This window comes from Pongo abelii, chromosome 11 (assembly GCF_028885655.2).
Source record: "Pongo abelii isolate AG06213 chromosome 11, NHGRI_mPonAbe1-v2.0_pri, whole genome shotgun sequence".
Classification (NCBI taxonomy): Eukaryota; Metazoa; Chordata; class Mammalia; order Primates; family Hominidae; genus Pongo; species Pongo abelii.
In genome coordinates this window covers 97,623,696-97,695,784 of record NC_071996.2, presented here as the reverse complement: position 1 = coordinate 97,695,784, position 72,089 = coordinate 97,623,696, and the positions used below count along the sequence as shown (strand labels likewise).

General features: G+C 34.8%; 1 non-coding gene across 1 annotated transcript; it reads left to right on the top strand.

Annotated features, from left to right (window-relative positions):
* Positions 1-38,328: 38,328 nt before the first annotated feature.
* LOC112132472 (small nucleolar RNA SNORD59) lies at positions 38,329-38,396 on the top strand. Its single transcript, XR_002914238.2, has one exon. It is a non-coding gene; the product is annotated as a small nucleolar RNA SNORD59 (small nucleolar RNA).
* Positions 38,397-72,089: the final 33,693 nt, after the last annotated feature.

Sequence of the window (72,089 nt, the reverse complement as noted above, 5' to 3'; positions counted from 1 at the left end):
AAAATCAGTATTTGTTTCTACAAATATTGCTCTCTTTTAGATTGCAGACTCTTCAGGTAAAAAGACTCTTGTTATTTTTGTATATATTTTAATTCTCTATTTCATATATTTGACCGAACATGGTGATTAACACAAAATTGACACTCAATGGCTGCTAAATGGTTTGCACTCTGATTCCTTCTCTAAACATCATGGTTTGTAGTTTTACTTGAATCCCTGTTCTTACACATCTACCGAAGATGCATTGTTTTACAAAAGTCTTATTTTTTAAAGAATATGCTATGTAGGATTAAATTATTATACTGTATGATTACCTACATTGGGTGGAAACTGCAGATTTTTCCCATCTATTCTGGTAGCAACTAGACATATGTGGTTATTTCCATTTTTATTTAAATTAGTTAAAACTTTAAAAAATAGAAAAGTCAGTTTTTCAGTTGTACTAGACGCATATCAAGTTTTCAGTAGCCACGTGTAGTTAGTGGCTACCATAGCACTGGTAGAATATCTCCATCCTTACAGAAATTTACACTGAAGAGCACTGTAATAGATTGTGCTATGCATTAGGGACATATGACACAGTAGCAATTTAGTTGCATTTGTATTATAAATAAAAATATATGGTAAACATTTCTACAACATTAATCACTTTCGATATTCTGCAGAAATTTAATTTGCAAAGAGCATATACCCCAAAATTTGTGTACAAGGTTAGAAATATTACTCTTTGAATCTGAATGGGAATTAATCTAAATCTAAATCTAAATCTAATCTAAATGGGTGAAATTAGCATCTGTAGATACAAGATACTCTAAAATATAATTAGTAACTATAGGTCTAAAAGAGCTGAGATTTTCAATTGATTGTAACATGACTAAGGTAAGGTTGTCTATCTAGAGGAAAATCATTTTAAATGCACTAGAAAAAAATACTATCTTGCCAAAGTTTTTGTAGTGATATTCTACATTTGCTATTATTTATGAAGACTTACATAAAAATTTACAAAACATTTTCTTATATGTTACCTTATCTTATTCTCACAGTGATGTGAAAGATAGGATGTATGATAAAATATTGTAGATGAGGCCTTACCTATGTATTGGCCTTACACTTAGCTAGTAAAAGTCCCAGTAGACCAGGATGCCCAAGCATGCTGTGATACTTAATTTAATATATCAGCACCTTGACAATGATTAGAATAGTGTGCTAAGTAGAGAAGAATTCAGGTCATTGGAAAATTACTGCTCTCATTGTTAAAATGTGAAAATACTTAGACTCCCTATTTATAAATTAACACATCGAGGCTATGGGTCAGGATTAAGTCTCTATCACGATCCTACATGGTAAATAAGTAATGAACATCATTCATCATTTGGAGGTGAATCAAGAACAGAGTGAATATCACTTTCTGAAGAAGTAAAAACACTTCACAGAGTGGTTTGTATTTTAGACTGGATGACTTTAAAAAATTAGAGCTGATTGAGTTTTATTATCGTGGTTCATTTTGTTTTGTAGCTTAATTAATTATTTTTCTATGTAAGTTGACAAATTTGTATATATTTATGGTATACAATATTATACCCCCACACACACTGTGGAATGGCAAATTCAAACTAATTAACATCTGCATTACCTCATCTACTTATCTTTTTTTTTTTTTGTTTTTTTTTTAGACGGAGACTCACTCTGTCACCCAGGCTGGAGTGCAGTGGTGCGATCTTGGCTCACTGCAACCTCCGCCTCCCAGGTTCAAGTGATTCAATTATCCTACTTCGGCCTCCGAAGTAGCTGGGACTACAGCATGCGCCATCATGCCTGGCTAGTTTTTTTGTTTTGGTTTTTTTTTGTATTTTTCGTAGAGACTTTTGACAATAGCTACTCTAACAAGTGTGAAGTGACATCTTCTTCTTGTTTTAATTTGCATTTTTCTGATGATTAATAATGTTGGACATTTTTTCGTATACCTGTTGGCCGTTTGTATGCATTTGAGAAATGTCTATCTAGGTTCTTTTCTCATTTTTAAAATCAGGTTATTTGTTTTTATGAATAAGAGTTTATGCAGCAGAAGGAATAGAGAAGAATATTTTAGACAGCATGAACAGCATGGGAAAACTCACAGAATCACAAATGTTAATGAAACCAATTTCTTTTGAGTTTTTTTTTTTTTTAAGTATGATTTTGTTTTGTAGTGTCTAGATACCCTTCTAAGAACAAGTGAATTTACTTTCCAGACTCACAGAGTTGAGGTTCTGTGACTCAGGCTTGCCTAAGAAAGCTAAGTAAGCTGAACCAATGGGCCCACACACCGCAAGGCAGCTGAATCTGTCAGGTTCTTTCTTACCTGCTTAAATTACAACAGCTGCCATGAAATGATAATTATTAAGATTAAAATTATCTTTCTGTTTCTAAGGTATCCTAGAATTATAATCAAATAGTGTGTTCTTTGTGGCAGAACACACCATTAGAGTTAAATGTATACTTGCAGATATACGTTTTTAGATACATGGTTCATCTTTCCTTGATGTTTTTCATATCATTGTTGTGAAATGTGAAACTTGTATGGTTTTATATATTTTAGGGCATTCTCACTAATGTTATCACTGGGAAAAGTAGACAGGTTTAATAAACTGTTCATTATTTCATGACATTTGAGATGAAGTGAAAGCTTAGATAAAACAGGATCACATTTATAGTTACCTCTAGAAGCAATACTAACATTACATTTCTGTGAACAAATGTAAAGTGCGTGCAAATATGTTGTTTTTCCATAAATAGCACTGCAATTTCCTAAAAAATTTTCATCAGCCAAATGCAAAATAGATTAGTTCACCGCCAAGAAATTTAACTAAAATGACAGATCTGTGAATATGATTCAAGGAGAATAAAGTAAGATAGATAAAATAATACTACGAAGGATGGCTTCGGTAATAACAACAGTGCAATATAAATGGAAGGAAATAGGCAAAGACAGGAAGAAAAGCTCTAGAAACTTAAGTGAGTCATTTCTAAAAAGAATGCTCCACATGAAAAAAATAAAAATAAAAAATGAAGAAAAAAGAAACAAGTAAGTGAATCCGTAGATACAGGGAGACCTGAAAATAGCCCTAGGTTATTTAGCGGGTATAACATTTCCAAAAGAGGCAGTCATTTTTTTTTTTTTTAATTTTACTTTAAGCTTGGGATACATGTGCTAAACATGCAGGTTTGTTATACAGGTATACATGTACCATGGTGGTTTGCTGCACCTCTCAACCCGTTATCTAGGTTTTAAGCCCCACATGCATTAGGTGTTTGTCCTAATGCTCTCTCTCCCTTTGCCCCCTCTACCCCCAACAGGCCCCACTGTGTGATGTTCCCCTCCCTGTGTCCATGTGTTCTCATTGTTCAACTCCCACTTATGAGTGAGAACATGTGGTGTTTGTTTTTCTGTTCCTGTGTTAGTTTGCTGAGAATGATGGTTTCCAGCTTCATCCATGTCCATGAAAAGGACATGAACTCATGCTTTTTTATGGCTGCATAGTATTCTGTGGTGTGTATTTGCTACATTTTCTTTATCTAGTCTATCATTGATGGGCATTTGGGTTGGTTCCAAGTCTTTGCTATTGTAAATAGTGCTGCAGTAAACATACATGTGCATGTGTCTTTGTAGTAGAATGATTTATAATCCTATCCTACTGATGTTGGATGCAACTGAATAATCTGACATATAGCTCACAGAAATACAAGTTGGGGAATATTTCTGAGTTCATTCAGTTTGATGAAGAGTTCCCAGAAAAGTCATGTATTTGGAACTTGTGTAAATTTTATAAATTTCATAGGAGATTTCTTTTGCCCTAATTGTTCTCATTATTTTTCATGATTGTTACTGTACTATTGGAAATCTAGGGAATTGTTCTCTTGTCAGAAATGTAATACAGCCTTTTTTACTTTTCCAATAGGAATTTTGTTTAGCTTAATATATATTGAATGAATTGCAATATTGCTGATTTATGATAAGAGAATTAGTCACAGATATTCATTCCTTTGTATTTGTATAAATATGGGAGTGTTTTTAAAGAAAACATAAAAAAGGCAATTCACAACTACAAATTCTGTGTTTAATAGAGAGTAAATAATTAGCATCACCACTGATGGTCAATAACATGCTATCAAGTATATATGAAGTATTTAGTACTGTCCTAACAGTCATGAGAAATCAGACAATATTTAAATATGGTTCTTCATTGAAGGAAACTTATGATTTACTTAAAAAAATCAGCATATTATTGCACAGTACATGGCAGGTTAAATCTTATTTGCATGCCATAGGATATGATGCCATTGAAGTTCAGAGAAGGGATAGCTATGCCGTAGTTTTGAAAATTCATTGGAGGAAATAAAACTTTACTTGGATCTTAAAAGATGGTTAGGATTAGATAAAGAAGAAAAAGAATGCATTCGCAGAAAAGGCCCAACCTAAAGCAGGGCATATGATTTATTCAGGCATCAGTAAGAAAACAAAATAATATACCTGGCTCTAAAGCAGCAAACCCCAACCTTTTTGGCACTGGGGTTCAATTTTGTAAAATAATTTTTCCATGGGTGGTAGTGGGGAGGGGGCAGCTGTGATGCTTTTGGGATAATTCAAGAGCATTACATTTATTGTGTACTTTATTTATATTATTATTACATTATAATATATAATGAAATAATTTTACAGCTCACCATAATGTAAAATCAGTGGGAACCCTGAGCTTGTTTGCTTGCAACTGGACAGTCCCATCTGTGGGTGATGGGAGACAATGACAGATCATCAGGCATTAGATTCTCATAAGGAACACACAACCTAGGTTCCCTGCATGCCTGTGCAGTTCACAATAGGATTCGCACTCCTATGAGAATCTAATGCTGCCGCTAATCTGACAGGAGGTGGAGCTCAGGCAGTAGTGCTAAGGAGCAGCTGTAAATAGAGATGAAGCTGATGAAGCTTTGCTTGCTTGCCAGTCACTCACTTCCTGCTGTGCAGCTGAGTTCCTAACAGACCATGGAACTGTACTGTTCCATGACCTGGACCCCTACTCTAAAGCATGGTGTGCTAAGGAGAAAAGCAGAGATAAATATATATTTATATTTAATCTACTTTTACAAAAGATATATAGTTACAAAATTTTAAACAAAATTGCATGTCAATCCATTAGACTTAATTTTTAAAAGGCATAACATAATAGAAGCAATGAAAGTCTGTTTTCTTACGTTGTATTTTTCTTCTAGTCATAGAGTGACCTGATTAAGTTTAGAGCAATTGCCTGAGCACAAGAAGGTGACCCGTCCAGTGAAGAATTTTTTTTTCTTTTAAATCCAGACCTGTGTTGATTAGGAGCTGGATTAAGAGTAAGAAGGAAAAGTAGGTATTAACAGATGAGAGACAGTATAAAGGAAAAGAAATAGGGCATGTCTAAAAAAGCTTAATGAGCAAGATAACTGAACTTATTTACTCTAGAGCCTAGGAATAACATGGTCACAAAGTGAATGTTTTTGTGAGTCATACATTTAGCAAACATGGTACTGGACACAGAGAACCAGAGGATTTCAGAATAATCATTTTATCACAATTCTTCCTTTATTGACACGGTGACTAAGTTAAATAAGAGTTTAGTAGGTGGAGTCTCTCAGTTGAAGTATACATTTTAAAACATTATATTTGTTTTACACTTTTAAAGCCACTTATAAAATTGTACATGCTGTACAAATGAAATTTTGTGAACAAAATTCACATTCAAAGCAACACCAAGTAAGGACTCTGTGTTCTCAGCAGAGGTAACCGCTGGTCATAGCAAACGGGTATTCTGATTGAAATATATATTTGCACATACATATATATATATATAATATAGTTCTGGAAGGAGATATGGACATATTTCACAGAAAATGATATTATTCACATATCTCTGAACCTTGTTTTTTTTCACTTTATGTGCCTTTGATATCTTTCTGTGGCAGCAAATATAGATGGACTTCATTCTTTTAAAAATTTCGTTGTGTGGTAGAATGAATTATCAGTCTCCATTCTTCACTTCCCTATAATAGTACTTTTGGTCCACATCCTTGCTGTGACCACAGGGTGAATGAAGTGTATTGTCCTCTCTCTTAATGATGAACTTGACCAGGTGATTTGCTTGTTCAATGGGATGCTAGTGAATATGATTAAAGCAGGTGGTAAGACTCATGCTCATATGTTATTGCCTTTGTGATGACAAGGGCAAACTCCAGAGAGCCACTACCTCTTCTTCCTCATCGCAGTGTGACACACCTGTGTGGTAAACCCACAGCTGAAGTGAATCCCATAAAAAACTCATAAATCCTCATCATGAAACAGATCTCCTATCACAGAAAAACTAAGACCTGTGAGGGAGAAAGGAATGCTTGCTTTTGTGTTTCACATAGACATTGTGTTTGCTCTAATGCAACAATAGCCAAAAAATACATATTCCTTAATACATGTGTAGCATATTTATTCATTCATTCTCTTGTTAGGCATATGTGTTTACAATTACAAATAATACTGCAATTAATACATATTCTTGTACTTATATAATTATGTTCATGTGGACTTGTATCAGTTAAGGGCTTTTATTTTCAATCAATAGAGACTACTGTGGCTATCATAAGTAAAAAATAATTTATTAGAAGTATATTGAAGGCTCATAAAGTCAATGAGATGCTTGGAGGAAAAGCAGCAATCAAGGTGGTTCCAGATCAGGAATTAGAACAATCATATATTGTAAAGAAAACTTTTGAAAGACTAAATAAATCTCCAATACTTTTTTTTTGTCCTATGTTAAAGCTTCATTCCTTGTATGAGGCCATCGGATTGGCTTAGCTTGCATTGAGATTGTATCAAAGTTGAAGACATCATAGTACTGTTACAGGAATTGAAAAATGGTCAGCCACTTTCTTCTCCTCCCACCCTCTCAAAAAGGCAAAGGATCACTATGATAGCTTTGTGCTGTGTCTGGTTAGCTAATCTACAATTAAGTTTCTTAGATTTCTCTTTCTTGTGTAAGTTTAGGAAGGCAAAAATTAAGCAAGAAGACTTAGTTCATTTTTATGCTGCTAATAAAGACTTACCTGAGACTGAGTAATTTATAAAGAAAAGAAGTTTAATGGACTCACAGTTCAGCGTTGCTTGGGAGGCCTCAGGAAACTTACAAGCATGGCGAAAGGGGAAGCAAACACGTCCTTCTTCACATGGCAGCAGGAAGGAGAAGTGCAGAGCAAAACGGGGAAAAAGCCCCTTATAAAGCCATTAGATCTCATGAGAACTCACTTACTCTCAAGAGAACAGCAGCATGGGGTAACAACTCCCATGATTCAATTACCTCCCATTGGGTCTCTCCCACGACATGTGAGGATTATGAGAACTACAATTCAAGATGTGATTTGGGTGGGGACACAGCCAAGCCATATCAGAGCCATATGTCCTGTGTTGGCGGGTGCAGGATGCCAAGCACTATGGTATTTTGCTCACATTATTGTTGATCTGCTAGCTTTCCAAATGGGTCTTGGAAAGAATCTAGACTAACAGATATCACCAGATGTCTTATTTTCATTTCTACAAACCTGGGCTAAGTGTGGCAAATGCTCTGTGTCAAAGAGTATCAATTTCTTCTGCAGGTCAACCATGGCATGGAGTCTGGAGGTAAAAGAAGGTTATAGATTTCACAGAGTAATCCTAGGTTCCTGTTGTCTTCATGCATTCCAGTTTGTCCTAGAGTTCCAGTTGATCTCATAGGTTTTTGCTTTTCTCCAACCATCCTTCTAATTTGTGGTGTGAATGATTTGTAGTGACTTCAAACTCAATATTAAATGTGGAGCCAAGCGCCCATAGACTGCTCCATTAGCTCCCACAATTGCAAAAAAGTCTAAGTCCCATACTAATTTCCTCATTCTATATAACCCACAGCAGTTCTGCTTCCCTGATTGAATCCTTACTGATACAGCCAAACCTGAAATGAAAGCCTCGAGAATATTCATAGAAATGTAATTGATAAGTAAAAAGCTTAGTTTTTACTTAGACAGACACTGCCAAAATATTTTCCCAAGATGCTGCACCAAAATAGAAACACTAAACCTTTGTGAATAGAATTTGGAAAAAATGGTAGAACCTCATTCATTACAGTTATTGTGCACCAATAAGAAGAAAAAGTAATATTTGCTAGTTAGTTTTCTAGTTCTCCTTAATTCCTGTTAATCAGTTCTGAGTCTCCAACTTTCTCATTATTTTGTGAGCTACTTTGTAGAATGATAACAAAGTCCTTTATACTTAATCATGCCTGAGTCCATTTCTATTCATTGCATATAAATACAATATATTTTATCCAATTTATGTGGACATAGTTATTGCTTTTATGTTATTTTAATATACTTTATACATGATAAATGTTATTGGTTGACTTTTATATACTATGTAAATATTAATATTTTCTATGAGTCTATCTGTTTTTTTAACTTTCTTTAACCCATATAATATGGAAACTTAAAAACATGACAAATTTTTACTACCTTCATTTAGAATTTCTTATTTTTTAATATTTGTTGGGAATATCTTTCTTATTCAAAAAATATTTTCAGCAGCCCAAGTAATATTGTAATATGTAATTTAGGTCATTTGTTTCTCCGCTGATTACCTTCAAATTATGCTTTAAAATATCAACAAAGATCCTTGACATTCCCAGGGAAGCTCTGCATGATTTCACCCCTACCTTATTCATCTTATTCTAGGCCCTTCTCAGTCATACACTGACCTTCTCTTACTTTGCTAAATATTCTAAGTTCTTTCCTTTCTTGTTTTTATTGACATAAAGTGGTTCATAATATTCTTTTGTTATATCTTGATTACTATGCTATCTAAAATTTCTCCGATTTTTTTTCATTCTTAATTTTTTTGGATTTTTTTTTTTTTTTTTTTTTTTTTTTTTGCTAAGCCTTTCTTTGGCATTATAAGATCTTCCTCAAGGACACCTCATTTTCCTTTCAACTGATGGGCTTAGATATGAAAACAAAGATAATAGTTTTCCCTTGTAACAGCTGACACCATTGTTCATTCAGCTCACCCACTGTTGGTCATTTTGGTTTTACAAACCTGGATATATTCTCATTGGTTGAACATACATTTTGCTTCTTGGAAAATTATGTCTTTTGCCAAAGTTGCCCACAGGTTGTGAACACCTGGATGTCATTCCAGCCCTGCTGTTCTATATTCCAAGTATGTCAACCTTATCTCTGATAGTTAAGTACTACTTTCTGGCCTCTGCTATTCTAGAATTTTAGTATTCCCATTGGCAGAAAGAAAAGCATGTCCTACTATCAAACATGATCTATGAAAGACAGCCTGACTAATACTCTCAAGAATGCTGGCACTCTCCTCACTAGTGCATATAATCATTTTAGCAGAGACAATGTCTTCTGGGTCATATGGAAACAGAGTAACCTGATAGATTTCCTGTTCTTATATATTAAACCTTTCCTAGGATGCCCACTTACTCCTTTCTTATCACTCTCCCAAGGCAGTTCCAATAACTCTACCTTATTCACTACAGTACCTCATCATCTCTAAGCTTAAAAGAGCCATTGCAATACCGTAGTAGGACCACATTCAGGTGTTCTGGCAACATGTTAAATTCTGCATCAGAGAGAGTGCCATCTTATCAATAAATTCTCCCCTCAACACCCTATGCTCTACCTTCTTTCATTTAGCACCCTCAAGATTCATGCTGACATATGTTCTCTTGGTTCCTACTTGTAGTTATTAGCCAGACTTAGCAGCTTTTTTCAGTGAATAATGTTTCTTTATATCAGCATCCCACTTAGGCAATGCTGAAAACTAATACTGGTTATTGTTGTAGAAATGATAGGAGAAAGCAGAAGCACTCATGATGCAGGCAAGCATCATCTTCTGAGGCACCCATCTTAAATAAGGCCTTTCCTTTATCTCCAGCCACTGAAGATGGTTGGGAAGGGGATGTGATCCCCTAGCCTAGAGGTTTTACGGGAATCTGGAGAGTTTAAGCTACTCAAGTGAATCTATTTAAATGCCGCCAACAAATTCCTCAGGATGTCAGTCCTTTACTACTTCACTAGTAAGTTCCTGGCTTTATTATAAGCAACTTATTAATTTATGAATGTCTCCTCTGCAATTTCATCACTCTCACAATTAAACGTTCAGCTTTATTTTCAGTACTAGTTTGGGCTCCAGCTGCAGAAGACACAGTCTTTTTAAATATGGCCATGGAAGTCTTTTGGCTTTCACAGCGTGTCTTGGGTTAATTGCTGGCTGACACTCAACATTAAACATTATTTTTTATAAAGTCTTTACAAATGAGAACTGGATCCAAAATCATCTTAACCACTATTGGCTGACATATCTTTCAAGTGGTAGGGCTAGTAGATGCCAGTGCTTCTCCTTTCACTTACACCTTATCAGAAAGCACCACTGATGAGAGTGTTAGGGTGAGATAGGATGGGTGCAAATTGTATATTATAGAGATTATTCCAACGAGCTGGATGAAAGTATGGGAAGATGAGTCCAGGAAGGGATAAAAGCCAACTAGGTTTGCATTCATGAATAGGATACTGCTGGGTGCAACTGCGTTCATCTTTATAGGAGCCTCTAATTGTGTGTGTAGAACACACCTCAGATTCCTCCATCAAGGCACAAGGAAGCTGAGATTTTTATTCATCAACCCCTGTCTTCATTATGTGAGAGTTGTCTTTGAGGACATAAACTCACCAGTTCTTCTGGCCTTCTCTGAGCCCCACCTGAGCTAGCTTCTATGGCCTGAGAAAACCTTGAGCCAGAGAAGCACAGGAGCCAAAGATAGGAAGGTGTAGGTTTGAATCAGAATGGTCTCCCAAGCTACAGGTGCCATCTGAGACAGAATAAGGAGACACAGTCATGATCAGAGAATAAGATCATAATGCAAGTTAACCTTCAGAAGTTTAATTCATTGTGGCTTTGTGTTCAAGAAAAAGTAATTAAAATCTGGTGCTTTTCCTATAATCAATTCACTTTGAAGTTTTATATGATACTTTATTTGTTTGTGAAGAATTTTAGAGAACACTGCCATATGTAATGGGATTTTTTTTTGTTTGTTTTTACCCAACTAAACAGTTTTCTTCAGTAATGTATTTTATGAGTCTTAGGATTTTGGTGAATATTTAAATGCTTGGCAACATTAATTAAAGTTAGAACATAAATACAGTTCCCAAAGACCACCTAAACAGCTTTACACATTTGCATCTTTGTTTTAGTCGACATAAATTATTGAATGATTCATTAATTTGAAATTTCCTATATATTTATAATAGTGATATAATTCTGAATCCTAGGGTGTTTTAAGAGTCTTGTTATTATTTTTCATGTTTTAAATCAATTATTTAATGTTCTGTAATAACTTAGTTTGTTTCAAAAATTGCTTTTTTTATTATTTTTTAATACAGTGTTCTTAAACTTTATTTCTTTTCTGAATATTTTGTTAGATTTTTCAATAGCACACATATTTTCACAAAATACAATAGGGATTCTAGTTGAGTTAGGTAGAATTTTTTGTTTTGTTTGTTATTAAGCATTAAAATTGAAGTTAAGCTGAAGATAATACAGAAAATAATGCAGTGTGCAATGAAGTTATGTGACGAAAGAATTTAAATAAAGAAAAGGCCGAAAAATATTTTAAGCATTAAGAACACTTGGGAAAAAGTTTCAGTATATATTTTTCTAAGTAATAACTCTATTGTTTAGGTAAGTGTAATTCTGAGAGCATGTGATAATTAGAGAATTATTTGAATAACCAAACTTAATGTATTTACAGATTGAGAAATATAACAGATTACAAGTAAAATGTGTGACTGGTTTCAACTTTAGAAAATAAATACTGTATGAATATAATGGTTTTATATTTTATAGGAAACTGATGGATCTTGTTCATAAACCATTGGTTTGGTGTATTATTATATATATGGATTATATTAAGCAAGGCATTGAATTATATTCACATTTCTCTAATTGTGTTTTCCAAATAAAAGCCCATTGGGTAAATGAGTATGGGATTCACCACCTGCAATGCATTGAAAATTGCTATCAAGCAAGTAGAAGGGTTATTATTTAAAAATCCAATCCTAAATTTACTTTAGTACTGTAGAGCCGGATACTTTCTCAGCACTTTCTCCTCTTTCTACTCACTTTGAACTTTTATCTGTATATTAATTTTATTTTTAATTATATAAGTAGCATTCACTTAATCAAAATAAACAAGTTCTTCAAAAACATTTGATGAAGACGGCAGCTTGAATTCTTCCATATGTTAACAAAAAGGCTTATTATATACCTCTCTCTCATTGATTTGTGTGTTTTACAATTAGTATTATTAATTAGTCCTTAAACATCAGATATTTCATGATTCTGATTTCATTATTCACAGTTATGTTTTATTAATTTGTGGCAAGCAATGTATAAGTAAATACTCAATTTTATGGACTGAATGTTTGTGTCCTCCACAAATTCATATGCTGAATCCTTAACCCCCAGTATGGCTGTATTTTGTGTTGGGGTATCCAGAGAAGTAATTAATGTTAAATGAGGTTATAGAGATGAGGTCCTGATCCAGTAGGACCCGTGGACTTATAAAAAGTGACGCCAGAGAATGTCACCCGCCCACCACCCCTCGTGTACTCTAAGGAAAAGCCATGTGAGGACATAGTGAGAAGGTGGCTGTCAGCAAGCCGGGAAGGGTGCCTTCACTAGAAAATGACTAACATGGAGCCTTGGTCTTGAAGCCTTTAGAAAGGTGAGAAATTAAATTTCTGTTATTTAAGCCACCAAGCCTATATTTTGTTATGGAAGCCCTAGCCACCCAACACACTGAATCATAACTCCTAGGTGAAATTCAGGTTTAGGTTTCTATCCCCTTTAGGTAACAACATATTCATCAACCAATCAATTACTTTTTCTTATATGTGTTTCTTTTTAAATACACCTTATTTAATATATAGTGTTTTTCTCTAAGGCAGTTCTCAAAGGCAGTTCACAGCCTTCCTGCTCTTAAGAACATTGAGAACATTGGAGTTACCACTATGCTTGGGGCCATTGCAAACAGCAAAATCACCAATAAGAAGCACAGAAATGCAAAAATTGTGGCACTAAGACAGTCCGTAAAAAGGACACTTGTTTATGGTATGAAAACTGAAACAAGAAGAAATGCTAGCAAATATTAGATCCGTGAATAATGAGAATTGACAGTATTTTCATCACTTTTCATTTAATAGACAAGAAAATAAGAGGGTATAGAAATTAAAACACTTTGTATAGAGATTTCAAAAGGAGTGACAATGATTTGTTTTTTTCCATTGGTATGTCATATTTAAAGCATTATTTTGTTATTAATTCCCTAGGTTTATAGTAGTTTGAATCTTTCATACACACACACACACACACACACACACACACACACATATATATGCATATATATATCACACAATCAAATGTTAGAAAGAAAAATATTTCTTTTTATTTTTTAACTTTGACCATCTAAAAGTACAAAATTTTAGCTAGAGAGGAGGAATAAGTTCTAGTGTTCTATGTCATTGTAAGACGGCTATAGTTAACAATAATATATAGTTCCAAATAGTTCAAAGGAGGACAACTATTATTTGTCAATTAAAAATAAAATACAATAAATTATCAGGTATAAAAGTTTTTCTATATGGTTGGATAGAGAAAATAATAATAGCACAAGCAAAATTTTTTGTAAGGATTTATTTTTCTAAAAGTATAAATGCTTTTATACAAAAAGCAGTATTTTTTCTTTCCAGATTATTGTTATTTGCCAAATTTTGGGCCAAATATGAAATTTGATTTTCACTCATAATTTCCACACTAGTAAAGAAAACAAATGAAACATATTTCTGCTTTAATCGATGCTCATATATTAAAAAAATAATTGTGGCATGAATACAAGTTTTGTTTCTTTTCATTCCTGTTTTACAAGGCTATGAGAGATAGAAAATGTTACCACCAATCCTGTCTGCATTAAGCAATAATTAATACATATTTACAGTTTAGTTAACTTTAATTTAAAATAACATTAATTATTGTGATTCATCTATACTGTAGGAGAAAAGGCATTCAATTTTACATTATTGGTTGGTTTTTCAAAATTATATTCTGTACATAGAAGACTGTGTATCTGTGTGTGTGTGTGTGTGTGTGTGTGTCTTTCTGTGTCTGTGTCTGTGTGGGAGGGGAAAGAGAGCGAACGAGAGAGAGAGAGAGAGACACGCAGTGAAGGACATTGAGAAACATTAAACCCATGCCTGTTTTGCAACCTTTCTGGTGGTCAAACCGTGTTGGTTTTTGGATATGGATATATGATGTTGTATACATTGCTATGCCAGGCTAATTGTTGGGGTTTTATTATAGGCATATTATGAGACTTTAAGTACCTAAGATTGTACCAAAACAGTTTGTGTTTGAGGGTTATTCATTCAGAAAAAGAGTGCTACAGCCCCAACACTCTAAAAGTTGAGAAAGGAACTAACATTTAGCAGTAATCTGCAAGTTGGCTCTGTTAATCTCACAAAATTACAGAAAAATACATAAAACAGTAGGATATAGTCAGAGTCAGACCCCAAACAGAAATCTACGAGTGTTAAAAGGCTGAAAATCTGTAGCAACAGATGTATTTATATATTTGTCCTGTATTTTATTTCACCACATATGGTTCCACATTACCACTGAACATGATGATAGGACTTCTGCTCATGTTGGTACAGTTAAGGCAGTAATGCCATTTTTAAACATTTTTCCATCCAGGTGTTCCAATTATATTTAACTTTACATATTTTTCTATGACTTTTATTTTGTCATAAAGTTAGGTCACTGGAGGCATAAAATATCACAGTGGAAGATTTTCTTTTTATATCTTTTAATAGACTCTGCATCAAAGCATTTAGGAAATTGTGTGCATTTCTATATTCTATCAGTTTTATTGAAAGGTTTTCAGAAAAAGCAAAACCTTACCTACATATTCACAGTTAGCAACATCCCCTAGGGCTTTTGACTCCTGCAAATCCCAGTTTCATCTTGTCCTTGGCCTCCATCTCTAACTTGCAGAGAATGAGAATCTGGAAAAACATAAGAACTGAGTGTCACTAACCAATGGGTTGGCTTCAACCCATTGTTGACAGTTGTATTTACAGGCTGTTTGAAAGTCTTCTATCTGCTTGAATAGAATGGTAGTAAAGAGTTGACAATTTGATGTAATTTATTTTTTATCGCTGTACAGTGATATAATTGTACAAAAAAGGCATTAGATTTCTGGAAGTGTTCAATTTTTTTTGATAGATTTTATTTGAAAAACTTCTTGGAGGTTGTTTTAACCTTGGTTGGTTTTAATTGGAAATCATCATACTATGTTCTCTTGTAATAGATTAGAACCATTGGAGAGATCAATCTTGGAAATGAAGTCTTTGTAAACATAGTCTTCCATCAATAAATTAATAGGTTGCTGCGGAACATGGACAGATGAAAACAGTATTTCTGGTCCCTTTCTCCACCCTCATAGTGAAATAAAGGAACTGAAACCTTTGTAGACCTTGTCATATATGACTTATACTGGCCATTTTAATAAAATCATTTCATCTGGCTGAAGACAAAGACTTGAGTCATACATCTGATGCTCTAAGATAAACTGGTGTGGATTGCTAAATCCTAGTAAGCAGCTTACACCTTCACTTTTGAGACTGCTTCCTCCTTTATCCTGTCATCTCCTCCACATGATCTAAAAACACGCTCTAAGAAAATCCACTTAAAATTGACCAAATTCTTTCAAACTTCTCTACAGAGACATTGTAAAATTAGCGCTAATAAATAGCTAGAATTAGAGCCATAAGGGATCCTAGATATTACTGTGGCTGAAACACTGTATTTCATAAATGTGCAACTAATTTAAAAAGAACAGTTGGAAATTTAGTCATATGTTTCTAAATTACTCTTGAATTAAAGAGGGTAATATGAAATTATTAATTCCAAAAATAAAATGAAATTAAAATGTTATATCCAAGGGGTTTTAGAAAAGTGCTTATGAAATTAAAAAAGAAGTTAAGGGAGCTAAGCATTCAAATTGAGAGGGATATATAATTTAATGAGTTTTTATTATAAAAATAATCATATGAGAAATAACCTTTCTGCTACTATTATGCAAAGAAGCAATGAGGAGGGTAGGGAGAGAAGAGTAGATAAAAAATTAGAAACAGGAGAAAAATTAATGACCATGGATAGACATAGAGGGTTTAAAAAAATCTAAGAAAATATCATATATAACTAATATCCTATTTAGAGCTATGTAATGCATGAAATACTATTGGATAGAAGTTATTAATTATAATAATGATCACCCAGAACTTGCTCCTGATTTTAAATGAAATAGTCTTACCATTTTACCATAATGAGGAATTTTATGGATAGTCTTCATCAAGGTTAAAAAAAACTCCTTCATTTTCTAGTTTGCTAAGAATAATTGTTAAATTTTATCCATTACTTTTCTGTATCTTTTGATATAATTAAGTAATCCTTGTCTTATTCAGTTAAGATAATGAATTAAACTTACTGGTTTGCTAAGATTAAAATCAACATTTCATTCTCAAAATAAATTCCATGTGTTTAAGGAATCTTACCTTTCTATACATTTGGAATTCAGTTTCCTGAGATTTGTTCAGATTTTTTTCATTCATGTTTATGAGTGACGTTATTCCATAATTATTATTTCTCTTCCTGCCCTTGTTATCAGTACTTAAAGTTATACTGATCTTATACAATAAGTGGAAGTGTAGTTCTTCTTTCTATATGTGTTGAAACAGTTTGTGTTTGAAAATATGCATTTTTTAATTCTTGGTAAAACTGATAAAACCACTTGGACCTGGACATTTTTGGAGGTGGGAGATTTAAAACTATTCTTCAATATGTTTGAGAATTACTCAAGTATTGCATTTCTTTTGGAATAAATTTAATATGCTACATTTTTCTATGAGTCCAACTATTTTTCTAAGTTTTCAAATACATTGTAGCACAATATTCTTCATAATAAGCCCCTATCTGTAGTGTCTGTGGCATATACAACCAAGTCTATTTAATACCTATTATTGACTAGTTGCAACTTTGCTTTTTTAAATCATTACTCTTTACATAATTTTGTCAGTTTTATTAATCAATTTAACAAACTCACTTTTAGCATTGTTGATCATCTTGGCAGTATTTTCCTTTTTTATTACTTTTTTCTATCTATTATTTTTTCAATACTTGTTTATTTTACTGTTTATTTTATATGTTCTTGAAACAGATTTTTATTAATTTTCAGTATTTTTTCTTTTCAATATGAATTTTTACAAAGGATGTGAAGTCTTCATTTAAGTACTGTTTACCTGTATCATCAAAGTTTCGATGTATAATATTGTTTATCATTAGTTATTAAATAGTTGCTTTTTTTTGACATAATGTATTTCTTCTCCCTTAAGTTCTTTGGAATTAAGCAACTTAATAATTGTACAGGGATTTTCTACTTATTTTCTCATAATTTATTTCAAACTTAATACTATCATCATTAGAGAATATGATCTGTAGGATTTTATAAAAATTCGTTGTTCATTGTTTTGTTGTCTAGTGTGATTGCTTTTCACAAATGTTCCATGTGTTCACAAAAATGTGCACATTCTCAAGTTGTCATGTTCAACATTTTATGTATGTTCATAGCACTACCATCTGTATGTATTCCCACTAGATGCATTTGGCTAATTGTATTTTGCAAATCTTTCAGATTATCTTGTCTACTTGACAATTACTAAATTTTTGATTTTCTCGTTATACTTGTATACATTCTCTTTGGATTTATTTTAGATTTTATATAACAAGATATGAGTGCTTTATCATTGAAGTACATTTCTAAAACATTGTTTCTATCATTCAAGCTTCTAAGAATTGTTAAATAACAGGGAATTAATTATTATTCTTCATTAAAGTAATATATAATGCAATTGGTCTGTGACTTCAAAACATTTAAGAGAATTATGTATTCAACTTTAACATCAAGTAAACAAATTTTTAAAAAGGATCTAGATTAGAAATCAGGAGATCTAATTTTTTACATTGATTACTACAATATAGTAATTGCTAATATTTATAGTATTAGTAAGCTATTGAAGCAATAGTGTTGTATAGTGAACCAACCCTAAAATCAATGTCATTATTTATTCGTGCTTCGTTGAACTGGGGGCTAGATGAGATAGGTGGACATAGACTGAGTTTAGCTGAGTTTGGCTCTAAACTTCAGGCTGTTCCAGATCCAGTCCACATGTCTTTCATCTTCCTTGGACCAATGCACTAGTCACAGAGATTCAGGACATAAGCAGAAACATATGATGCCTCTTAAGACACAGGCTTTAAGTTGGCACTTCTGCCGATATACCAACAGCTAAAGTAAGTCACATGTCCGTGCATAGCATAACAAGGAGGGGAAATATATTACGCCTGTAGTTGGAGGAGCTACATAAGAACATAGCAAAAGCCTTGGATATAGAAAAGGGTGAAAATTGGGAACAATGAAGCAATGTACCGTAATATTCTCATTGAATATCATCAGATCATGACATCTATTGGAACTTAAAATGTGTTTTAGTTTGAGAAATAAACAATCATTTCTCGAGAAAGAAATAATTATTTACAGGGCAATGCTATTAATAATAATTATTATTATTATCTTTTTTTTTTTTTTTGAGACAAAGTCTCGCTTTGTTGCCAGGCTGGAGTGCAGTGGTGCAATCTCGGCTCACGGCAACCTCTGCCTCCCAGGTTCAAGCGATTCTCCTGCCTCAGCCTCCTGAGTAGCTGAGATTTCAGGCACCTGCCACTATGCCTGGCTAATTTTTGTATTTTTAGTAGAGATAGGGTTTCACCATGTCGTCCAGGCTGGTCTCGAACCTCTGACCTCAGGTGATCCGCCCGCCTCAGCCTCCCAAAGTGCTGGGATTACAGGAGTGAGCCACCACGCCCGGCCTATAAATAATTATTTTAAATGTAGCTTCCAAGAGTTATAAACTAGGCTGCATTTTTCTGTCTAAAAAACAGGATAAGACAATCTAATGACTTTCAAATGTCAAAGCACTTTTAGTCTATTTTTGTAAATGATGAAATGATGACACTTCCGAAGTTAATTTCTACATTTGAAATACTTTATTTTTAAAAACTTATTCAATCATACATCAATGTAAACTTTTAGGAATTTCTCCAAAGTTTTGCTTAAAAATAAACAATATTATAAATATAAAAATATATGATATAATTCTCTGATTCGAAATAATATTTTTAAAACTCTTGAAGAGTAAATTAATACTTCAAAGTGTACTGATAAAAGAAGATGATCTATGTTGATGGCTAAGATCCTAGTGAGCAGAAATATATGATTAGAGTAAATTAATTGTGGTGGTACTCTCACATTAGATGCAATGAAGTCCTTTCTCCATCTTTACCTTTTCTTTTCTGTTTTAATCTCTCTCTCCCTTCTTATGCCATCATTAGTCTACCCTTTCTCAGTCTGACTCCATGTTTATCTTTCCACCACTTGTGTATTTCTCCCCCTTTCTTCTCTTTCCATCTTTTCCCAACAATTCTTCCTTCCTCTGTGTCATTTCTTCCTTCCTTTCTTTCTCGCTCCTTGTTGCTTTTCCTTGATTATTGCTGAATGCCTTAATTCTGCATTATCTTTGCATTTCTGGATATAATCCTCTAGTGAAATCAACTCACTAACTGGTGATGTATATTGCAGGCTAGGAACAAAGCTCAGGCCCTAGTAGATGCTGTCAGGGTACATGAGAGAGCCCAGGGTGCTTGACAGTGCTTGATTACACTTTTCTGACCTTTCATCAACAATCTTACTCCTCAAGGACATTCTCCATTTCTCTGCCTTCTATATACTCTGTTTGAGGGATTTTCTGTCTCCTTTTTCACTGCTTTGCACTGAAGGTATGGAGAAATAGGAGAAAAATAAATTCTTAATTGAGGAATGGTGACTCTAGACCTGTGGTAATCCATGCCTTATTCCAGTGATGACTATGTTGCAGTCCTGATGTTAAGACACCAGCTGCTACATTTCTTTTATGCCCTGTTATCACATTGTCCCCCTACAGGACATTGATTAGGCACTGATCCATTCTGGACATTTTGGGAATGGAGAAAAGGGCATGATTCCAAGGCTCTGCCCATCTGACCATGGTAGAAGGCATTCCTCCATCTCAAGCTACTGTTTCCTCTCTTTACCTAATTAACTTGTAGTCCTGCTCTGTCCATAGGGCATGCTCAGTTTTTTTCCCTCCACACAAACACATGGTATATTTGTGTAAGGAGGGTAATTTATTTCATGTAAATATTTTATATATGTGTGTATACTTTATTTCTAATTAAGGAATTAGAAATAGTAATTAGGAATTGACATGAGAAATCATAAGAGATTGAAATAGCATTATCCCCAAAGATTTTATTCCCAGTAGCATCTTCTAAAAATCTCTTCAACAAAATAACAAACACGTATTTGTTATTAAAAGTATGCAAGATTAATGATAATATTTTAAAACATTTTTTCTGTGACTTTACATATTTTAATAATTGATTAAACTATTAATGTACTTAAATATTATGAAATCAAACTTTATGAAAATATAAAGGAAAATATATTTATCTTTAAGATGTATATTGACAAAAAAATGAAAGAAACTCCTCTAAGTTTCAAATATTTCAACAGTAGTGTTGATGACTTTTCTTTTAATGACACTAAGTGGTGCCATAATATGTAAGCATCGTGTACGTGAGTCATAAAAATTGAACAGTTTTGTTGTCCCTCTCTATGCATTACTCTTAGCATCAGAAATAACCCTTTCTGAAGTACACATACTATAAGTTTAATGCCTTACTTTAGGTAGATACTTAACAAATCCACTTAAAAAAAAAAACTTGTTGTTTCATGGCCTTTAAGTCCTTATGAGAACTCAAAATTTTACAAGCTGCTTTTTAACATTTTTTGGTAACAGAATAAATTCCCAATGGAATAACTAATGGGTGGGCTGAAACCCACAAACACTACACTTAAAGAATGAAAATATGATCAGTACAGCGCTGAATAATAAAAGCATGAAAAGTGGTTCTGTCGGTCTAGCTGTCCCTAGAGTTTGTTGTTTGTTTTTAACCAGCTAATGACGAATTTTTCTGTCAGCTGTTTATTATTTTTGGAAACATAACACGGGGCAAAATGATGGTTTTCTAATAAATCTTAAAATTTAAATTACAGCTGAATATTGATATGGGTGTATTCCTAGTCATTGCTTGCAGTACTCTGCACATTATATCCCTCACAAATCAGATATTTTCTTTGTTAAACCTAGTTTATCATCTTTGGAAATGAAATCTACTACAAATGTTCTCCACATTGAAAGCATTGACCACATATTGTTTGCCTATTGTGTATATTTTCTACATATTTAGTGCTTATATAGTAGTTTGTGGTAGCAATCACAAGCAAGCCAAATAGAAGGAACATTCATTAGCTAAATTAAAAATGCACTTTATAATTCAGGTGGTAAACTAAAGTGGGAATAAAACATAACATGCAGAAAGTCAGAAACGTGTTTTAGTAGAAAGTACTTGTTCTTATAAAACGCGGTTCTTTGCTGGTAAACATATTGTATTATGATCTGTTTGCTCCCCCACAATTTATATATTGAAATCCTAACCTCTGAGGTGATGGTATTAGGAGGTAGGGTCCTTTCGGAGGTGATTAACCCATGAGGGCTCTGCCTTCATCAGTGGAATTAGTACCCTTATAAAAGAGGACCCAGAGAGCCACCTTGTTCCTTCCACCATGGGAGGATGCAACTAGAAAGTGCCATTTATGAGTCAGAAATGAATTCTAGCCAGAAAGTAAATCTTCCTTGATTTTAAACTTCCCAGCTCCAGAACTGTGAGCAATACATTTCTGTTGTTTGTAAGTCACCTGGTTTGTGATATTTCATTACAGCAACCTTTAAAAAACTAATATATTTGGTCTAAGTGATTTGATGAATAAATGAAATATTGTATTATGAAAGTTAGATTGACCTCAGATCTTACTTCTACTATAGGCTCTTAATATTCATTTTGGAAAATAGGGAAGATCAACTCTATAAGTAGTAAATTTTTTCCAGGTCTAAAATTCTATAGTATTTAAAAGTCACTACAGGTATTTTTTAAAATTTATTATTTTTTAAATTCAAATTTATTTATTTTTATTATTTTTTAAAATTTTGGGATTACATAGTAGGTGTATACATTTATGAAATACATGAGGCATTTTGATAGAAGCATGTAATGTGAAATAAGCATATCATTGAATACGGGATATCTATCCACTCAAGCATTTATAATTTGAGTTACAATTACAATTTAATTACATTCTTTAGTTATTTTAAAATACACAATTAAGTTATTGTTGACTGTAGTCACCCTATTGTGCTGTCATATAGTAGTTCTTATTCATTCTTTCTACTTTTTTGGTATCCATTAGCTATCCCTAATTTGTGCTCAAAATTCTACCTTTGATTAATATTTCACTGAAATTTTAATCTTTTACAATAAAATTATATGTGATTTCAATTTTATTTAATTCTTCTCAAGGGCCAGACATTAATTACTATATACTTCTGTTCTCTTTGTTCTAATAATTTTAAAGTTGCATTTGCATACTATTTTCTGTTTTTTTTCTGATTCTCATATAAATCAGCATTTCTATTTGACTGCTGAAAAATAAAAGAATTTTAAAATGTTTCACCATCTACTATCTCCTTTCTATCATGCTTGTTATTATAATCTAATGTTTAAGCTTTATCTTGTACTTAATCTGCCTAAATTAGTCCCTGCTAATTTAGATTTGCCCACTTGTTTGTAGCTTTTCTGCTCACTCCAACCAACAGATTCTAATGTGGTCCACATGATTCTTGCTTCCTGGTATTCAAGCCTTCGTGTAATTCTCTCCCCTCTGGAGTTAATGGGACCTGTAACTTGCTTCCAACCCATAGAATATGTCAAAGGTAATGAACTATATATGATTATTTTGTATGTGATTATGTTACATAAAACTGTAATGCCCGTCATTCAAGGATATACTCTCTGTTGCTGGCTTTCAGGAATACATTTTTCCCACCTCAAGCACTTATTTGATTTCTATTCCTATACTTTGCCTTTTCTAATATATAATAAAATGGAATCACCCACTGTTTGTTTAGCTGTTTTCTTTCATTTAGCATAAAGCTTTCGAAATTTATTCATAGTGTTGCAAGCCTCAGTACTTCTATATATTTATTTATTTATTTATTTAAATTTATGACTTGCATTCCATTGTATGGGTAAACCACTGTAAGTTTATCCATTCCCTGGTTGCTGAACATTTTGAATTGTTTAGAGCTATTGGCAAATATGACTAAATCTTCATAAGCCACACTTTGTGTGGAAATATATTTTAATATTCCTTGGGTAAATACCAAGAAGTGGGTTTTCTTGGTTTCATAGAATCATAAGTCTATATTTAACTAGATACTTCCAAGACATTTTTCAGTGTCTGTGCTAATTTGCACTCTTACTACCATTATATGAGAGCTCTATTTGCTTTGAATCCTCTCTACAGCTTGGTAACATCAAGAATTGTGTGTGTGCGTGTGTGTGCATGTGTGTGTGTTACCATTCTAGTAGGCATGGAGTGCCAACTGACTGCAATTTCAATTTGCTTTCTCCTAAAGATTAATGCTTTTTGAGAATCTTCTCATAGGCTTATTTGCTAACAACATAGTTTCTCTGATAAAGCGTTCAAATCTTTTGGCCATTTATTAATTGGAATGTTTGTTTTTTATTGTTGAGTTTTAAGAGTAGTTTATAATTTCTGAATGAAAGTCTTTATCATGCAAGTGTTATGCAAATATTGCTTCCAAGTCTATAATTTGTCTTTTTATTTTCTTAGTAGTGTCTTTTGAAGAGCTGGCTTTAGGTTTTAATAAAGTTTTTTTCATTTTTTTCTTTTATGTTTGTGCTTTTTACCTTATCTAAGAAATTTGTGCTTGACTGTAGGTTACGAAGATTTTCTCCTATGTTTTCTTCCAGTAGCTTTGTAGAACTGGCTCAGAAATGTATGGTTATGTTCCATTTCTGGTTAATTTCTGTCTGTGATGTGAAGTAAGGGATTCAATTTTTGCATATGGTTGTTTAATTGTTATAGCACCACTGGGTTCTCTTTTCTCTATTGAATTACCTTTACACCATTATAAAAAATAAATTTGGCTAGGTGCGGTGGCTCACGCCTGTAATCCTAGCACTTTGGGAGGCCGAGATGGGTGGATCATACGGTCAGGAGTTGGAGACCAGCCTGGATAACATGGTAAAATCCATCTCTACTGAAAACACAAAAATTAGCCAGGCGTGGTGGTGCATGCCTGTAATCCCAGCTACTCGGGAGGCTGAGGCAGGAGAATTGCTTGAATCCAGGAGGCAGAGGTTGCAGTGAGCGCAGATGTGCCACTGCACTCCAGCCTGGGCAACAGAACAAGACTCCGTCTTAAAAAATAAAAAATAAAATAAGTAAAAAAAAATTTTCTAAATATATATTTGTTTGTCTATTTCTGGATTCTCCATTTTGCAGTGTTTATCTATATATCTATTCTTATTTTAATTTCAGACTGTGTTGATTGCTATAACTTTATAGTAAGCCTTAAAATCAGGTAGTGCAAATTCACTAAATGTATTATTTCTTAAAGTTAATTTGTTTATTCTACGTCTTTCACTTTTCCATATGGAACTTAAAAAATCAACATCTCAATTTCTAAATAGAAGTTTGTAGGATTTTGATTAGGTTTTATTGAATGTATATATTAGTTTGGGGAGAATTAGAAAATTTTAACAATATTATCTTCTACTTAATGACCATTGTATATCCTCATATATTTAGGTTTCTGTAATATTATCAATCATTTATAGTAATTAACATATGAAAATTGTACATATTTTGTTATGTTTATCATAAGTATATTTTTATATACTTTGTATATTTTTTTATATCCTACGTATTTTTTATATATACTTATATAACTTATATTAAATTATAGGTGCTGTTTTTCACTTAAATTTGCCATTATTTGTTGCTAGGGTCATTCATTTTCTAGTTTCCTTGCTTTTAGGGATTCCCCATTAATTTCCAGCGGCTATGCCATTTTTCAACTCTATACCAAGATACTTCAAGCCTATCAGCTTCAGCTCAGATCCCCATGCTGTGCATAGTTAAATAATGCACTCAGTTCAGAAAAATATTAAATTGATGAATCTGGCCCCGTCTCTCTAAATATCAAGAGTAGATTTATCTTTGCCTCGTACTGCTTTTTCTTTTTTTCTAATTCTTTTTGTTAAACCTCCTTATGTCTTCACACATGCATTGTTTAGCTAACAGTTAAGGACTTGGAAAGCTTGTGCTTATAATTTGCATTTAATTATTCTGCAGGTTTCTCACTACGAGAATATGTGTTTTAAGTTTCCAATTGTATTCTCAGTCTTGAGCTCTACCTCTGGCACCTGAAGTCCCCCAGCTATGTGGTTTCCCCATCACTGTATTTTCCATTGACAATTCCGAAAGCCTGTATCTGTGAAGGCAGGATAGTACCCTTAGCAAATAAGTCACATGTTTGCAATTCACACCCTGTCCAATTGAAATGATTTATTTTTTTTACTCTGTCTAGTTTTTATAATTATTACATGCAGTGCCGTTGTATTACTGCTTTATTATTTTGCTCTTCTAAGTTTGACTTCTGAACTATTCTTGCAACTTTTCTGAAGATCTAAAATCATGTCATTATAAAAGGTTAAAATTTGTCAGTCAGCCCAATCAGAAACTGGATTTTGTTGGAAGATAAGTTTTGGAAGATTATAAAATAACAATTATCTTTTTCAAATATAACTTTAGGTGAAAAGGCTTGTGAGAAATATTCCTTCGATTCAAAGTTTCACATGCTCAACTAAAATTAAGTAAACAAAATTCAATGAAAACTTTTGTTAAATGTGCTTGGGGTTGGATTGAAATATTTGAATTGAGCAGATAGACACAGCTGGAGAAAATCCTATAATCAAAAACATTGGTGTATCTTTCACATTTTAAACGTCCAAAATAGCCCCTTAGTCCTGCTAAGTAGGCCAATGAGCTTCCCTAGCAAGCTTGCTTTTCTACTTTCCAGGATAAGTGTTCTGTCTCTTCCAACCTCACAACCAACACCTTGTTCTCACTCCTCCCCTCACTTGATGTTCTCACTTCATATTCCGCAGTGAAATTCTACAGAAAAATCAGACCTGTGATTTCTTATCAACCCATCATCACTAAATAGCCAGCTCATTTATTTTACTGTTTCTTTTCTGCTACAAACACAGAAGAATCTCTCTTCTTAGAAAAGGCACTTAACATTTGCAACAGATCCCATGCTCTCTCATCTTCCAAGATGATTAGTTCTCTCCCTTCAAATCCTAATCTATCACTCTGTCTCTCCATTGAATCATATTTATAAGCATGCACAAATACTTAGGGTTTATTTGTGGAGGCCTGGACATTTACCCAAACTGGTAGTGATAGTTTGATATAATTACACAATTTTTAGGTGACCAATATAAGCAAATGTTCTGTGAATGGTCAACTCTAGAATATAGAGACAATGGAAAAGTCAATAGATAGCAGGGCAGTAGTAAAGAATAAGCATTCATCTTCTCAGATATTTTACCTTTTTAAGTTGCCACGCTACACTTTCATCTTTTGTTTCACTGTAAGGTTTATAATATTTATTTTCTTAATAACCCATCTCAAAATGTGCATTGTTTACTTATTTATTTATAGTTTGTTTTCTGCACCTTCTCAGACTTGGTAGGGAAGGAATTAGCTCTTTCTCATCATATCCTCATTATGTATTAACAGTGCCTGGAATAAATATATACACACTGTACTAAATGACCAAATGCATCAGTCTGAAACTCCTTTAAGAAACCTCCTAATTTATTTGTAAAAAAAAAACCATTCAGATCATAAATAAATCAGAAAAAGTTATACCAAGTATTTTGAATCACTAGTACATTGTCAAATTGTTTCACATGCTTAGAATAAATTCACACTAATTTTAAAAAGTTAATATTATTTATATTTCATTTATTTGTCAACTCAAGGCAGAGAATGGTAGTTGTCAGATGAGGGTAAATTTGAAAAGATGGAGCTTTATTGATGGATTGACAGAAAATGCCCTCAATCAGCAGTCATTTCTTTACAGAGAACTTTAGCAGCAGTGACAGTGGATGCACTCCTGACAGTGGACATACACTCCCCAAAGAAGCCTATATTTTCATTAAATGTAGTATGGGCTTTTAAGAAATTTTTACCTCTTTTATACTGATTATCGTGTGTACTTGTTTCCCTTGAACTATGAATCTGAAGATTCTTATTATAAAAAAAATTGTGTTTAGCAAGGGTGGCTAGAGTTATGTAAAGAGACTTTCATTTTGGCTTTTTTATTCGTTCTCTATTTCCATTAAGTAAAGGATACTTGGAGCCAGTTTTAGTGAAAGAACTGAATGTCAACACATGCTCATCATAATCTTCTTATGGGAAGTTTTATAGAATGACTAAGTAGGATCTTAGAACTCAAAGTGACCTGAGCTCATCTACTCTAATTTTTACTCAATGCAGAGATTTCCTCTTTAATATTTGATAGATGATTTGAGCCTTCGCCTAGCCCATTTAATATTTTGTGGCACAGTTTCCTCCATTTAAATCAGCTCTAATTGTAGAAAACCCTCATCTTAGGTTCAGCTAGAATCTGCTTTCCTGAACTAAACAACCATGTGTCCTGTGGCACTGCATAGAACAACTCCAGTAATCCTTCTGCATGACGACCTTTCAAATATTTGAAAACAGCTATCAAATCCCCATTAAGCTTCTTTTCGACCTTCTGAAACTTTCTAATCTTTCATTGTTTGCCAACCTTTCTTCTTCTCACTCTCTTCTGCATGGGCTTCAGTTTGCCCAAATGAAATGCCCAGAACTGAACTCAGTACTCCAGCTAGAGTCAGATCAATGCAAAACTGACTTGACAAAAATCTCACTTCCTTCTTAGACTTGGGCAGACTGCTCAGCAAAGGAGACTAACAAAACAAAAGCATCTATAACAGAAAGCTTATCTCAAACCAACTTTGTAACTTGCCTGAGTTGTAAACCCCTGCTGTTTGCAACATGTTGAAACATTTGGTTTTGACTATAGGTTATCAATCGTATTTCGTATTCTTTGACAATCCAACTTAAATTGTACCTACTCCAAAAAGGAGTCTATTAATCTTCACCTTTCTATTCAAAGTTCAACAAAATTTTATTTAAGTTTCTTCAACTTGGTTAACTTGGTTTTGCCCATATGTTATTAACCATATCTTTTCTTATTTATTTAAGCTTCTTCAACATAAATTGTACCTACTCCAAAAAGGGGACTGTTAACCTCCATCCTTCTCTTCATAATTCAAAAAAACAAATAAATAATTATATTTAGCTCTTTATTTGAAAACTTTCCTTCTTCCCCTTTATTTTTTCTACATTAAAAAATTTTTTTTCACTACATGTGCAGTACATTATAGTTTCTTTTACTTATTCATTTATTTGTTGAGGGATTTACACTTTATGAAATCATTTATTCATATAATATTTGATGGTGCCTAATGTATTTTAGGCACTATATTAGACACTGAGACATGGAAGTCAGAAAGACAGAAGGTGAAATCAAGGAGAGATTCATCAGATTCTGTTTTTAGGCTGGACAGTTCCAACCAGACTTATCACAGGAGTTCGAGTCCTGCATTGTAACAATGTAATGTCCCTGTGTCACAGATTTCTGGACAGTGTTCCTGCCACAGATACTTTTAGCAATAAGTTATATGTAAATAAATATATTAAATGATATATTAAATTTGATTCAAGAAACCCATTTAAGTGTTATACTTTTATATGAACCAAATCTACCTACTTTAAATTTTGCAGTTTTTAGAAGTGTATTAGTTTAATTAGCTTATTCAATTTTAAATTTAACCATTACTGACAACAGTCAGTGGTTAGTCAGAGGTTAGTCATTATTGATGACAGACAGGCATGGCCACATTTCTGGACCACGCCTATAGCTCTAAATACTTATTTGAATTTGACAAATCTCCAGAATGATGTAGGGACCTGAGGAGAAAGGAAATGTATGTTCTCCTTTACAGTTGGGACCCTGGAAGGTGGAAACATACCGCCATGTTGCAGGAAGGGTAGCAGTTTATTGACAGGTTGCTGCCTGGAATGTTTGAGGAGATGGACCCAAGACAAGTTGAGAGCATCTCACTTAAACCCTTTGGTGGAGCACAAGCTGTGATAGCAGACGGTGCATTGGATGACAGCACAGACCACACAACTAAGTATTATTCACTTCCACCTGATGCTTGCAAATTCCTAAAATGTGTATGCAATTATAAGGAGAAAGAACGAAAAAGATAGGACAGTCTTCACTGGAAAAAGAAAAAGTAACACATCCAAGTGAATAACTTAAGTTGGGATTAAGTTTTAACCATGTGGCAAAATTGGGATTTAAGAAATAAATGTATTCACTTGTGGGAAAGTGAAGTTACACTTGTGAAAACCAGAGTTAATAGCCTCAGAAATTTGTCACAGCAAATAATAAGGTGGTTCTCAAAAGAATTACAGCATGAACATATTGTCCTTGACAAGGGTTTGCTAAAACTCCTTCACTACTTTGTTTCATTTAAGTAGGAACAGACTTTATGTTCTTAAAAAAACCTTTAGAAAATGTCAAATAAAGAGCCCTGCAAAAGCAGATATATTCGTTCTTTACTAAGACCACAGTCATAAGCAAATGCTGAGAAATTCATTAAAAAATATTCTGAACTATTTAAAATGTGGTTCTTTAATTCTTATTGACATTTTAAATTTTTAAGCTTAGACTTTTCCGAAGTTAAAGTAATCAGTTGTTTGTTTCTCCTGTTCATAACTATGTACACACTTGCACCAATTAATAACCTTTGTTTTGCAGTGAAAGATTACACGTTCATTTAACTTAGCTTACGTTCTGTTTGCTTTCAATTAGGAAGGGAAAAATCCTTTCAAGCATGATATCATAGGTTATTGATATTTCTTTTGCTTCGTTTATAGGACCAAACAAAATTTTCATATTTATGGTCATTAATGTTATTGACAAGAAATTGTATTAAATGAATGGGTTGCAGTAAAAATGAAAAGAATTTGGGATTTAAAAAATTAAATTAATTTAGATGATATATTTGTTCTCTAATTGTAACCTCAAATTGGTAGCAGTGACAGTGTGAGATTAAAAAATCATAGGAATTTAATTAATTTTTTATTTAATTAATATATTAGGTATAAATCTCTGTCAAATTCTGTGTCCTCCTCCAAGGTGCGTGCGAGCGTGCACACACGCACACACACACGACACACACAAACTATTAGTGTCTGTAGACCTACCAAGACTTTATTTTCTGCCAGATACTGCCATTTAACATATGCAGTATCTTTTTCAAAATAACAGTGTTTTAAACATATTTATGGCAGGCAGAATAATGTTCCTCCCTGAAGATGTCAGCATCCTAATCCTTGAAACCTATGAATATGTTACCTTACACAGCAAAAGAGATTGTGCAGATGTGATTAAGGTTAAGGACTTTGAGATGGACAGACTATCCTGGATCCAGCAGGTGGTGCTTAAGAGTGTTGGCCACCAAACAGGCTCTTACTCAGACACATGGCTCTTTTGTATTTTGGTGCATTGGCAGTAGCGCTCTGTGGTGCAAGAGGAGACAGATGACCCCCTTATCAAGTCTGCTCCTGGGCATTGGAGGAGCCCCTTCCAATCTCTGGCACCCCACTCATATTTTCTCTGTTAGATGTGCTCGGCTGCAGGGCTCCCTAGGGAACGGGCTGTGGTTAGCAGACAGACCTTATCATTCCCAGACTGGCCCTGAAGGGGGAAGCATTCTTCAGTCCCTCTGTGGCTCACAAACGTGGGTGTCTCACCCCTCTCAGTGTTCGGAAGGTGGGACCCCTACACTTAGGCATCATCACCCAAGCCGGCGAGTCCTGTCCATCTAGGAGAAGCGCGTGTGGGTGGAGTCACCTGATCCGCCATCTGTGTGCTTCCCGGAGGAACATGGAGCCGTGCCCAACTGCTGAGTTCAGGCAGAGGAGGGTCTGCTGCGTTGGAAGTCCCAGCCAATGTGTACTGCCCAGCTAGGAGCAGCAGGCATGAGTGGAGTCACAGACTCACCTGATCTGTTCACTGGGCAGACCCTGGTGGAATATGGAGCTGCACAGGCCTGAAAAGTTCAGGCAGATGCAGATCCACAGTGCTAGAAGCCCCAGCAGGCATTCCCACCCAGCCCACAGTAATGTTTTTATTTAAATGTTATCCCCAAATGTCATGCCTTCAAATTTACAATAAGAGCACAATTTAAAAATTAAAAGTAAGTTTTAACCTAATACTCTGCAATAGGTGATGTTGCATAAAAATAGAAAAAATTGCAAGACCTGGCAACTGCCAATATTTTCCACCTTTATTGAAATTAAAGAAAACACATAATTAGCACTTTATGAACTAAGCTTGAAGAACTAAGTTGGGGTCCTCAGTTGACATTGTTCCAGGAAGTTTATAAACACAACAAGTTTAGAAATTACTTTTTAAATTAAAAACCTGAGTGTGTGTCTAAATTTTTGGTAGGCTGGTGTTAGCATTAATCAGTATAACTGTAACATACTCCCAATTCAACCATAACCTTGATATTTCCACTTATTTTTGAAGTTGTTTTAAGGCTTGAAAATTACATAAAACAGATGTGATGTTAAATCAACTTCTAAAAATTATAACTTCTGAACATATGAACATGACACTTACTGTAATGTTGTGTTGAAGCTTCCTCTTAGCAGTTATAGCCCTGATGTATAATAATTCAACATTATTTATCATGACTTATATATTCACAATTACTTACAGCTAACTTTTACTTTTTGCTTGGATTCCATTAGTGTGGCCAAAAGTACATAATTCCTGCTCCTTTTGTTTTCTCCTAGAAAAGTATGCCCAGCTGACAAAGCTTTCTAAAAGCCAGAAATGTCATGGAGCAGTGCTGGCTTCTTTTACTTAAAACTCTTAAAGTATTTGTGAAAGTATTTGCCAAGTGTCTAGTAACTTTTAAGCTTCTTTTCTTATTTTTTTTTTTACCTAGTGTTGATTGAAATGTATCACATTACAAACCTATGATTCACCTGTGGAACCATTCATACACCTTGCAAATCTTCAGCATGTTTCTGTGACTGAAAGTCTTATTCCAGTGAGCATAAAAATAGTACATTTTTAATCTGATATTTGCCAGAATGCTTCTTTTAAGACCCATTGTATTTGTTCTGGTACACAAATGTTAGTGTTTCTCAACCTAATTCCTTTAGGCTCATAATCACCATTAGTTCCTAAATCATTATATTTAATAGAAAAATACCTGGTTTAAATTGTTTATTATTTTATTTCATTTCTATCAGTATTATATATCAAGGAAATAACTTTTTCAATCAGTAAAAAATTAGTGAGCTCCTGCTATGTGATAATTTGATACTTTTCTCTCCTTTGTTACACATTTTGGAAGCATTTGTTTTTTATTTATTTATTTTTCTTCAAATCCCTGTTATCAGCTATATTAAATTTAACTTAATTTTTGAAATATTAACATTTTCCTGTTTTTTATATCTTGCATTGAAATTCTTCTTTTTCCAAAGATTAACGAATTTAAATCTGTATATGATGTCCTTCAGTTAGATACCATTTGGTAATTCCCCTTATGCAGTTTCAGCATTCTAGGATATGAGTAAATGGTACCTCTCTAAGCAGTGACATATGTGATCATCTATACCTCAGATTCCAAAAGCTCAAACTTACTGCAAATAAATTCTATAAACTGTCACACTTAAAATGGGTTTATCCTCTCTGACCAATCTGGTAGTATGAATTTAGAACATAGTGCAAAGATTAGTTTCAGTGAGAAACCTGAGACCAATTTGGCACAATGTAAAAGGATTTCAAGTTCCTACTTCTTACTGACTAATAACCAACTCTTCTCTGTAAGTGATCAGCCTGGCCAACATGGTGAAACCCCATCTCTACTAAAAATACAAAACTTTGCCAGGCATAGCGGCACACACCTATAATCCCAGCTACTCGGGAGGCTGAGGCAGGAGAATTGCTTGAACCCAGGAGGCGGAGGTTGCAGTGAGTTGAGATCACATCACTACACCCCAGCGTGGGTGACAGAGTGACACTCTCTGTCTCAAAAAAAAAAAAAAAAAAGAAAGACATTAAAACTTAGAATCTTGGTGAAACATTTTGGATTGTTTAAAATCATCTGAAAATTTCAAAATTAACTTGCTTTTTTGGAAAAAGAATGGGTTTTCTTTAAGTATTACATACTTTATCAGTCATGATTTTTAACCAGTTATTCATTGTTAAGGTTTTAAAAAATGTAGTCCTGTCCTTCAGCTTCTCATTTATCACTCTATATAATTTTCTTGAGTGATCATGTCCAGTCCCATGGTTAGGTTGCTTCCTTATGAGGGGCAGTGAGGGAGAATCTGTTTTGCGCCTCTCTCTTAGTTTCTGGTAGCCTAACTGTTCCTTGGCTTGTAGATGGCACTCTCCTGGGGTCTTTAGGGTCTTTACATGATCTTTCTTTTGTGTATGTCTGTCCCTATATCCAAATCCCCTTTTACATTAGGACACTAGTCACATTGGATTAGGACTCATTCTAATGACCTTATTTTATCTTAACTATATAAACAGTTTATTTCCAAATAAAGTAACATTATCAGGTACTAAGGGTGAGAATTTCAACATATATTTTTGTTCAACTCAACCCATAGCAACCTGTCTCTTCAGATTTTGGGATAGTGGTTAGACTTGTGACCTCAGTTCTCTGATGGTTTTAAAAACAGTTATTAACTTTGAGTTTGTCTATATTTTTCTTGTTTTAAGAAAGAAAGGGATGACTTCTGAGTTCTTTATATATTGAAGCTTCCCATGGGCTTCTTAACATTTACATCACGATAATACTCAAGTGTATTTAAGATAGTTCTCTTGACCTTAGGATCAGGTAGCTTCTCACTAACTACCTAAACCTGACTCAAAGATTTCTAAAAAGAACTAATATATTCCAAACAGATGTTGTTATTTTCCCTCAACTCACTTTCAAATCCCCCTTCTTAATTATTTTTCTGCAGTAATTATTCAACAACCAAGATTTCAAGACAGAAACATATAAAACACTTTACACATTTTTCCATCTCTTATCCTTGAGGAGAATGGCTGCAGGTGCAGAAAAAAAGCAATGAACAAATGTATTAAGTAATAGGAATGACTAAAGCAAAGTATACGGCATAGAACAATGAAATGAAAAAGTGAATGACAGATTTGGACATAATGGACATAATTATTTCTTGTACTTAGTGTACTTGGAAAGAATTGTTGGGTGATGAAGATGGTTAACTATTATTGAACGAGGTTACCATGATCTAGTACTGGAGTCAGCAATCCGTGGCCCTACAGCAAATCTTTTCCACTGCTTGTTTTTGTAAATGAAATTGTATTTTAACAAATTACACTCATTGATTTATATATTGTCTATGGCTGCTTTCATGCTACAGCAGCAGGCTTGAGTAGTTGCAATATTAAACTGTATGGCCTATAAAGCCTGCAATGTTTATTATCTGGCTCTTAACAGAAAATTTTGCAAATCTCAGGATTAATCTGTCATGGAAAATTGTTAGAAGTGTTTTTGTTGGCTTTATTTAGTTTTCTTTTAAATTAATAAGAAACATTATTGTAAAGAGGAGATCGGGAAGTATATACAGGATCCTATTTATGGTTTTGACAGAAAATTATGGTTATCATGAAGAAAAATTCTGAAGTAATGGAAAGAAAAGTGAAAGAAAGATGACAGAGGAAGTAATGTAAATATTACTTGCATTAATGAAGTGGATGTAATCTAGAGGACAGAGAAATAGATAGAAACCTTTTCTATTTTCTTGGTCTTTACTAAAGGAAATGAAATGCATTGTGGCAATTTTTGCTTTTTTTGAGAAAAATGTCACTGTATAACATTATGAAAACAATAACAATATGCTTTATAAAGTTAAAGTAATTTGGGGGGGATTGAAAGGTCATTTAGGATTATAAAGATTTGTTACCTGATTCCCATTTTAAAGATACAGGAAGCTAAATATAGATGTAAATGACATAGATATAGATAAATGGAAGAAATGTATGCATAACCATATCTACATAAGCTCAGTATAAATTTTTCTGGTGTAAAGTGTGTGTGGCATGCAATTCACAAACAATAAAATATACAATATTCTTTATTATAACTTATATGTATCCTATTTATTCTCACAGAATGATTTATTTGATTTTTACTGAACTCTTTTAATTATAGCCTAACTGTGGTTATAATTGACAAGTGACGGTACTTCCAACCTTCATATTGGTTGATATTTTCTTTTACATGAGTAATAAGATAAAAGTGAGATGATGAGGATGCATGTCAGAACTCTACCTCTTTTTTAATGATTTGAGCAATTTCTTGTCTGAATCTGATAATAATTCTTGAAATATGGAAGAATATATCCTCATTTTTTGAAAAATTCATAATGTAGCAGCAATAAACATGACACATTTTTAAGTTTGAACTGAAATGTATTTTTCAAATCTTACTTTGTCTAGGCGATTAGTAAAACAAATATTACTTTGTCTAGGCAATTAGTAAAACAATAAATCAAACCCTGATTTACAGTGCTTGTTTATTTCTATGGAAATATACTTCTATCGTGGCCAGGTTTTGGCTGCCAATATGATGGCATTGAATACCGAGATGGAAGATGTGTGCCATTATATATCATTTAGCATTTTCACTATCAAGATATAAAAGATCTAATAGTGTTAAGACCATAAAAAATAGCAAAATTTAGCAACATGATTAAAAAGTAGCAAGTTTAAGTATTTTTTTATGTAACTTATTTAATTGTAAACCTGTGTAATTTAATTTTTAATGATTATTTTTAGAAATTGTCTTGCAAACTTCTGAAAAGTTTAAAATCAGCTCCTTTAAGGCAGAAAAAGGTGGCTTCAGCATACCCCTGAACAAAGATAGACATAAATTTAAATTCTTATTTCTCAGATATTTAGGTTAATATTTTTTAATTCATGTACTAGAATTATTTAAATGATTGAAGCTCTTATTGAAAATTCAGGCCAGGCGTGGTGGCTCACGCCTGTAATCCCAGCACTTTGGAAGGCTGAGGCGGGTGGATAATGAGGTCAGGAGGTCAAGACCATCCTGGCTAACATGGTGAAAACCCATCTTTACTAAAAATACAAAAAATTAGCCAGGTGTGGTGTCACGTGCGTGTAGTCCCAGCTACTTTGGGAGGCTGAGGCAGGAGGATCACTTGAATCTGGGGTGGTGGGGGAGGTTTCAGTGAGCCGAGATTATACCAGCGGACTCCAGCCTGGGCAACAGAGCGAGACTCCATCTAAAAAAAAAAAATCAGAGTCCTAGGTTGAATCAAATATAGATTGGTATAAACTATTTGACAAGTCCTTTAATTTCCTGGATCTTAGTTGACTCTTCATTTAAAAAAACAAAACAAAACAAAACATTGGATTAGATAGCTAGATTAGGTGATTTTTTTTGTTCCTTGCTTTATTTCTTTTTCTTGTTGATAGCCTTCATTTGGCTGGCTCTACTTAAATACATTTTGATATAAAATCATGCATTTTGAGGGAATTAGATTTTGTTATGTGTTAACCTTGGACAAAAATATATCTCCCATTTAACACAATCCTGGTTATAGATTTAAAGTTAGTTCTGCTAATGTTTCATATTAGTGATTTAAAAGACCATAAATCCACATTTCATTTCTTTCTTAACCCAGTGGAATATAGGTAGATGTGATCTCTGAATTGGTTCAAATCTTAGCTTTTTCTTATGCTCAATAAAATTTGTGGTGCAAGTCATTCTTTTTACTTCCCTATTGCATGAAATCAAGAAAGAGCAGAATTTACAACTCACTGAACTAAGAGAATAAAATGAATTTCCCTCAAATGATTATTTTTCAACAAAAATTAACACTTGACGTGTGAGAAGAAAGACAAAGTTCAAAACACTCCAAACTTCACTTCATTTGTATTTTACATGTTTAAAAAAAAGACTTTATTATCATTATTATTTGTACTGGTGTTAAGCTAGGAGAAAAAGTTCTGTGAGTCTTCTATTATAAGCTCTCTCCTCAAATGACTACATGAATATTAATACATGCTTCATTAGTACTTTCACGTTATGGATTCTAGTGCTTCTCATGTTACTTGACAACATTAGAAATAATCACTACTGCATATTTTTTGTCTGATAATTACTTTGTAAAACATAAGAAGTTAATTTATTTTAGATGTAGACAGTAATGGATGTAATAAATATATGACGATTTGTTACAATTTTTTATATGCTTTGAGGAATTGTAACATTTTCTGGTTGAATTTGGCCAACTTCACAAATTAAGGTGATGATTCAAGTGAATTTGGCATAGTACTCATTATATAAACCAGGAATAAAAATAGAAGCTGTCTTGAAACTAAATTTTAATGACTCTTAAATTATAATTTGTTTAGTCTCATTTTGTTTCATTTCCTTTTTGTTGTCTGATTTTGTTTGGTTTTCTTCTACAGAGATGCTGAATACACAAATTATACAAAAATATTCTTTTTGTTGTTGTTGTTTTGTTTTTGTTTTTGTTTTTTTTGAGATAGAGTCTCTCTCTGTCAACCAGACTGGCGTGATCTCAGCTCACTGTAACCCTCCACCTCCTGAGTTCAAGCAATTCTCCTCCTCAGCCTTACATGCAGCTGGGATTACAGGTGCCCGCCACCACGCCTGGCTAATTTTTGTATTTTTTAGTAGAGACTGGGTTTCGCCATGTTGGCTAGGCTGGTCTCCTGACCTCAGGTAATCCTCCCGCCATGGCCTCCCAAACTGCTGGGATTACAGGGGTGAGCCACCGCACCCCACCAAAAATATTCTTTATATGTCTTTATCAATATAAAATAAATTAACATCCTAAAACCAGCGGAAAGCCTAACTGATTAGTAGCTTCTGACCTTTGTTCTGAGTTTGCTGAAGCTAGATGCCATTCCAGATAAGAACCAAAAATAAATAAATAAATAAATAAAAAGAAAAACAGCAGAAAGTTTTCTTTTAACATTTGAATTTTGTTTAAGGGGAATGTTTTAATATGGTGACACTAAATTGCCTATGGTTGAGAGAAAAAAATTCAAAGCTTCTAATTATTCAAATCACTGTCTTCATGGATAATTAAGTTAAACTACCTAATAAGAAATCATGAGAATTCAAAGGTGTATGTTTAAAAAACAGGGCTTTTAAAAAATGTAGAAAACTTTAGAGCTACTCTGTGTCTGATCTTATGAATGGCTGAAATAATTAACCATATAATTCTATAACCCTAATTAACCATGATTTATAGAAAATCAATAAAAGCTCACCTTCCCAAACTATTTTATGAATGCAATTGAAGTAATACCATTACAACTTTATCTGTGATAAAGCTATTTATATCTTTAGGAGAAAGTAATTAAGGATGGAAAATAAATCCACTATTAGTCATTATTTTCTCATTGAAGAGTTATTACCTTGAGAAGAAGGTATAAATTACAAGACATTGTGAAAATCATTTAAAAAACAATAGATAAACATTGAGTCTGGAAATTAAACCATAAGCTAATTTAGACAAAACATTTGTCGTTTACTCACTGCACACATATTCATCGAGCACTCCTCTGGGTGATAAGAATAAAAAAATGCATGCTTTCATGAAGCTTACATTCTAATGGGAATGACAGAAAAAAGTAATTAAGCAAAATATGTAGAATATTGAAAGACATCAAAAGCAATAATTCTTTACGAAATGAAATGGATATTGCTGAAGATAAGGCTCATTTTTTCTTAAGACCATATAGTAACATATGTTGTAATTATAACTCCTCTATGTTTTTCAGATATAAGTCACTGTTTCTTAAGATTGCTTGTTTAGTCTTACCTTACTCCAGGTCAAACTCAGCTATAAATTTTTCTCTTTACAGGTGTAGGTAATGCAATGCCCAACGTGAGGCAAGATGGTTAAGTGGTCAAGAACATGAGCTTTTGATTCTGAGTAAACTGTGTTGAATCCCAAATCTTTTTCTCTTTCAGATCAATTTATTTATTCCATCAGTTTTTATTTATTCCTCTGTAGCATCATAAGAATAACAACTATTAGAGTCTTGTGAAAATTAAATCAGATGATGTATGTGTGTAAGGCATTTCGTGTAGAGAAATGCCATATAAGTACTTAATATTTCTTTTATTATTGTTATTTTTTACAACTAATGCCTGTTTGTTTCTGAAACCAGTGCCCTCTCAGGAATTCTACTAATGTATATCAAAAATCTTGGAAGAACTAGATTTCTTGCTATTTCTATAAACAATTAAATAGTTTCTCTCCTTAAGATGTAATATAAAAGCTATGGCATAAATTAGTTTTTAACAGTTCATATCACTCTAATATCTGAGGAAAAGCTTGATTATGATTTATTTTGTTAAGATTTATATTTATGGTAAGATTTTGCCATGTAAGTTTAAAAATAACTTGTTAAAACTGGTAATATTTAGTTGTTCAATCAATTATATACTTGTAAAACATAATGAATACCCAATTTAGAAGAAAATGTTAACATCCAGAAACTTACGGTTGTAGGTAATAAAATAAAACTTATAAACCCAGATAATTACTTTGTTATACATATCTGTGATATGATGACCAATTAAATACAGTAATACCCTAAAATATATTAGAATGTGTATGAAGAAGTTGGAACAAAAATATATTTTCTTTTTTTAATTATTATTATACTTTAAGTTTTAGGGTACATGTACACAATGCGCAGGTTAGTTACATATGTATACATGTGCCATGCTGGTGTGCTGCACCCATTAACTCGCCATTTTGCATTAGGTATATCTCCTAATGCTATCCCTCCCCCCTCCCCCTACCCCACAACAGTCCCCAGAGTGTGATGTTCCCCTTCCTGTGTCCATGTGTTCTCATTGTTCAATTCCCACCTATGAGTGAGAACATGCGGTGTTTGGTTTTTTGTCCTTGCGATAGTTTACCGAGAATGATGATTTCCAGCTTCATCCACGTCCCTACAAAGGACATGAACTCATCCTTTTTTATGGCTGCATAGTATTCCATGGGGTATATGTGCCACATTTTCTTAATCCAGTCTATCATTGTTGGACATTTGGGTTGGTTCCAAGTCTTTGCTATTGTGAATAGTGCTGCAATAAACATGCGTATGCATGGGTCTTTATAGCAGCATGATTTATAGTCCTTTGGGTATATACCCAGTAATGGGATGACTGGGTCAAATGGTATTTCTAGTTCTAGATCCCTGAGGAATTGCCACACTGACTTCCACAATGGTTGAACTAGTTTACAGTCCCACCAACAGTGTAAAAGTGTTCCTGTTTCTCCACATCCTCTCCAGCACCTGTTGTTTCCTGACTTTTTAATGATTGCCATTCTAACTGGTGTGAGATGGTATCTCATTGTGGTTTTGATTTGCATTTCTCTGATGGCCAGTGATGATGAGCATTTTTTCATATGTCTTTTGGCTGCATAAATGTCTTCTTTTGAGAAGTGTCTGTTCATGTCCTTTGCCCACTTTTTGATGGGGTTGTTTTTTTCTTGTAAATTTGTTGGAGTTCATTGTAGATTCTGGATATTAGCCCTTTGTCAGATGAGTAGGTTGTGAAAATTTTCTGCAATTTTGTAGGTTGCCTGTTCATTCTGATGGTAGTTTCTTTCACTGTGCAGAAGCTCTTGAGTTTAATTAGATCCCATTTGTCAATTTTGGCTTTTGTTGCCATTGCTTTTGGTGTTTTAGACATGAAGTCCTTGCCCATGCCTATGTCCTGAATGGTAATGCCTAGGTTTTCTTCTAGGGTTTTTATGGTTTTAGGTCTAACGTTTAAGTCTTTAATCCATCTTGAATTAATTTTTGTATAAGGTGTAAGGAAGGGTTCCAGTTTCAGCTTTCTATATATGGCTAGCCAGTTTTCCCAGCACCATTTATTAAATAGGGAATCCTTTCCCCATTGCTTGTTTTTCTCAGGTTTGTCAAAGATCAGATAGTTGTAGATATGTGGCATTATTTCTGATGGCTCCGTTCTGTTCCATTGATCTATATCTCTGTTTTGGTACCAGTACCATGCTGTTTTGGTTACTGTAGGCTTGTAGTATAGTTTGAAGTCAGGTAGTGTGATGCCTCCAGCTTTGTTCTTTTGGCTTAGGATTGACTTGGTGATGCGGGCTCTTTTTTGGTTCCCTATGAACTTTAAAGTAGTTTTTTCCAATTCTGTGAAGAAAGTCATTGGTAGCTTGATGGGGATGGCATTGAATCTATAAATTACCTTGGGCAGTATGGCCATTTTCACAATATTGATTCTTCCTACCCATGAGCATGGAATGTTCTTCCATTTGTTTGTATCCTCTTTTATTTCCTTGAGCAGTGGTTTGTAGTTCTCCTTGAAGAGGTCCTTCACATCCCTTGTAAGTTGGATTCCTAGGTATTTTATTCTCTTTGAAGCAATTGTGAATGGGAGTTCACTCATGATTTGGCTCTCTGTTTGTCTGTTATTGGTGTATAAGAATGCTTGTGATTTTTGTACATTGATTTTGTATCCTGAGACTTTGCTGAAGTTACTTATCAGCTTGAGGAGATTTTGGGCTGAGACAATCGGGTTTTCTAGATATACAATCATGTCATCTGCAAACAGGGACAATTTGACTTCCTCTTTTCATAATTGAATACCCTTTATTTCCTTCTCCTGCCTAATTGCCCTGGCCAGAACTTCCAACACTATGTTGAATAGGAGTGGTGAGAGAGGGCATCCCTGTCTTGTGCCAGTTTTCAAAGGGAATGCTTCCAGTTTTTGCCCATTCAGTATGATATTGGCTGTGGGTTTGTCATAGATAGCTCTTATTATTTTGAGATACATCCCATCAATACCTAATTTATTGAGAGTTTTTAGCATGAAGGGTTGTCAAATTTTGTCAAAGGCCTTTTCTGCTTCTATTGAGATAATCATGTGGTTTTTGTCTTTGGTTCTGTTTATATGCTGGATTACATTTATTGATTTGCATATGTTGAACCAGCCTTGCATCCCAGGGATGAAGCCCACTTGATCATGGTGGATAAGCTTTTTGATGTGCTGCTGGATTCGGTTTGCCAGTATTGAGGATTTTTGCATCAATGTTCATCAAGGATATTGGTCTAAAATTCTCTTTTTTGGTTGTGTCTCTGCCCGGCTTTGGTATCAGGATGATGCCAGCCTCATAAAATGAGTTAGGGAGGATTCCCTCTTTTTCTATTGATTGGAATAGTTTCAGAAGGAATGGTACCAGTTCCTCCTCGTACCTCTGGTAGAATTCGGCTGTGAATCCATCTGGTCCTGGACTTTTTTTGGTTGGTAAGCTATTGATTATTGCCACAATTTCAGCTCCTGTTATCGGTCTATTCAGAGATTCAACTTCTTCCTGGTTTAGTGTTGGGAGAGTGTGTGTGTTGAGGAATTTATCCATTTCTTCTAGATTTTCTAGTTTATTTGCATAGAGGTGTTTGTAGTAGTCTCTGATGGCAGTTTGTATTTCTGTGGGATTGGTGGTGATATCCCCTTTATAATTTTTTATTGCGTCTATTTGATTCTTCTCTCTTTTTTTCTTTATTAGTCTTGCTAGCAGTCTATCAATTTTGTTGATCCTTTCAGAAAACCAGCTCCTGTATTCTTTAATTTTTTGAAGGGTTTTTTTTTCTCTATTTCCTTCAGTTCTGCTTTGATTTTAGTTATTTCTTGCCTTCTGCTCGCTTTTGAATGTGTTTGCTCTTGCTTTTCTAGTTCTTTTAATTGTGATGTTAGGGTGTCAATTTTGGATCTTTCCTGCCTTCTCTTGTGGGCATTTAGTGCTATAAATTTCCCTGTAGACACTTCTTTGAATGTGTCCCAGAGATTCTGGTATGTTGTGTCTTTGTTCTCCCACCTGAATCTGTGCTTTTCCTACCAGGCTTAGGAAACGGCGCACCAGGAGATTATATTCCGCACCTGACTCGGAGGGTCTTATACCCACGGAGTCTCGCTGATTGCTAGCACAGCAGTCTGAGATCAAACTGCAAGGCAGCAGTGAGGCTGGGGGAGGGGAGCCTGCCATTGCCTAGGCTCCCTTAGGTAAACAAAGCAGCCAGGAAGCTCAAACTGGGTGGAGCCCACCACAGCTCAAGGAGGCCTGCCTGCCTCTGTAGGCTCCACCTCTGGCGGCAGGGCACAGACAAACAAAAAGATAGCAGTAACCTCTGCAAACTGAAATATCCCTGTCTGACAGCTTTGAGGAGAGCAGTGGTTTTCCTAGCACGCAGCTGGAGATCTGAGAATGGGCAGACTGCCTCCTCAAGTGGGTCCCTGACCCCTGACCCCTGAGTAGCCTAACTGGGAGGCACCCCCCAGTGGGGGAAGACTGACACCTCACAGGGCCAGGTACTCCTCTGAGACAAAACTTCCAGAGGAAGGATCAGACAGCAGCATTCGCGAATCACAAAAATCCGTGGTTCTGCAGACACCGCTGCTGACACCCAGGCAAACAGGGTCTGGAGTGGACCTCTAGCAAACTCCAACAGACCTGCAGCTGAGGGTCCTGTCTGTTAGAAGGAAAACTAACAAACAGAAAGGACATCCACACCAAAAACCCATCTGTATATCACCATCATCAAAGACCAAAAGTAGATAAAACCACAAAGATGGGGAAAAAACAGAGCAGAAAAACTGGAAACTCTAAAAAGCAGAGCGTCTCTCCTCTTCCAAAGGAACGCAGTTCCTCACCAGCAACGGAACAAAGCTGGACAGAGAATGACTTTGACAAGTTGAGAGAAGAAGGCTTCAGATGATCAAACTACTCCGAGCTACAGGAGGAAATTCAAACCAAAGGCAAAGAAGTTGAAAACTTTGAAAAAACTTTAGATGAATGTATAACTAGAATAACCAATACAGAGAAGTGCTTAAAGGAGCTGATGGAGCTGAAAACCAAGGCTCGAGACCTACATGAAGAATGCAGAAGCCTCAGGAGCCGATGTGATCAACTGGAAGAAAGGGTATCAGTGACGGAAGATGAAATGAATGAAATGAAGTGAGAAGGGAAGTTTAGAGAAAAAAGAATAAAAAGAAATGAACAAAGCCTCCAAGAAATATGGGACTATGTGAAAAGACCAAATCTGCGTCTGATTGGTATACCTGAAAGTGACGGGGAGAATGGAACCAAGTTGGAAAACACTCTGCAGGATATTATCCAGGAGAACTTCCCCAATCTAGCAAGGCAGGCCAACATTCAGATTCAGGAAATACAGAGAATGCCACAAAGATACTCCTCGAGAAGAGCAACTCCAAGACACATAATTGTCAGATTCACCAAAGTTGAAATGAAGGAAAAAATGTTAAGGGCAGCCAGAGAGAAAGGTCGGGTTACCATCAAAGGGAAGCCCATCAGACTAACAGCTGTTCTCTCGGCAGAAACCCTACAAGCCAGAAGAGAGTGGGGGCCAATATTCAACATTCTTAAAGAAAAGAATTTTCAACCCAGAATTTCATATCCAGCCAAACTAAGCTTCATAAGTGAAGGAGAAATAAAATCCTTTACAGACAAGCAAATGCTGAGAGATTTTGTCACCACCAGGCCTGCCCTAAAAGAGCTCCTGAAGGAAGCGCTAAACATGGAAAGGCACAACCGGTACCAGCCTCTACAAAATCATGCCAAAATGTAAAGACCATCAAGACTAGGAAGAAACCGCATCAACTAACGAGCAAAATAACCAGCTAACATCATAATGACAGGATCAAATTCACACATAACAATATTAACTTTAAATGTAAATGGACTAAATGCTCCAATTAAAAGACACAGACTGGCAAATTGGATAAAGAGTCAAGACCCATCAGTGTGCTGTATTCAGGAAACCCATCTCACGTGCAGAGACACACATAGGCTCAAAATAAAAGGATGGAGGAAGATCTACCAAGCAAATGGAAAACAAAAACAGGCAGGGGTTGCAATCCTAGTTTCTGATAAAACAGACTTTAAACCAACAAAGATCAAAAGAGACAAAGTAGGCCATTACATAATGGTAAAGGGATCAATTCAACAAGAAGAGCTAACTATCCTAAATATATATGCACCCAATACAGGAGCACCCAGATTCATAAAGCAAGTCCTGAGTGACCTACAAAGAGACTTAGACTCCCACACAATAATAATGGGAGATTTTAACACCCCACTGTCAACATTAGACAGATCAACAAGACAGAAAGTTAACAAGGATACCCAGGAATTGAACTGAGCTCTGCACCAAGCAGACCTAATAGACATCTACAGAACTCTCCACCCCAAATCAACAGAATATACATTTTTTTCAGCACCACACCACACCTATTCCAAAATTGACTGATAGTTGGAAGTAAAGCTCTCCTCAGCAATTGTAAAAGAACAGAAATTATAACAAACTGTCTCTCAGACCACAGTGCAATCAAACTAGAACTCAGGATTAAGAAACTCACTCAAAACCGCTCAACTACATGTAAACTGAACAACCTGCTCCTGAATGACTACTGGGTACATAACGAAATGAAGGCAGAAATAAAGATGTTCTTTGAAACCAACGAGAACAAAGACACAAAAATATATTTTCAAGGACAGCAAAGCCAAGCATAATATTTCTGTAAGTTAAAGCAGATTTTTTTCATAAAATTTTATAATAGGTAATGGTTATATCAAGTTAGTAATTAAAGTTTTCATTAAAAATATTTGAAAATTGAAACTATGCTTGAAATACTTATTTAAAAAATATTTCAGGGTATATATAAGCAACAATGCAAAGATCTCTGGTTTAGTCCCTGAAGTTTTGGGTTATTATTTATTTATCAAGTTAAAAATGGTTAGCAATAGGCCTGAAATCCATTCTGTCCTTTTATCAAGAATAGAACTTTGTATCAGTGATGAGAAAGAACAGTAATTTGTACAAAAGAAGTTTAATATAAAGAAACATTAATAATAGAAATTAACTACTAATAGGTAAAGAAAATTCTGAAGAATAAAAATAAGTTGAGTAAAATGGACATTGTACTTGCAAAATCTTAAACCCTTCAATTTATTGAAAGAAAATTGTTAATGATAAGTTGTTCTGAAAGCAAGCTTCTATTTACCTTTCAGAGCTGGATTTCTCTATAGGCCTATAGACACATATAACAAAAGAAATTTCTTCCAGTCACTTCTTCTGAATGTGTGCTTATAAACTCCTTTTTTTGTGTTAAACTTTTTCATTTACTGAAAGAAAACTGTTAAGGTTGAGCCATCTGTGAGTAAGCTTCTATTTACTTTTCAAGGCTGAGTATCTCTATGGAGACAGAATCATATGGGAAAAGAAACTTCTTCCAATAATTTATTAATGTGTGCTTACAAATCCCTTTTCCTGTTAAACTCTCCCATTCACTGGTAGAAAACAGTGAACAGGTACTACTTGTATGATTGAGATAGAGCACCCAAAGGAAAAAAAAAAATGTAAAGAAGCACCCCCCACCTCAAACATGGAAATAATATCGGTGAAGGTTACAGTGTTCATGGTATATTGAATATTAAAAGTTTACTACTGTGGCCAGGCGTGGTAGCTCATGCTTGTAATCCCAGCACTTTGGGAGGCCAGGCCGGGTGGATCACGAGGTCAGTAGTTCGAGGCCAGCCTGGCCAGCATGGTGAAACACCATCTCTACTAAAAATACAAAAATTAGCTGGGCATGGTGGCGTGTGCCTATAATCCCAGCTACTCAGGAGGCTGAGGCAGGAGAATAGCTTGACCTCGGGAGGTGGAGGTTGCAGTGAGCCGAGATCATGCCACTGCACGCCAAGAGTTTACTATTATATTATGAGCTAGGGATGATAAGCAGGGCACTACACTCTCAGGTGCATGCACAACTCACTGGGAAAACACTGGGGTACCTGCGAGACTCACTGGATGTCAAGACAAGCCACTCACTGAGATGACACTGAGCTCCCTGGGAAGAAGCTGAGGTGGTTCACTAAGCTTTCTGAAGATAAGCATTATCATGTGCCCTACGTGCTGCTGGACTGGCATGTGCAGGAAGAGGACACCAAAGCATCTGCTCTGTTGATGTCCTAGTGAATGCCAAATAACTACCACAATCTGGTTTTTCTAGTAACCTCTAGTTTAGAACCTTGTTTCAATCTACAAACCTCCTGCTCCCTGCCATGAATCTAGAGATTGTTACGTATCTGTAGCTTCTGGGTCTGACCAACCCTGCAGAGTAGATTCTGTGTCCACTAATTCAGACATTCTTCAGATAGAGTAAGTGGATAGCAGAGAGGGAAGCAATAGAGAAGGAAAGAGTACCCTATTCTTTTTGAGCCAAGGTGAGAATATTGAAAGAAGAGAAGGATTCTCCCCTAAAATATAAATAGTCACATTAGGTTATGAATTTATTGCTTTACTATTATTGGGTTGCATTTCAAAGAAGCAGAAGAATATATGCAAAAATACAATTGCTCCCCTAAATGTACTAAAGATTTTAATTTCACTGTAAAATAAAAAAAATTAATTAAAATTTCAAATACAGAACTTAGCAGCTGATGAGAAATAATTCTCCATGTTCTCTCACATTTCTGTACCTCTTTTGAACAGGGTTATTCCAGGTTTTGCTCAGGACTTTTTTTTTATGAATGTTTATAGAGCAAACAGCTTTGGAAGACAGAAATAGCATCTCCCTTAAGAGCAGAAGGCAGATTTATGGTCTTCAAAAATAATAAAAATAATGTCTGCCTCCAGAGGAGAAGCTGAACAAGTTTTCTAACAGCTTAATCTAATATCAGATACTTCTTCAGCTAGGGCACACATCTACTGTGTGCCCACCATCCACATAGAACGTTCTGCATCTGCTTTGGAACTTTGACTGTCAAAGGTAACTGAGGTGAACATAAAGCTCATACTTCTTGCCATGTCATGAATAATAAAATCCATTATTTCTTAAGCAAGAGGCTCTGTTCTCTGCCAGAATTTATAAACCCTTGGAAGGCTAGCTCCTTAGCTTATATGTGAGGTAAAACTCCATACCCTCACAGTTCTTGAGAGTAGCAGACAACAAATAATAACTAGATTGGTTAAAAGCACTATTTGAGATGAATTAACAACAAACTGTGAGAGTAATAGTTTATAATAAAGTCAATTTGAGACAGAGAGCAATGTTGATATTTTGAAATGAGTGGACAATTACAGCAACTTCTAAAAGATAAAAAAATTAAGAGTGATATTTTCCTCTACCTCTCCAAAGAATCTATAATAAGGCCTGGTGAAATATGTGTAGAATATTTTCAAAGGAATACTGTATTAGATTTGTATTGTTGTATAACAAATCATCACAGATCAAGTGACTTAAAATAAATACTTAGGCCGGACGCTGTGGCTCACGCCTGTAATCCCAGCACTTTGGGAGGCCAAGGCAGGCGGATCACGAGGTCAGGAGATTGAGACCATCCTAGCTAATATGGTGAAATTCCGTTTCTACTAAAAATACAAAAAAATTAGCCAGGCGTGGTGGCGGGCGCCTGTAGCCCCAGCTACTCGGGAGGCTGAGGCAGGGGAATGGTGTGAACCCAGGAGGTGGAGCTTACAGTGAGCCGAGATCGCGACACTGCACTCTAGCCTGGGCGACAGAGCGAGACTCCGTCTCAAAAAAAATAAAAATAAAAAATTAAATAAATAAATAAATAAATAAGTAAATAAATAAATAAAGATATTACTTATTTCACAGTTACAATCAGTCCCTAGTCCAGGCACAGGTGGTCTGAGTTCCCTGCTTAGGGTATCACAAGGTTGCAATCAAGGTGATTGTAGGCAGGGCTGAAGCTTGGAGTCATCTTCCAAGCTCATTCATGTTGTTGGCAGGATTCAGTTCCTTGTACTTGTATGACTGAAGTCTCTACTTCCTTGCTGACTGGAAGCTGCTGTTTGATCCTAGAGTCCCACGACTTACTTCAAAGCCAGCAGCAGAATCTCTTTCTTCAAAAAGAGTCTAGTTCGTGTTCTAAAGACTTTCAATAGATTAAGTTAGGCCCACATAAAGTAATCCTCATTTTGATTAACACAAAATGAACTGATTTGCAATGTTAATTACATCTAAAAAATTCCCTCACCTTAGTCATATAAGGTGACCTAATCACTGGAAAGACCATCTATCATATTCACAGGTCCTGCCTACCCTCAAGGGGAGGGGATTCTACACAGAATGCACACCCAGGTACATTAGAATTCTGCCTTTCCGGACATGTTAAGAGAATAGTAATTATTATTACAGCTGACCACGATGGCACATGTCTGTAGTCCCAGCTACTCCGGAGGTTGAGGTGGGAGTATCGCTTGAGACCAAGAGTTCTGGGCTGTAGAGCGCTAGGCTGATAGGGTGTCTATCCTAAGTTTGGCATCAATGTGTTGATCTCCTGAGAGTGATGGACCACCAGTTTGCTGAAGAAGAGCTGAACCAGCCCAGGTTGAGAATAGAGCACATCAAAACTCCTGTGCTGATCAGTAGTGGAATTGTGCTTTTGAATAGCCACTGTACTCAAGCCAGAGCTACATAGTGAGACTTGGTCTCTAAAATAATAATAATTATTACTATTATCATATAACTTTAAAAAAGAATAATATTATACTTATTTCATAATAATTAATATTTTTACACAATGATAATTGTGTTTCTTTTATGGAATTAATATTTAAAAATAATTTTTTAAAATATAAAAGGGATCCTTATTGAAGGTTTAAGAAAAAATATAGTTCAATGGAAAGATAATCAAATTGAGAACAGAATGTATTCTAGTCCAGATTCTGCTGTTAATATGTTTGCTGTCTTTAACAAATTTTATCTTTATTTCTTGATTTATTGTTTAATCAACCACTTCTGAAATGTATTTTAAGTGGTATGGATACAATATAGCCAGCAAAGTAAAACATGAAAAAAAATAAGCAATCAAACAAGAAAACATATGAAGATATTTGGTAATATCAGTATTAGGTAAAATAAAGCCTTGCAGTGACTGCTTGTTCAGCTTATATAGATTTACTAGTGAGGCATATGAGGAGAAATCTGGGATGACTGGATTTGGGTTTTAGATTTAGAAATCTGGGAAGGGAATTCTGAATAGGAGATCTGCAATATCTGTCACAAGCCTAGAGAAACAAGGTTGACCTAATATGGCATTTGGTCTAGTTATGAGTGAGAGAGGCAGCAAGATTTTGTGGAAATTGGGAATGTTGAGTCAGACATGGAAATTAATATTTCGAGATTGTCCATATGGTCTGTAAAAAACATTATTTTATTCAAGCTATAATATGGAGACTGACTTCTGTTCCCTCGGGCAGATACAGCAAGAGATTTTGTCTCAAAAGTGTATAAAAAGTTTCATCAAGAAGTTAGATCATTTATGAGATGGGAAATGACTAGGAAGATGGGAAAAGAAAGCTGGAATTTGATGGGCAGAATGTATCTTTGAATAAATCCAGGCATTCCAGATTTTAGGCTTCACGCCTCAACATTAATGAAAAACAGTTCATTGATACTTTTAGGTTTCCTCAGGAAAAAGTAACCCAGAACAAAGAACTGCTAGTAAGACAAGATATATATCGCTGAAAAGTAGGTAATTATGAATGAATTATTTTTGGATTGATTCCTGAAGAAACCTCTCTGGAGTCAGACACCCTATTGTGCCATGAGGTCATCAGAAGAAACCTCTTTGGATTTATGTTGGATTCCCATGAAAGCAAAACTTTTATAAGTGAAAACTAAATATATTTACTACCAAAACATGATAAGCCATCACGTAGAAGCACTGCTTTGTTTCTTCTGCATAATATTATAGACATTACAAAGAGGAATTCTTTATTTCCATACAATAAAGTATTTGGTAGTTTTAATACAGTAAGTGGTCCTAAGTCCACAGATATAGCATTAACCAGTGGTGGGAGAAAAATGCCAAGTTAAATTGAAATTTTGCTCAGAGGGATTCAGAATGGATTTATTATATTTTATGATTACTTAATAACATGCTCTTGATACACTCAGATGTCTGTGTGTGCATGTGAGGGGTGAATTTTATCCCAATGCACCTGAAAATTAAATACCATAAAATTGTTAGTCATGAATTAAATGAAATCCCATATGTGTCCATGGGTTAACTAGAATTGGGAAACTCAGTTTACATTAGAAATGTCTTTTAAAAAATTGTTTTGACAGCTTTGTTCATTACATGTATCAATCTATCACCTACCAAAGATGTTTTCCTCTGCAATACTTAATAAGAAGAAGCTTAAATAAACAAGAGTTTATTTTCATAATTAACAAAGTTTGGAAGCTAGCATTTGCTGTTGTGTCAAATTGATTCAGTGGTTCTACTTAAGGAATGTGGTTGACATCTCATGAATTTTCTTGCCATATTCCTCACATTTAAAAGAGGATGCTGCAAACATTGTGTTGAACATTTGAACTTTGAATTCAAATGTAGGAAATTGCATGGTTTCATCAAGCAGAAAAAAAAACTTTTTCTAAAACTCTATTACCTTTTAGCAAGCTGTCTTGAAAAGTCTCAACTTCCAGGCTGCTTCCTCTTGAACTTAGGCAGGGGACCAGGTTCATATTTTCTGAAACAAAGTCATCTCTGCTCAATATTTGAAGAACATCAGAGGTTTAAAAGCAAATCTGGAGAAATAATAGATTTTGGATAGGTTGTCTGCCATTTGTAATTAATCCATCATTTACAAATACTGAACAAACACACTTTTAAAGCTAGGTTATGAAAATTATTTAAGCAGTTTGTAGTTTGTGTCTCATGAGATACTGGTAGGTACTCCACTATGTGCTATGCCAAGTATGCCCTAATTTGTCTCTTTTTCATTAAAACAAAGCCTGAATCCCAAGTCATTTTTCCCTTCAGAAATTTTTTTATAGTTACTTGGAGATGTCTTTACCCTCGGACATTTTAATCCCAGAAGATGGAACAATGAACTATCATTTACTGGTGCGCTTTGATTCTTCTGGACTCAGCCTACAGCCTGTCTTCCAGAGTCTTCACACTGCCTGGGTATTTGAGTGATATCACTGTGGACACATCAGGGTCATCACTGTGTGGATTTCACAGCTTGGCCTATGGGGAGCTACATCAACCCAGAGATTTTTTCACTCCATTAGTGGCTCCCTCAATTATTAGCCTCAAGGCAGGATTCATCCTGATTCTGAAAAATTCAGCTTTAGATTCTGCAGAGCCCAAGAGCTGACATCTGTCTTTGAGTCTCTGGAAATACACTAATAATTGAGACCTTATAAATTATTAACCTAGATGACATTCCCCAAACCTCTTAGTTCTCTGAAATGTTTTCCGCCATTGGATTTTTCAGCTCTGTGACAGACTGCCTCTATCTAGGGATGTAATTTCGTAGTCCTTTTAGCCAAAACTTACAGAACAATCATTTTACTTTTACCTGCTCTTATTTCTGGAGCTTCCCCGAGATGGAAAATATCATGAGAAATTAGTATTGGTATGGCCAGCCCTTTTCTCTGCACCTGTCCTCATGTGGCTGTCTTGGATTTGTTGTCCCAAAGTTTCCTAAGGAAACAGAGTGCTATTGTCACTTATGTGTCTACTACATACCCTTATGTATTAAAAGGCCCTATATGGCTCATGACTGTGGTATTTTTGGGTGGCCTCTAAAGCAGCTCTCAGTGTCGAAACACTAGAGACAGTTTTTTCTTGCTGTTACATATTGCAAGAAAGAGCCTCTTGCAACCAGTAAATATTGTGGGTGTTTCTGCTTCACAGAATGTTAGACTTTGCTTCTGGAGCACACCCATGTTTTTAAAGGACAATAATTACTTTGTGTTTGATATCTTTGGTGTCATGGCTCAGATGTTCCTCTGATCATCTTGCTAGTATGTCTTGAATGACTACAAGATTTTTTCTGAAAACCACGTGGCTCTATTTGACTGGCTTATGCTCATTTCATTCAGACGGGTAGCAAAATTGTGGGTCCTTAAGTCATCCCCATGATTCTTATTTTCTTTCCCATGGGTTCTGTGTTCTGGGGAGTCCTCAGCACAATTCTCATTTCAGAATCCTTTAGTGATACAATTCTATCCTGGAATTGCTGATTCATAGTTAAACAATAAAAAGGCCTCTATCTGGGCACCAATTCATGGCTTACTCTCCATCGACTTTTCCTTTATTATTAACTTTACTTAAGATGAGAACTGAGGATCTCTATGGGGCCACGTGAACTCTGAACTTCTTTGATACTATTGAAGTCTATGTAACCCCTGCTATACTTTGTCCCAGCTAAATTCACTACGGAAGATTTAATTCTTTCATCCTTCTCTGTCTTGTCCAAAACTCCAGTAAGATGGAAGGTTTTTTTTCCTTCTTAACCATAGCATGGGTTCAAAAATGATTTAAAGTTATCAGACATGGACACTGAGGCTAACATGCCTTGTGATCATAAAGTATTGTGTGGTCCTAGAGAATTTAATATCATTTACATCTCCTCTGAGCCATACACTAATCCAAACTCAAAAACTTTGCCTTCCAAGTATTAGCACAAATGTTCTAACAACATACACAGCTTTTGGTGCATGGTGGCTTCAGTTATGGTATTAGCACTTATTTTATCACTTGTATAATGATATTAGTTACTTTAAAAACAATTTTTAAATAAGCTTTAACTTATGAGATAATTTTAGATTTATGGAATACTTGAAAACAAAGTAGAATCCATGTGTATCCTTCACTCAACTTTCCCTAATGATAACATCATATATAACCACAGTATATTTGTCAAAACTAAGCAATTAATATTGGTACAATACTAGTAACTACAGACTCTATTCCTATTCTATTGGTTTTTCGGCTAATGTTTATTTTCTGTTTAGTATCCAGTCCAGGCTACCATGTTGCATTTTGTCCTCATATCTTCTTCGTCTCCTCTGTCTGTGACAGTTTATCAGGTTTTTCTTGTTTTTGATAACCTTGACAGCTTTGACAAGTACTCAGGTACTTAGCAGAATGTCTTTAAATTGGGGTTTGTCTGATATTTTATCATGGTTAGTCTGAGGTTATTGGATTTGGGGAAAGAATACCAAGGAGATGAAGTACCGTTTTCATTTCATCGTATCATGGGGCACATTAAATCAACATGACGGATCACTGGTAATATTAACCTTGACAACTGGTTAAGCTGTTATCTGCCAAGTTTCTTAACTGTAAAGTTACTATTTTTTATTTTTCACATACTGTTTTTTGGAATTGAATCACTAAGTCTACCCCTAACTCAAGGAGGAAGAAGTAAGCTCTGCTTTCTGGAGTGAGGACTATCTATCTGTTGAGCTATCTATCATTTAGAATTGTTCTATAAGATAGATTTGCCCCTTCTTCCCAACTTAATTTTTGTCCACTTTTTAATTTGTATGAGTATGGATCAATAGATATTTTATTTCTTGAGTTATAATCCAGTATTATCATTATTTATTTGTTGCTTGAATGGTTTTACCTTTGCCCATTTAGAACTTTTCCAGATTATCTCCTGTGTTCTTTTGAATTTCTCTCACAATTTTCTGTGTGTGTGTGTGTGTGTGTGGCCCTAAACAAGGCCAGGTTTAGCTTCTATTTTCTTGCCCAACTCCTAGAATCATCCATTTCTCCAAGGAGCCTTGGTGCCTTTTATTGGAGAATGGTATTTCTACACCAAGATCTGAGCATTCATATGCTAATTGCCATTGAGGAGTCACTGTTTCTAGACCATCTGAGAAGACATAACTAGGAAATATATGTAGATTACTAACCAAGGTATACACATACTATAATTATTTTACATAAGTCTGTATGAATATGAAAATAAACATGAGTTCATACTATCTTTAGCATCACATCATCATTCTAGCAGACCCCCACCCCCAACTTCTGTATTTTCACTTCTTTTTCTGACAGTATAAGCATCGTTCCCATTATCTACTATTTATGTACTTGTTCAATGTTAGTATGCATATAGATTAAGAACTGCTAACCCATACCCTTGTGAAAATAAAATACTATTTAAATACAGGTTTTGGTTGTATGTTTTTAGTCTTACATCATCTCGTCAAAACACAATTTTTCCAATTTCATATAGATCATTACCCTTTTCCCCACATCTTTCAGTGAACTTGGACCATAGATTTGTAATACAGTTAGATTCACTTGTCACAGTCTGCATTCCATTGCCTGGTTCCTCAAGATCTTAATTGATTTTTCCAAGGGGTTTTAATTTATTGTTTATGATGTCTCTACATATACTCCCTGAACACTTCTTAATTGATATACTTAAATGACATTAATGGCACTCAAATATACTAGAGAGTTCAACCAAAATGCAAGCATATCATTATTTTCTCATGATCAGATTATGCATAATGCATTTTTCACTATCTGTATCCCATACAGAGAGACCTAATACCAGTATCAAAATATAGTAGTGTTACCATTTTTCCCTTTTTGTTTGGTTTATACTATGAAGATTGGCACAGCCTATGTGGGAGTTGATCTGTATGACACAGCTTTGATGATCAGGGTGAGAATGCATTCCTGGTTATTACCAGTAGTGATTGGTCTGCAGTGCAAATGGATCATTTTCTCTCAATAGTCCTCGATGGGATACCAAAAGTATCAGTGCTGGTACACTAAGCTTTACCAGCTTGGGAATAAGATAGAATAAGCCTTCTAGTTTTTCTGGCTTTGGTGTCCACTGAGTGATGGACATGAAACTCCATGAAACATCATCCAAGTAATTTTTGAAATTTCATGGTTTTCCTTACATGCTGCCACAATTGAGTCAGGAGTCAGCTGATTGCTAACACTACTTTATTGAGCATCTATAGAATGTTGCTGAAACTGCCAGAGTTGTATTGTCTTATTTTCAGAATCTGCTGAGTAATAATACATCAACTTGGAACTACTATTTAACTCTATGGATACCTGTGTTGTAATACTGAGTATACCAATAATCTGTTGATTTCTTTTGGATGAATATTGATTTCCTAGTTTTTTTGTTATAATTTGGGAACGTTTCAACCCCCCCTCTGATGTTTTTATGGAGAAATCCAAAGTGAAAAGGCCTATGTTATAATATTTTATACACTTTTAACTTACTTTTATATGTATTTTATATTTTCAACTGATTGATTCATTCATTTATCTCTGCTTTTTTATGGTTCATCTTACATTTATACAATTGAATATTAAAAGAAAAGGCTAACAGGAAGGAAAAAAATGCCAGTGACACTGTGCTCTTTTGTTTTTCTTATTGTGTTTGCGGTTAAAGTTTTAATTTCATATTTATAAATTACTTGTGTCTCATCTTCCATTTACATTCCTGGTAGCGTCCCCAGTCAATCTTTTAGTTTTTTTTTTCTTATTGATTTGTAAGATTATAGTCACACACACACATAAAACACATATATACATGTATATAAAATAACTATATATATTACACGCATGTGTGTATGTAACATATATATATATATATTATTAGCTATATAACAGGTATATGCTTTATAATATCTTCTCCCTGCTTGTGGCTTATGTTTTTTTAGAATGTTATATGGACATATGTTCTTATTTTATAGAGTTCTATAAGAATTCTTTCTTTCTTTCTTTCTTTTCTTTTCTTTTCTTTTTTTGCAAAGATGAACCTTAACATTTTGCATTGGAATTCCTAGTTGCCTTTTATACTGAGACCAGGTGAAGTTAAAAGGCAAATCACACCATGGAAAATATATTTGCAATTCATACAACAGAAAAAACACTTTATATTCAGAATATACTAATTTATCAATAAGCAAAGACAAATGAAGATATTGTTAAAGAATCTAAAAGGCCACTTTATAAGAAAGAAACTCCAAATGTCTAAGAAAGATGAAAATGTTCTCAACCTTGTTAGGAATCAGGTAGATGCAAATTTAAACCACAGTGAGATACCATCATATACCCAAGAGATTTGTAGAAATTATGCAATCTGAACAAATGATGGGTAAATGTGGAACAATGAAAACTCTTATATAATGCCAATAAATAATGTAAAATCTGAAAATGGTAGGTAGTATCTCATAAAGCAGAAGATAAGTAAATCCTATTGATTTACAATTCCATGCTTGAGAATATATACCACAAGAATGAAAGTTTTTAAGTATACATAAACATGCAAGGGATAATAACAATAGTATTGTTTCTAATATATCAATATATATTAGAAATATAATTGGACTTATGTTTTAAATTATATATTTTAAATATATATTTTATATATTTTAATTTTAAAAATATATTTTATATTTTTATATTCTTTATATTTTATATATTTTAATTTTATTTTAAATATATATTTTAAATATATATGAATTTTATAATTTAATAAATTTAAATATATTTAAATATATATAAATATGTAAATATAATTAGACTTATATTTTAAATTATATATTTTAAATTTATATTTTATATATATTTAAAATATAATATATAATATATATTTAAAATATAAGTCTATATTTCTAATATAAGTCTAATAAATATATTAAAATAAACTGGAAATAACCCTAAACCCTATTTCCAGCCTAAATAACCCAAGGCTGGAAATAACCCTTCTAATGTCCATAGAAGGAATAAGCAAATAATTGTATATTGATATGGAAAGCTATAACTACAGTAATAGAAATAAAAGTATTGCATAAATAAGCACAAACCTGGAAGAATCTTACAGACATAATATTGAGAGAGAGAGAGAGAGAGACAGAGAGAGAGAGATCAGAAACAATAGAACATGTGCAATTTGATTACATTTAAACAAAGTCCAAATTTTGTTTAGATACTAATAAAATGATTAAGAATAATAGGGAAGTAAAGGCCATAAATGTTGCATTAGTAAATTACTCCTGGAAGGATGAAGAAGGTCATGATGGGGAAGAGGCATGTGGAGGCTTCTGAAATACAATAAAATGTATTTAAAGATCATTCCACAAAATACTGTGGTTAGGTTCAGCTCCATCATCTAAATAATATAAATATCAATACAGGTAAACTATCTGAAATTTCTACACTGTGTTATTATAGATTATTTTTACATTTTTGTTTTTCTGTATTTTGGGAGATATAGAAGGGTGTGTGTGTATGTGACGGGTTTTAATAATGTGATGGTAAATATTCAAAATCCAGATCTAAAAGAAATGAAATAGTTTGTAACTCTTCATTATGTCAAGTTATCGAGTGTGAAATATATTTTGTTTTTAATTGTGTCTGCTTACATGGAGTTTCAAGAATATCTAAAATCCTAGGAAAAAATAACATTTTAAGCTGCTAAATCCAGTGTGTTTAAATTATTTATCAACAAAATTCACTGAATAAATTTAGCCCTATTAAAGTATTCTTCAATCAACTCTGTGCCCCAGTTTGGTGACATGTAGAATATTTCCAGTTACTTTAGGGCATCTCTAAATTCTGCACAAATTTTTAGTTGTAATTTAATTTTTTTGAGCTTACACTCTGTTAACCGCTGGAATTCAGATATATCTGAGGGTGTCTAAGAGATCAGTTGAGTACCTAGCCAAGACTCAATTAGGATGTGAAACTGAGTAGCCTGTTAGGAAAGAATGTTAACATAGGGTCAGTACTCGGAGAGAGAGGCAGGCTAAATTAATGAGTAAGGGTACAGGTTATAAACTCAGGAGCAAGCAAATTTAAGCTTGCCTCTCCCAATTCTGTTTTACATGACTTTGGACATGCTATTTACTCTTTGGGGGCCATATTTTTCTATACACAACATGGCACATTAATAGTACCTAATGCAATTATTGTATTAAATAAAATAATGTATTATAAGGCTTAGCTAAATGTCAGGTATGTATCACAATCTCAATATGTGGTAGCTCTTTTTACAATGTTTAATTTAAGACTTGTTAATATAATAGTTTCTCAGTGTTCAGAGGATTGACCTAATTGAAGAGAGTGTAGTGTTTCTGTGCTTATTGATCATAGCAATGTCTCACCTACATTCAGGTGAAAGTGACAGAGTAGGGAGGCAGTGCCCAAGGAAGGTATGTAGGATTTTAGATTCCAGAAGCTTTGGAAGAGAACCTGAAGGTCATTATAAATAAGACAAAAATCAATGCTATACATTACTTGGTATCTGCCAATTGTTTTGTGAAAACAGATAAAGTGAAATTTTAGAAATAATTGGCAAAAACATTGATGGGAGGTGAAGATATGTAGAAAGTGGCAAGAATCTGTAAAATTCACTATATAACCACATATGGCACATAAAGCTGAAGGCAGTGCATTTGAAAAACTAAAAGATAATAGAATGTCTAAAGTCCAAACTTAGTGAGATCTCAGAATTAAAACAGCATTTGTGTGTTTATAATAAAGATGAAGATATTCCATAAGAGATGATCCATATCTTCTATCCAAGATGAGCCTCCACATTCTAAGATAAGCCTCTAAAATTGGAAAGCATTTGAATGTCTTATGACCAGTATTATTCTAGGCTGTGGCATACTCTAACATTCCCTCCAAAATTACTAGTTAATTCCAATATTGTAAAGAGATAATATTATGCGTGGATGGAATTTTCGGGATGTAGAGAAGAAAGAACACACTTCTGAAAAGACACCCTTATATTATTGAGTTTAGAATGTGGAATTCTTGGTTAATATCAGTACATTATAACATGGTATAACAGTGATGATCAGCTAGATTTTGCTGCAATAATAGATGAACCAAAATATTATTGGTTTATAAATACATAAGTTTCTTACTTATACTGTGTTATTGTTGTATATATGAATAATATTTTTATTGATAATCATAGTTAATAGTCACAATTTATTTCTAGCTTTATTTTTTCCCCAAGCCAAAAAAGAAAATAAATCTTTAAAAGGGTTTCAGAATAATGAAGCAGAATTTGAACAAAGTCCTCTTGGAATGATGACCAAAACAGCACATTTTTTCATTTGCTTCCATGGAATTAGTTGCTAACACCTTTAATAGCAAATTTATTTCTGCAGTATTATACATACTGTGATGGCAAGAGCTATGTTTAGGCTGTTCACTGTTTTATTGCTGATGCATAGAGATAAATGTGTCAAATGTGGGAATCATTAAAACACGGTACTTCAAAACACGAGAGTCATTCTACTATTGGAAAGCATCACTAGATTACTTTTAGAGCAGGGATTCAAAGATATGATGGAAAACTGGAATTCATGTGTGAAAAGTTTTCTGGACTCAGGACAGAAACAATCTTATTCCAATGACTTATTACAAAAAATAGTCTGAACAATGTAAGTAACTTTTCTAACTTTATGATCTTTTGAAATCTATATAAAATTGTGCAAAAGTAAGAGGACATTTTCTCTTTTATACATTCAAACACTATTCTCAATTCTTTTTTTCTTTTCTCTTTTTTTTTTTTCTGATAAGAGTTTATCTATTGTTGCCCAGGCTGGAGTGCAATGGAGCGATCTTGGCTCACTGCAACCTCCCCCTGCCGGGTTCAAGTGATTCTCCTGCCTCGGCCCACCACCACGCCCAGCTAATTTTTCTATTTTTAGTAGAGACGGGGTTTCGCCGTGTTGGCCAGGCTGGTCTCAAACTCCTGACCTCCGGTGATCTGCCCGCCTCGGCCTCCCAAAGTGCTGGGATTACAGATGTGAGCCATTGCTCCCAGCCTGTTCTCAATTCTTTAATAACAACCATGATAACATGCTGTATTAGCCTTCTTAGGCTACCATAGTAAGCTATCACAGACCCGGTGGCTTAAAAAATAGAAATTTATTTCTGATAGTTTTAGAGGCTGGCAGCTCACAATTAAAGCAGATTAGTTTCTCCTGAGGCCTCTCTCTTTGGCTTTCAGGTAGCATCCTCCTCTCAGATCCCTTTCCTCTGTCTCTGGGTGTCTCTGGTACCTCTTTCTCTTCTTATAAGGACATCAGTCCCATTAGATTAGAGCCCTACCTCTATGACCTCATTTAACTTTGCCTCCTTACAGGCCTTATCTCCAAATATGGTCACATCGATGGTTAGGTTTGCAACATATGAATTTGGGGAGGACACACATCAGTCCATAACACACTATTATTCAAAAGGAAAGACACTCTTGAAGCATGAACCTTAATATGCCTGATCCATAAAGCCTTCCTATTATAGACAAACAATATGACAAAGAGAACTGTCTTAGCAAATCAGTTTTCAAATTCATAATAACATAAGTCATATTTTAATGCAAGAGTTTCCCCCATGAAATTTTTTGTGGGAATTTTTTTTAATTTTTAATTGATGCTTAACAAAAACATAAAGTGGGGAAAGGACAACCTTTTCAACAAATGGTGCTGAGATAATTAACTAGCCACATGTAGAAGAATGAAACTGGATCTTCATCTCTCACCTTACATAAAAATCAACTCAAGATGGATTGAGGACTTAAACCTAAGAACTGAAACTATAAAAATTCTAGGAGTTAAAATCAGAAAAACTTTTCTAGATATTGGCTTAGGCAAGGATTTCATGACCAAAAACCCAAAAACAATTGCAATAAAAACAAAGATAAATACCTGGTACCTAATTAAACTAAAGAGCTTTTGCACAGCAAAAGGGACAGTAAGTAAACAGATAATCCACAGAGTGGGAGAAAATCTTCACAATCTGTACATATGACAAAGGACTAATATCCAGAATCTGCAACGAACAAATATGAATTAGCAAGAAAAACAAAACAAAACAATCAATCCCATTAAAAAGGGAGGTAAGGACATGAGTAGATAATTCTCAAAAGAAGATGTACAAATGGCCAAGAAACATTTGAAAAAATGCTTAACATCCCTAATGATCACAGAAATGCAAATCAAAAATGTGATACCAACTTACTCCTGTAAGAATGGTCATAATTGAAGAACCAAAAAAAGTAGGTTGGTATGGATGCGGCAATCAGAGAACACTTCTACACTGCTGGTGGGAATGTAAACTAGTGTAGCTGCTATGGAAAACAATGTGGAGATTCCTAAAAGAACTAAATGTTTAATCCAGCAATCCCACTACTATGTATCTACACAGAGGAAAATAAGTCATTATTTGAAAAAGATACTTACACACAGGTGTTTATAGCAGCACAATTCCCAATAGCAAAATCATGGAATCAACAAAAATGCCCATCAGTCAACGAGTGGATAAAGAAACTCTGGTATATATGTATGATGGAATACTACTCAGCCATAAAAAGTAATGAATTAACAGCATTTGCAATGACCTAGATGAGATTAGAGACCATTATTGTAAGTGAAGTAACTCAGGAATAGAAAACAAAACATCGTATGTTCTCACTGATATGTGGGAACTAAGCTATGAGGATGCAAAGGCATAAGAATGATACAATGGACTTTGAGGACTTGGGGAAGATTGAGAAGAGGGCGAGGGATGGCAGACACAAATATGCTACAGTGTATACTGCTCGAGGGATGAGTGCACCAGGTTATCCCAAATCTCCACTATAACTTATTCATGTAACCAAATACCAACTATACCCCAATAACTTATGGAAAAATAAAATAAAATGTAGTTGATGCTTGACAATTGTACACATTTATAGAATACAGAATGTTTTGATACATGTATACAATTTGTAGTGAGCAAGTCTGGGTAATTAGTATATCTATTACCTTAAAAATTTATCATTTCTTTGTGTTGAGAACTTTCAAAATCCTGTTTTAGCTATTTGATGATATACAATAAATTGTTAACTGTAGTCACCCTACAATGCTATAGAGCACTAGAACCTATTCTTCCTATCAATTCTGAATATTCAATTTTGAGTAGATTGTTGTATATGGTAAAAGATAAGGGATTAGTTTCATGGTTCTACATATAAATATTTAGTTTTACAACACCATTTATTGAAGGACTATTGTTTCTTTAATGTATGTCCTCAGTGCCTTTATTGAAAATCAGTTGGTGGTAAATACACTGATTTATTTTATTTATTTATTTATTTATTTATTTATTTATTTTATTGTACCTTAAGTTCTAGGGTACATGTGCACAACGTGCAGGTTTGTTACATATGTATATATGTGCCATGTTGGTATGCTGCACCCATTAACTCGTCATTTACATTAGGTATTTCTCCTAATGCTATCCCTCCCCAGCTCCCCACCCCATGACAGGCCCCAGTGTGTGATGTTCCCTGCCCTGTGTCCAAGTGTTCTCATTGTTCATTTCCCACATATGAGTGAGAACATGAGGTGTTTAGTTTTCTGTCCTTGCGATAGTTTGCTCAGAATGATGGTTTCCAGCTTCATCCATGTCCCTGTAAAGGACATGAACTCATCCTTTTTTATGGCTGCATGGTATTCCATGGTGTATATGTGCCACATTTTCTTAATCCAGTCTATCATTGATGGACATTTGGGTTGGTTCCAAGTCTTTGCTATTGTAAATAGTGCCGCAATAAACATACATGTGCATGTGTCTTTATAGTAGCATGATTCATAGTCCTTTGGGTATATACCCAGTAATGGGATTGCTGGGTCAAATGGTATTTCCAGTTCTAGATCCTTGAGGAATCGCCACACTGTCTTCCACAATGGTTGAACTAGTTTACACTCCCACAAACAGTGTAAAAGCGTTCCTATTTCTCCACATCCTCTCCAGCACCTGTTGTTTCCTGACTTTTTAATGATTGCCATTCTAACTGGTGTGAGATGCTATCTCATTATTGTGGTTTTGATTTGCATTTCTCTGATGACCAGTGATGATGAGCATTTTTTCATGTGTCTGTTGGCTGCTTAAATGTCTTCTTTTGAGAAGTGTCTGTTCATATCCTTTGCCCACTTTTCAATGGGGTTGTTTGATTTTTTTCTTGTAAATTTGTTTAAATTCTTTGAAGATTCTGGATATTAGCCCTTTGTCAGATGGATAGATTGTAAAAATGTTCTCCCATTCTGTATGTTGCCTGTTCACTTTAATCATAGTTTCTTTTGCTGTGCTGAAGCTCTTTAGTTTAATTACATCCCATTTGTCAATTTTGGCTTTTGTTGCCATTGCTTTTGGTGTTTTAGTCATGAAGTCCTTGCTAATGCCTATGTCCTGAATGGTATTGCCAAGGTTTTCTTCTAGGGTTTTTTATGGTTTTAGGTCTAACATTTAAGTCTTTAATCCATCTTGAATTAATTTTTGTATAAGGTGTAAGGAAGGGATCCAGTTTCAGCTTTCTACATATGGCTAGCCAGTTTTCCCAGCATCATTTATTCAATAGGGAATCCTCTCCCCGTTTCTTGTGTTTGTCAGGTTTGTCAAAGATCAGATGGTTGTAGAAGTGTGTTGTTATTTCTGAGGGCTCTGTTCTGTTCCATTGGTCTATATCTCTGTGTTGGTACCAGTACCATGCTGTTTTGGTTATGGTAGCCTTGTAGTATAGCTTGAAGTCAGGTAGCATATGCCCCAGCTTTGTTCTTCTGCTTAGGATTGACTTGGCAATGCAGGCTCTTTTTTGGTCCATATTCACTTTAATGTAGTTTTTTCCAATTCTGTGAAGAGTCATTGGTAGCTTGATGGGGATGGCATTGAACCTATAAATTACCTTGGGCAGTATGGCCATTTTCACGATATTGATTCTTCCTATCCATGAGCGTGGAATGTTCTTACGTTTGTTTGTGTCCTCTTTTATTTCATTGAGCAGTGGTTTGTAGTTCTCCTTGAAGAGGTCCTTCACATCCCTTGTAATTTGGATTCCTAGGTATTTTATTCTCTTTGAAGCAATTGTGAATGGGAGATCACTCATGATTTTGCTTTCTGTTTGTCTATTATTGGTGTATAAGAATGCTTGTGATCTTTTCAGTTTGATTTTGTATCCTGAGACTTTGCTGAAATTGCTTATCAGCTTAAGGAGATTTTGGGCTGAGATGATGGGGTTTTCTAAATATAAAATCATGCATCTGCAAACAGGGACAATTTCACTTCCTCTTTTCTTAATTGTATAATCTTTATTTCTTTCTCCTGCCTGATTGCCCTGGCCAGAACTTCCAACACTATGTTGAATAGGAGTGGTAAGAGAGGACATCCCTGGCTTGTGCCAGTTTTCAAAGGGAATGCTTCCAGTTTTTGCCCATTCAGTATGATATTGGCTGTGGGTTTGTCATAAATAGCTCTTATTATTTTGAGATACGTCCCATCAATACCGAATTTATTGAGATCTTTTAGCATGAAGGGTTGTTGAATTTTGTCAAAGGCCTTTTCTGCATCTATTGAGATAATCATGTGGTTTTTGTTGTTGGTTCTGTTTATGTGATGGATTGTGTTTATTGATTTGCATATGTTGAACTGGCCTTGCATCCCAGGGATGAAACAAACTTGATCAAGGTGGATAAGCTTTTTGATGTGCTGTTGGATTTGGTTTGCCAGTATTTTATTGAGGATTTTTGCATCGGTGTTCATCAGGGATATTGGTCTAAAATTCTCTTTTTTTGTTGTGTCTCTGCCCGGCTTTGGTATCAGGATGATGCTGGCCTCATAAAATGAGTTAGGGAGGATTCCCTCTTTTTCTATTGATTGGAATAGTTTCAGAAGGAATGGTACCAGCTCCTCTTTGTACCTCTGGTAGAATTCAGCTGTGAATCCATCTGGTCCTGGACTTTTTTTGGTTTGTAGACTATTAATTATTGCCTCAATTTCACAACCTGTTATTGGTCTATTCAGGGATTCAACTTCTTCCTGGTTTGGTTTTGGGAGGGTGTATGTGTCCAGGAATTTATCCATTGCTTCTAGATTTTCTAGTTTATTTGCATAGAGGTGTTTATAGTATTCTCTGATGGTAGTTTGTATTTCTGTGGGATCAGTGGTGATATCCCCTTTATCATTTTTATTGCAAGTATTTGATGCTTCTCTCTTTTCTTCTTTATTAGTCTTGCTAGCAGTCTATCAATTTTGTTGATCTTTTCAAAAAACCAGCTCCTGGATTCATTGATTTTTTGAAGGTTTTTTGTGCCTCTGTCTCCTTCAGTTCTGCTCTGATCTTAGTTATTTCTTGCCTTCTGCTAGCTTTTGAATGTGTTTGCTCTAGTTCTCTAGTTCTTTTAATTCTGATGTTACAGTGTTGATTTTAGATCTTTCCTGTTTTCCCTTGTGGGCATTTAGTGATATAAATTTCCCTCTATACACTGCTTTAAATGTGTCCCAGAGATTCTGGTATGTTGTTTCTTTGTTCTCATTGGTTTCAAAGGATATCTTTATTTCTGCCTTCATTTCGTTGTTTACTCAGTAGTCATTCAGGAGCAGGTTGTTCAGTTTCCATGTAGTTGAGTAGTTTTGAGTGAGTTTCTTAATCCTGAGTTCTAATTTGTTTGCACTGTGGTCTAAGAGACAGTTTGTTGTGATTTCTGTTCTTTTACATTTGCTGAGGAGAGCTTTACTTCCAACTATGTGGTCAATTTTTGAATAAGTGCTATATGATGCTGAGAAGAATGTATATTCTGTTGATTTGTGGTGGAGAGTTCTGTAGTTGTCTATTAGGTCCCCTTGGTGCAGAGCTGAGTTCAAGTCTTGGATATCCTTGTTAATCTTCTGTCTCCTTGATCTGTCTAATGTTGACAGTGGGGTGTTAAAGTCTCCCATTATTATTGTGTGGGAATCTAAGTCTCTTTGTAAGTCTTTAAGGACTTGCTTTTTGAATCTAGGTGCTCCTGTATTGGGTGCATGTATACTTAGGATAGTTAGCTCCTCTTGTTGAATTGATCCCTTTGCCATTATGTAATGGCCTTCTTTGTCTCTTTTGATCTTTGTTGGTTTAAAGTCTGTTTTATCAGAGACTGGGATCGCAACCCGTGCTTTTTTTTTGTTTTTCATTTGCTTGGTAGATCTTCTTCCATCCCTTTATTTTGAGCCTATGTGTGTCTCTGCTTGTGAGATGGGTTTCCTGCATACAGCACACTGATGGGTCTTGACTCTTTATCCAATTTGCCAGTCTGTGTCCTTTAATTGGAGCATTTAGCCCATTTACATTTAAGCTTAATATTGTTATGTGTGAATTTGATCCTGTCCTTATGATGTTAGCTGGTTATTTTGCCCGTTAGTTGGTGCAGTTTCTTCCTAGCATTGATGGTCTTTACAATTTGGTATGTTTTTGCAGTGGCTGGTATTGGTTGTTCCTTTCCATGTTTAGTGCTTCCTTCAGGAACTCTTGTAAGGCAGGCCTGGTGGTGACAAAATGTCTCAGCATTTGCTTGTCTGTAAAGGGTTTTATTTCTCTTTCACTTATGAAGCTTAGTTTGGCTGGATATGAAATTCTGGGTTGAAAATTCTTTTCTTTAAGAATGTTGAATATTGGCCCCCACTCTCTTCTGCTTGTAGGGTTTCTGCTGAGAGATCAGCTGTTAGTCTGATGGGCTTCCCTTTGTGGGTAACCCGACCTTTCTCTCTGGCTGCCCTTAACATTTTTTCCTTCACTTCAAGTTTGGTGAATCTGACAATTATGTGTGTTGGTGTTTCTCTTCTCGAGGAGTATCTTTGTGGTGTTCTCTTTATTTCCTGAATTTGAATGTTGGCCTGCCTTGTTAGGTTGGGGAATTTCTCCTGGGTAACATCCTGTAGAGTGTTTTCCAACTTGGTTTCCTTCTTCCCATCACTTTCAGGTACACCAATCAAATGTAGATTTGGTCTTTTCACATAGTCCCATATTTCTTGAAGGCTTTGTTCATTTCTTTTTATTGTTTTTTCTCTAAACTTCTCTTCTCACTTTATTTCCTTAATTTGATCTTCAATCACTGATACCCTTTCTTCCACTTGATTGAATCAGCTACTGAAGCTTGTGCATGTGTCACGTAGTTCTTGTGCCATGGTTTTCGGCTCCATCAGGTTATTTAAGGTCTTCTCTCTGCTGTTTATTCTAGTTAGCCATTCATCTAATCTTTTTTCAAGTTTTTTAGCTTCCTTGGCGATGGGTTCGAACATCCTTCTTTAGCTTGGAGAAGTTTGTTATTATCGACCTTCTGAAGCCTACTTTTGTCAACTCGCCAAAGTCATTTTCTGTCCAGCTTTGTTCCATTGCTGTTGAGGAGCTATGATCGTTTGGAGAAGAGGCTCTCTGGTTTTTAGAATTTTCATCTTTTCTGCTCTGGTTTCTCCCCATCTTCGTGGTTTTATCTATGTTTTTTCTTTGATGATGGTGACCTATAGATGGAGTTTTGTTGTGGATGTCCTTTTTGTCGATGTTGATGCTATTCCTTTTTATTTGTTAGTTTTCCTTCTAACAGTCAGGTCCCTCAGCTGCAGGTCTGTTGGAGTTTGCTGGAGGTCCACTCCAGATGCTGTTTGCCTGAATATCACCAGTGGAGGCTCCAGAATAGCAAATATTGCAGAACAGCAAATATTGCTGCCTGATCCTTCCTCTGGAGGCTTTGTCTCAGAGGTGCACCCGGCTGTATGAGGTGTCAGTCGGCCCCTACTGGGAGGTCTCTCCCAGTTAGGCTACTCAGGGGTCAGGGACCTACTTCAGGAGGCAGTCTGTCCATTCTCAGAGCTCAAACATCACGCTGGGAGAATCACTGCTCTCTTCAGAACTGTCAGACAGAGATGTTTAAGTCTGCAGAAGTTTCTGCTGCCTTTTGTTCAGCTATGCCCTGCCCCTAGAGGTGGAGTCTACAGAGGCAGGCAAGCCTCATTGAGCCGCGGTGGGCTCCACCCAGTTCGAGCTTCCTGGCTGCTTTGTTTACCTACTCAAGCCTCAGTAATGTCCGATGCCCCTCTCTCAGCCAGACTGCCACCTCGCAGTTCGATCTCGGACTGCTGCGCTAGCAGTGAGCAAGGCTCATCCACGGATTTATTTCTGGTGATCTATTATTTTCCATTGGTGATGTCCTTAGGTTTTTATTTATATGATAATGTCATTTGCAAAGAGGGACAGTTTGACTTCCTCTCTTCCAAATGGGGTGCCCTTTTTAATCTTTCTCTAGCCTAATTGCTCTAGCTAGGATTTCCAGTACTGTGTTCAGTAGGTGTGGTGAAAGTGGGCATCCATGTCTTTTCCTTTTTTCTCTCTCTCTTTTTAATTTTTCTATTAGTATTTTTTTTTCTTTTAAATTTCACCTTTACTTTTAGACACAGGGGGTACATGTGCAGAATTTTTACATAGATATATTGCACCCATGTAGTGAATATATTATTCAATAAGGAATTTTTGGTACCCATCGATAATATGGCCCCTATTTACCCTCCTCCTCTAGCAGTCCACAGTGTCTATTGTTTCCTTGTTTATGTCCATGTGAGTTCAATGTTTAGCTCCCACTTATTATTGAGAGCATGCAGTATTCAGTTTTCTGTTCCTGCATTAATTCACTTAGGATTATGTCCTCCCACTCCATCCATACATGGTTCATCAAAGGACATGCCTTTATGTGGCTGCATAGTATTTCATGGTGTATATATACCACATTTTCTTTATCTAATCTACTGTGGCTGGAAACCTAGGTTGATTCCATGTCTTTGCTATTGTGAATTGTGCTGTGATGCACATATGAGTACATGTGTTTTTACAATATAATTATATATTTTCCTTTGCGTATATACCCAGTAACAGGATTGCTGGGTTGAATAGTAATTCTGTCTTAAGCTCATTGAAAAACCTCCAAACTGCTGTTCACAGTGGCTGAGCTAATTTACATTCCTACCAACAGTGTATAACCATTCATTTTTCTCTACAGCTTTGACAACATCTCTTGTTTTATGACTTTTTAATAATAGCCATTCTGACTTGTGTGAGATGGCATCTTATTGTGGTTTTGATTTGCATTTCTCTAATAATTAGTGATGTTGAACATTTTTTCATGTTGTTTTGGCCATTTGCACGTCTTTTGAGAAGTGTCCATTCATGTCCTTTGCCCATTTTTAAAGGGGTTATTGGTTTTTGGCTTGTTGATTTGTTTAAGTTCCCTGTAGATTCTGGATATTAGGTCTCTATTTGTGAGAATTTTATCACATTCTGTAGGTTGTCTGTTTACTCCGCTGATAGTTTATCTTGCTGTGGAGAAGCTTTTTAGTTTAATTAGGTTCCCCTTCTCAATTTTTGTTTTTTTGTAATTGCTTTTGGGGACTTAGTCAAAAATACTTTGCCAAGGCCAATGTTTAGAGAGCATTTTCAATGTTTTCTTCTAGGATTTTAATTGTTTGGGGTCTTTCATTTACATTTTAATCCATCTTGAGTTAATACTTGTAATGATGAAAGGTAAGTGTCTAGTTTTATTTATCTGCTTATGGCTAGCCAGTTATTCCAGAACCATTTATTAAATAGAGTCCTTACACTATTGCTTGCTTTCATTGGCCTTGTTTAAGATCAGACGATTATAGGTGTGAGGCTTTATTTCTGAGTTTTCTATTCAGTTCCATTAGTCTATATGTCTTTTTTTGTGTTTCTTTATTCTTATTTTTTAGGTTCAAGGATGTATGTGCAGGTTTGTTACACAGGTAAACTGTGTGTCATGGGCATTTGATATACAGATTATGTTGTCACCCAGGTAATAAGAATAGTACACAGTAGGTAGTTTGTTGATCCTTTTCCTCCTCCTATCCTTCACCCTCAGGTAGGCCCTGATGTCTGTTGTTCCCCTCTTTCTGTCCATGCATTCTTGTTGTTTAACTCCTACTTATAAGTGAGAACATGCAGTATTTGGTTTTCTATTCCTGCATTAGTTTGCTTAGGATAATGGCCTCCAGCTTTATTCATGTTGCTGCAAAGGACATAATCTTGCCCTTTTTTATGGCTGTATAGTCTTCCATGGTATATATGCATGTCATTTTCTTTGTCCAGTCTACCTTGATGGACCTTTAAGTTGATTCCATGTCTTTGCTATTGTGACTAGTGCTGCAGTGAACATACATGTGCATGTGTCTTTATGGTAGAGTGATTTATATTCCTTTGGGTATATATCCAATAATGGGATTGCTGTTTTTGTGCCAGTACCATGCTGTCTTGGTCTTTTCCTGATCATAAAGTAAAAGGTTTCAGCTTTTCTCCATTCAGTGTGATGTTCACTGTGGATTAGTCATATATGGCCTTTATTGTGTTGAGGTATGTTCTTTCTCTACCTAATTTGTTGAATGTTTTTATCATGTAGGGATATTGAATTCTACCAAGTGGTATTTTTGCATCTATTGAGATAATCAAATGGTTTTATTATTATTATTATTATACTTTAAGTTTTAGGGTACATGTACACAATGTGCAGGTTAGTTACACATGTATACATGTGCCATGCTGGTGTGCTGCAACCATTAACTCGCCATTTAGCATTAGGTATGTCTCCTAATGCTATCCCTCCCCCCTCCCCCCACCCCACAACAGTCCCCAGAGTGTGATGTTCCCCTTCCTGTGTCCATGTGTTCTCATTGTTCAATTCCCATCTATGAGTGAGAACATGCGGTGTTTGGTTTTTTGTCCTTGCGATAGTTTACTGAGAATGATGGTTTCCAATTTCATCCATGTCCCTACAAAGGACATGAACTCATCTTTTTTATGGCTGCATAGTATTCCATGGTGTATATGTGCCACATTTTCTTAATCCAGTCTATCATTGTTGGACGTTTGGGTTGGTTCCAAGTCTTTGCTATTGTGAATAGTGCCACACTAAA